Source organism: Hydra vulgaris, chromosome 08 (assembly GCF_038396675.1).
Source record: "Hydra vulgaris chromosome 08, alternate assembly HydraT2T_AEP".
Taxonomy (NCBI): Eukaryota; Metazoa; Cnidaria; class Hydrozoa; order Anthoathecata; family Hydridae; genus Hydra; species Hydra vulgaris.
In genome coordinates, this window is record NC_088927.1 from 3,322,280 (window position 1) to 3,394,368 (window position 72,089).

A 72,089-nucleotide genomic window follows, 5' to 3' on the forward strand; every position below is an offset into this window, starting at 1 on the left:
GCGCCCATGGTTCCTGGTGTCAATTTTTTGAGAGGAATCTTCAGATTTCATCAAATTCTGTCGAAATTGCTTTAAAAGAATTGAGAACTGCTAAGGTGGCATTTGCGTGAGCCCACCCACGTAATTTTGATAATGATTTGAGTATTTTTCTGTTCCGATGTATTATTTTATGACATCCCAGCAATTCATCAAATTAGAAAAATATGTATACAATAGTTGCACGATAGAAAAAAATTAACTGCTAACAAACAGCATTGTACAGAAGTTTGTCAATCTAAGTTTATCGAATGCGTAGCACAAGGTATATATAACGCATGCTCGTTGAGATTAGACATTATTGCTTGCATCCCTCTGTGTACTCTAGACATATTTGCGGCATTGTCGTAAGACTGACCTCTACAATATTTAAAATCTAAGTGACAAGTCTCGTCTAAAAATTTTAAAACCTGTTCTGCAATTACCGTACCGACATGAATTTTCATAATTAAAAATGTTAAAAATTGTTCGACTGGCTTTCCGTGCTTAGGCGAAACGTATCGAATGACTATACTAAGTTTTCCAATGTGAGCAATGTCTGGAGTTGAATCGACTAAAACACTAAAATAGCGAGCAACTAAAATCTCTTGTATAATGTGAGATCGCGCTTTTTCTCTGATTATTTTAATCAACTTCTCGTATATTGTTTTTGATAAATAAGATGGATTTTCTTTACCTTTATCCGCCTATGTTGCAATATGATTTTTCAAAAATGGGTCAAACTGAGACTCAAATTCTACCAAACCCAAATAATTTCCATTATCTGGAACACCAAAATGCTCATTTGTACCGCGAAAAGGTAAACCTCGTTCAGATAACGTTATAATAACTAGTGTAAGACGTTTCTTTCTAGTAATTTTGCTCCGTTTGGAATTGAAGTTGAAGGGTGTCACACACAACATAGCTCTGTTTTCTCCGAATATATTTCAACATAAATTCTCTGAGAAGAGATCCATTTTCATGTTGATTTATTTGAAAAATATTCTTCTAATTACTAAATTGATTGCTAGTGAGTTTGTTTGATTTTTCTTTAGACTTGAGCATAAAGTTACAAGTTAATAAGGAAACTGTACACAAAACTAGTTGTTGATGAATAAATAAGTTTTCGCCAAAATCGCCATTTGCTTTTTTCCCATAAAATGTGGTCTCTGAACAATACTGTGTCTTGGATTCTGTATAGTAAAATCTACGAGAACACTTAAACGGTCCAGAATGATTTTGACACTCTGGTGGACCACGGTTAATCCAAAAACTGACGTTATCTTTATTATTAACAGTTTAAAATTATTCACTGGGTGATAGAGATGGAGGAACAGACCGTTGGAAAAATGAAGTTAATTTTGGAGTTTTCGTAAAATCGTGGCATAGTTAATCTATTATTATTGCATAAATAACCAACTGTCAATATTCATATCGAATTAAAAATTGAAAATGTTTCAATAAAATCAGTCATAGAAAACTAGATACAAAAGATCATCAGTTATATAAGTTTATTTATGTAAACATGAAAAATGAAACTAACACTTTTTTTTTTTTTTTTTTTGTTATTCACCTCCTCCAGGCCGAGAAGGCCACTACAGTTGAGGAGGCTACTTATTAGTGGTTATAACCCTCTCTCAACTCTATAACTCCGAAACACGAACCTTGAGGAACAAGGTCGCTGCGCGGAGAAACAACTTGAGCGCGGTACTAACAGGGACGTGGTTGGGATCGAACTCGGAACCTCTCGCTTATGAAGCGAGCGCTTTACCACTACACCACTACCGCACTTACCTTCTTTAAAGAACTTGCAATGGATTATTATTATTGTTGCAATGGATTGTTGTTATGATTTAAACTACATAAAAGTTTTAACTCACAACCGCTGCAATCATTTTTTCGAGCGCAGTTTAAAAATTCGAACAACAAAAAATAATAGACAATACAAAACAAGTTTTTAACAATAATTTAACAATAATAAGGGATAAAATATAAAACAATTAATAAAAAATTATAATAGCAATAGCAGTAATAACAGCGAAGTAAATAAATTTCAAATTAGTTATTTAAATAACTAGTTTGAAATTTATTTACTTAAAATTATTTATTAAAATGTAGATAAATTTCAAAATTTACTTTGAAATTTATTTACTTAAATATTCCGGAAGTTTTTAAGTCTCTACAGATGAGAGCGCAAAAAAACTGAATGGTATGCTGCTTAATTGCAGATTACCTTGAACAGAAATATTTTAAGTATTTTTATAAATAAAGTAGAACAATTATAAATATAAATGTTTAAATCGCATTATTTACAGTATGTAAATTATGTCAGTGTATTTTACAAATAGAGTGCTCAATGTTCTTAAAGAGCAGAGCAATAATAAATTAGTAAAAAACACTTATCTAACTTTTTTCTTCAGCTTTAAGTTTCACCATTGCTGGATCATCAGGAAGAGTTACGAAATCTCAAAAAAAATTTAATTTATAGAAAAAAATATTTTACAGGAAGTTATAAATTATTAAACCTAAAAATAAAAATTTTTTTAACTACTATGTTTTTTTGGTTAACGGGAAGTTACAGAAAGTAATTGAATCGATGTATACAAAAACGTTCAAAGTCATAAAAACTATTTTTAAGTCAGACAACTTTAACTATGTATAACACACACACACACACACACATATATATATATATATATATATATATATATATATATATATATATATATATATATATATATATATATATATATATATATATATATATATATATATATATATATATATATATCACAAATTTTGATATATTTTTTAACAAATCTAATATTTAAAGATGTCAAATAGCACCCAGATTTTTTTTTTGAATTTATTAAAGTAACAATTTTGGATTTAATAAGTTTTTCTCGTTCCCCGAAAAAATAGTTTTTATGACTTAGAACGTTTTAGTATACATCGATTCAATTATTAAATAAATTCCGAAGAAATTTATGGGGATAATTTAATATGGTCATTTGTTTTTATAATTTTTTAAGAGGTATTTATTTTCGTGCCTACATTTGGAAATTAATTCAGATTTTTTATTTAATAAATTTTCCTGATTAAAATGAGTAATTAATTCAAATTTTTCTTGCAAACATAGCATACAATTTTTGGAAATGTTGTTATAGTCATGGGCAGATTTTAGAATAGACCAAATCCCAAATATATTTTGACAGCATTGTCTCTTTTGAATATTTTTTGTTTTTAAACGATTGTTTGTGGTTTGCATAACGTTTTTTTCATTCCCTCGGTTAAGCCAATATATTGTTTATCAGGGTTATTTTGCGAGGAAACAATTCCTTTGTAAATTACATTTTTCGAAAGGCATATATATTAGACCATTTCAAAATTGTATATAAAAAAAATAATTTTTGAACTTTATTTAGGCTACCTTTTGATTTGATGTGGTTTGTGGTCAGGAAAATTAGTTCAAAATTGCAAACTTAAATAATGTGTTTTAGGGACAGCTCAATTAACTTTATAACAGGTCCCTATTATTTTGAAAAAAGAAGTTTTTCAAAAGTATGTCATGTTGGGTCTTAAAAGTAGCGAAATCATATAAAATTTTCAACAAAAAAATTTCATACTAAAGTTATTATTTTAGATTTAATTGCACAAAAACTATGGTTTTTTAACTAGAAATAAAAAAAGTACATTTTTACAAGTTTTTAATAAAGATAAAAGTTGTTTAATTTATTTTTTATAAAAAGAATTATTATTTTTGAAATTTATATATTATTTTGCTTTTTTTGAGTACCAGGTTGACCTACATTTTTTTTTAATTTTAGGACTCCATTGAAAAGTAAACTTAATTGAGCTGTTACTAAATATTGGAATAATGCTTTGAAACTTTAATGATTTACTTTTTTTCATCAATTAACAACATTTAAACATCTAGCCACTTAATTATTAAAAAATATTATTTTTGAACTGGTCTAATATATATATATATATATATATATATATATATATATATATATATATATATATATATACACACACATATACACACAATACAATTATATTATATAAAAGTATTATAAGGACAAAAAAATACAAAATAGTATGAAATTTTTATTATAAATCTATATTTAAAAAAAAAAATTACTCATATATATAACATATTGAACAGATTTTTGTTTGTTTGTGTGTATGCACCGATTATGGGATCAAAGGTGCATTAACGCATTATCAATCCATTTTACAAAAATTTATTTATTTTCATATTAGATGCTTCTAAAGCTTACCAAAAGCAACCATTCAATTGGTGAATAGTTTATTTATAAAATGGTATTAGCAAAATTACTCAACTCACAATGATATGAAAGATTTGAGGTTTCCATTTTTTCTTTATTAAGTTTCAGATCACAATATTTTTCAGACCATCGGCAGCTCATTATGACCTTTGCCCTTTTAATTAATTTTGAATAAAATTAAAGTTTGAATGTAAAATCTTTTTTCTTAAAAGAAAGAAAGTTGTCTCTTTAATGTGAGTTAAACGCACTGACTTCACAAACTACCTGAGCTTATTAATAACATAAGTTTCTCTATCATATACGCAAAATATTTCTCTCAGTGTTTTGATGGTTTTAGAAATTATAAGCTTTCTTAATGATACTCTTTCTTCCTCGTTTGTTATAGGATATAATATCTTTATATACTTTTTGTATATAGTAGAACTTAAAAAATATTCTTATATTTTAAAAAATTGAAAAAGATTAAAAGAAAAATTATAAGAAATGTAAGCGAAAGGATTTGAAACCATGGCGATGGACTTAAAGTATAAAAAGATATTTTATATAGAATCGAGTCGCTCAACAAGTGACATGATCCTTTTTAAGATTTTTGATTTTATCAGTAGCAACCATTGATACTTCAGAAAAAGCTTAGCGCTTCGTCTTTCATCGATAGTTTTTGTACCAACTAACGTGAAATGAGGTTGGCCTAACTGCAAACCCAATCTAGTTGCACCAACTAACGCAAAATGTGCTTAGACCTACTGCAAATCCTATGCATTTTGGCCAACTAACACAATAGGATATTGGCCCAACGATAAAAATATAAAATATTTATATGACATTTGTTATAGTCTGAGATTTCATTTCAAGTTTTTTTTGTTTTTCTTGGGATAGCAACTGGACCTTAAATTCGTTTGCAGGATGGCAAATACTTGCGCATTTTATGTTCGTGGTTATAAAAATTATTTATTTCTAACGCCGCAAAATCAAATTCAGCAGTAAAAACTCCACAGTCATACGCGTTATTATTAGTGCTGCTCAGGTACAAGTTTTATGGTAAGGATTCTACCTTGATTTACAAATCTTTCACATAAATGTTGTATTTGGCATACTCCAAAATTGATCCACCAAGGTAGGGTACGGGTCAGGGTTAGGTTGCAACATTGCCTTGACAAGCACTTATCCTTCAAGATTAAAGTGTATCTTAAAAAAAATAAAAACAAGCAAGCCGTATATAAAATTCTATACTAATTTCTAAATTCTGTATTCTAAATTTCTAAATTCTAAATACTAAATTCTATACTTCATTAAATACTAATAAATAAACCAGTACCAATCCACTGCTTAGAAAGCTTGGAGTGCTAAATGTTGATAATATTCTTTTATTCATGTTTAAATTAAAATATTATATACTGCCAAATTTTTTTTGAAGACATTTTTTTTCTTAAAGATCTCAAATTCTATTTTACTTTTAATTTTTTTTTATTCGCTTTAATTTTTCAATTTTTCCTTTTGTTTAAAAGCGATATCACTTCATTATTACTTATCTTTAAATTTGGTGTATTTTTTATTTTAAGTTGTATTGTATTCAGGAAGAAAAAAAATATGTAAGACATTTTATTCAAAAGTATTTAATATTATTTTCTTGAGATTGTAACTTTTTTTTATATGATAGCTTATTATTTGTTAAATATTTAAAAGATACAACGGGGCTAGATGATAAGACTTTTGTCTTCTGTCTACCCCCGTCACATCTTACAGTACTGGTCATAAGTTTAGAGCCACCTGTTTTTTTCATCATTTTGCGGCATAAGTATGGTGAGGTTAACATTATAAGCATAACATTGGATATAGTAATTTGACAAGGTACGAATCTATTGATGAATAATTGTGTATTAAACCAAATATAAATATTGATTTTCATGAGTTCTTTAATATTATAGCCAACTTTAGAACATTTTAACATATTTTGGTAACTTTATGATGTATTGGTATCAATGTTTTGGTTAATTCAGTTGTTATTTATGCTACTTTTTGGAATGTGTACACTAGTTAGATAATGTATTTAATGTTATTTTCGTTTTTATTTTAGAGTTTATGTGAAAATAATTTCTGAAATAGGCAAAGCTAAAAGCCTTGATTCAACTGTTCGGGCCCAGGTGGTGGCTTTGAAGGAAATTAGTAGCTTAAGCCTAAATGATATAGCCAAAAAATTGAAAAAAAGTCGCCATGCTGTACAAAATGCATATAAGAAACATTTGGAATCAAAAACATTCACGGACAAACCCAAATGTGGCCGTCCTAGAATGTCAACTTTACGTCAAGATAGAACCTTAAAACGCCTGGCCCTAACAAATCGTCGCCTTTCTTCCAAAATTTTGTCTCGACAGTGGCATGATGTTGGTGGACCTTTAGTATCTCCAAAATCTGTTCGTCGTCGTTTTAATAAACAAGGTTTGAATGGTCGTGTTGCTGTTAAAAAGCCTTTTATCTCCAAAATTAATCAGCAGAAGCGTCTCAAATTTGCACACGAATTTTTGCATTTTAGTGTTACTGATTGGCAAACGGCGTTGTGATCTGATGAGTCTAAATTTAATTTAGCTGGTAATAATTCTCGACGTATTTTCGTTTGGCGTCGTCAAAATGAATCATATAAACCGGAATGTTTGCAGGGAACTGTAAAGCATGGTGGTGGTAGCATCATTGTGTGGGGTTGTATGTCATCTTTTGGGCCGGGCCAATTGCATCAGGTGGAAGGAATCATGAATGGTGCCATGTATAGAGATATTTTGCAAAAGCATTTGCTACCTTCAGCAACAGCATTGTTTCCTGCAACTTTTCCATGGATCTTTCAGCAAGACAATGATCCTAAGCATACGTCCAAAGTGGCTAAAGATTTTCTAGCTGCTAATGGTGTTCAAGTTTTGCACTGGCAGCCATTTTGAAAAATTTTCAAACAAGATTATAAAAGTTTCGTAAATGCTACTGACTTAAAATTTCCAAGGTATGTTAGGAGAACTATTAACAAGGGTTTTAACCACTTTTGTGTAAAACGGGTAAATATTTCAAAAGATAATAAAATAAAAGATTTTTTTTTAAATTAGTAAAATTAAGTACTTAAAAAAATTTTACTTAATATAAAAATTAGACCTTTGTTGAGGTACAAACCTAAGACAACACATTAAGGAACATTTCCTGAAAATTTCAAATCAAAATCTTCATTAGAAGTTGAGAAAACGTGTTTAAAGTGAGAAACGTGTTTAAAGTGTGTTGCAAAGTATAAAAAAAATGAAACACAAGAAAAATGCTTTTACAAATTTCGTAATAAAAAAATAAAATTATTATCATTCTAAAAACCATCAGCAGAGTATGATGTTCATTCTTCAATTTCTTTATCTATGAATCCTTTTTTTATTGCTCTCAGCACCTTTCTTCTACTGATACCTGCTGTGGAAGTCTTTTTGGTCATATAACCTATTCGAGTTGAATTTTTTTTAATTGTCCCAATGTGCATAAATCGACCAGTTTTTAGTTGCAATTTTTTAAAAACTTCATATAGCCTAATTGCTTTATCATTAAACTCTAAAACAGCAGATGATACAGCTATTTCAAGAGTACTTCGGCTAACATAAACATCTTTAGGACATTTTTTCTAAATGAAGTTGTTGATCGCTTCGTTATTATTTTGCGTCTGTCTATGCAAACACTTGGATAATAATTTATCTCTGCTTAAATCTTGAAAGATAGGTTTTAAAATTTCTGTTATTGCTAATGGAAGATTTAATTTAGCTTTGTAATTCGATTTACCTGTTAATTTATTTGACTACCACATGCACCAGCTGTTTATACATCGAGGACAAAACTTATGCCGTTCTGCTTCATCAATAATATTTGAGTTATGGAAAAGTTTTGCCCAAATACTCTTTTTCATTTCATAAATGCTGTTGAGATTTTGTTTTATCGCAGTAACATAATAGGTCTGCAAAGTATTTATGGTTTTATCCGTTAATCGTCCTTTACCCATTATTTTCCCCCATCAAACAGTATATTTAGTTTCATTAATTGACGCAAGTTTCGCAATCGTGTTCCCATACGTTTTTGAACATGCCCAATACACTTTTTTTTATCAATACTAACATTAGGTCCATTTGGTTCAGACTTAATGACATCACTATACGATGATGTGTCTCCATCTCCAATATAAGATGCATACCTTAGTTTATACTTATCCACAGATCGTCCAAACATTTCAATTGCACCCACAGATTCCATTGATCCTGAAGATTTTACGTGGTTAATAAGACAATTGTGATTATTTTGCCAGTTATTATAACCAGGTTCATTCTTTCTAAAACAAAATGGTCTATACATTTTTGATTATTTGTTGATATCAAAGTTACAACACCGTTAATTGATGTATAACCTCTTTTTAGCCATATACCATCTACAGAAACATGGCAATCAACAATACTTACATTATGACTGTTATCATCCAACAAAATAATATCATATGTCTCTTTTGCAGCATTCAACATGCAACTATTAGCTGCTTTAACATAGGCACTGTGGAGTGACTTTTTAATTTTACCATAGTTTTTTTTTGTCATTGGTCTTGGCATATTCATGCAACGATTAAATGATTCTATAGAAGTATAACCTTTTCCTATTTCTCGAAAAGCAACAACAATTTGTGCATTGACTTCTGCATTTCTTTTATTTACTACTGAAGTTTAGAATGTGTCTATAACTTCGTCACAGTTTTTACAAAAAATTTCAAATTGCAAGCAAAATCCAATTTTTTTTTCTAAAGGCTACCTTGCAAAATAACCTTATTTCCACATTCAGGACAACAAATATACTTACTAAATAATCTTTTTAAGATGGAAAAGTTCATAATAAAGTTATAATTGTTTTCATAATCATCATTCTTATCCTCGACATTTTGACTCAAAATGTCGAGGATATGAAACTCAAAATTTGAGTAGTATTCATTTTCGAAAATAACTTCTTTGCACTTGAACAACATGCAATTGATAAAGGTAAAGTATTTTTCAGTTTTTCGTTGCACGTGTACTGATTGCCTTAGAACTTATATTTACTTTTTCTAATCGTACTACGAGTCATTTTTTTAAATATAAAGTACAAACTTTAAATAAGCTTTTAAGACGAGCATGCAAACATAGTCAAAAGTTACAACTTATTTACTAGAGTTCATGCTGTGGAATCTATCTTAAGGTTGTTTTGAGCCCTGGTAATAAAATTAAGCAAACAAGATGTTTTTAAGACTTAAATTTCATCCAAACTACTGATTAATAAGTTAAAAACCTAACAACAATCCGGTTGCTATGGCGGTAACTAAGGAGGTCTGAAAACTGAGGTGCACTAAAACATAATTACTAACATAAAAAACTAAATTAAATTACAAGTAAGAGTTTTCATATTACCAATCTCTGTTAAATTTTGCATCGAAATCAAATTTAAAAAATTTTGTAAATTTTTTGATTTTTGTAGGGGTCTGCTACCTTAAGGACTTTAAACTAAGTAATTTCAATGAAAAACTCTGGGTAATTTGAGCATGCCCGTATTACACCAAAATGGCATCTTTAAATAAATCGGCATCTATAAATAAATCGGTCTACCAACTTTTATACCTGCTTTAAATTTATATGCTAAAATTATATATTTTAAATTTAAAATTTATAATTTTATAAAAAAAGGCACAATTAACCGTATGCTTAACACTTTTTGTATTATAAATTGTTTGAAAATAAAACTTTGATCAACCAGGAAAATTTTCGCCCAGGTTTGCCTACTTTGAAATTTTTTGCGTTTGAAAATATGTTGTATATAGAAAATTTTTGGAAATGTTTTGGCTGCTTTTGTTTGCTTTTGTATCTATTGAGTCATTCCAAACATGATGTACTTAAACTAAAATGCGGTTCCTAAAATGTGGGTCGGTAATCCAATGAAATACCGCTTTCGAGTCAGTGCAGATATTCAAAACCTCCATTTTCCAGTTAAGGCCCATATTTACTCCTTTAATTACTTCTTCAAGTTTGGAGATGTTTATATGTGTTATGTCATCTTTTCTTAACCAACAAGCGTCTTCGATTATATTGCCATCAAATGAGAAGCGGAATATTCTAATATAAAAGCGGACCAAACAAAACATAAATAAAACAATGAAATAAACAAAATAATCAAAACTAATAACATTCAATAGTTATTTAGTGGTGAGATCAATTTTAAACATGAGGAATAAAGACATTTTTGATTACTTAATTAAAGGAAAGTATGAGAATAAACTTGAAATTTTAATTAGTAAGGAAGCAAAACTGAAATTTGAATATTCAATATACAAATTTTGGTTTTTGCCATATCAATATAATATTGATTTCTCATTGTTATCCGAACTACAATCAGATGAGGTTAACCGAAAAATTTATGAAAAACTTTAAAAAAAAATGGAATGAGACAGGTAGACGAAAACGAAGGTTTATAAATTGTTACGAAAAATGGTTAAATATGGAATTTATTGTAAACAAACCTCAACAGCATGTTATGATAAAATGTAAAACGAGGTACATCTTCAAAACTATTTGAAGATCTCTCAACAAGGTCTAAGAAAAGAAGATCTTCAGAGATTACTAAAAAGTTAGGTGTTGCCACTGAAAGTCTACTTCATACCCTTATTCTTCATTTGATTCATACTCTTCATTCTTTATTCATATTCTTCATTCTTCATTGACTCATCCTTCCTTATTCTTAATCTCAATAAAGGAAGATGATTTAAAGAAGCCAAAGTTATAAACATTTGATAAAAAGTAAAACTGATGGATCCTGTAATACACCATGTTCTAAAAACTACTCAGCAAAAGAAGCTTTAATAGTTGTTTCACATCAAAAAGAACTTTAAAAGTTTAGCGTATTCTATCGTATATACATAGCGTATTCTAAAAGTTTAGCCTCATCTATCCTAACGCAGTTTAACATAATTAACATACAAACTAATTCTCTTGATATTTACAATTATGTCTTTATATATACTTTATATATACAAATACGTCCATATATAAATACAACAATTTGCAAGTAACGCAAATCGATCGTTAGCTTTAAAACAATCAGTAACTATAATTACACTTTACACTTCCCCTTGGTTATAACGACCATCTCTTCTCAAGGACTAAAACGCTCAGGGGCCCTCCTTTTACCCGTGCTTCTTCGTAACACTGGCGTCTTATTTGTTTTTCATCTTCTTCTGAACCCTCATTAAAACCATTGTCACCTCTTACTTGTCCAAGTTCTTCATCAGAATCGTTGTCAACTCTCACTTGTCTTAAATCTCTTATATGTTGACATATTTCGTCACAGCTTGCTCCAAGATTATCCCTGTAATTATTCCCATCTTATATTGCGAGTCGCATCGGTTATCCGGGGGTTTAACCCATACTATATCGCCAAGTTTGAATTTATTAGTTATCTTCTTAAAAGGATCATGCGCGTTCTTATTGTTTTTAATTCATTTTACTCTAATTTCGTATTGATATAACTTATTTTAAGGTGCAGTAGAAGAGTTACAACTATCTTTTAGACTAACGTTAAACCGATAAACTGCCTCCAGTATGCTGCACGGAACTCTCTACGCTGTTCTTTTGACAGTTCGGTGACATCTTTTTGCAATTCCATTTCCAGAAGGTACAAAAGGCCCCTCATAATGAGTTATGTCCATGCCAAGTCGTTGCCACGTTCTTTTTACTTCTATTTCCCTTTCGGCCATTTTATTGGACGTGGATCAATTGATTGACAGGCTATGCATTTCTCAACCACTTGTTTTATTTCTTCTTTGCTCACTGACGGGTCGATTTTACAAACAAAGTACAATGTTTTCTTCACGTCATAATGTCCTGTAGATTTATAAACGTGCTCGATTTCTTTGGAAGATAGCAAAGTACTAATAATGCCACTTGCTGCCATTTCAGAGGGTTTATCAACCAATTTTAACCAACTGTTAGGCACTCTGGTAAGGGCATCGGCCAAGTTAAATTCCGAAGCAACAAGCCTAATGTCTACTTTAAATTGGTATTCTTCCAATATATATTCTGAACTCTTTTTCTTATCAGAATTTTTTTTGAAGCTTTTTCCCTCAATCAAGATTTTCTAGTAAGTGCGTCGGTAATCCGATGGAATACCGCTTTTGATTCAGTGCAGATATGCAAAACTTCCATTTTCCAGTTAAGGCCTTTATTTAGTCTTTTAATTACTGCATCAAATTTGGAGATGTTTATATGTGTTATTTCATCTTTTCTTAACCAATAAGCGTCTTCGATTATATTGCAATCAACCTCGACAACCACACCTAGTGCTATTGAATTAACATCAACCCAAATTGTTGCCTCGTTACAATAAACACTCCAAACTCACTTAGCAGGATTGCCATTCCGTGTTCTTTTAACCATATCATTAAGCATTTTTTACAGATAATTACATTTTATTTTTTCGTCCCACGTTTTTGTCAGGGCGTTTGCTGTTCTTTTAACATACGACGAGGCAACACGCAACCAACCACAGACTGGAAGATTCCCTGCCTTTTTTCCGCACAAAGAAAATATGTTACGTCTTATTAGTGAATTCGGAATTTTGCCAAAATCATTATCTCTTTTCTAACTCAGATTTTTATTTTCTATTCCGACTTGTAAACCAAGAACTTTTGCTCCATCGAATACTCGGACCACCGGCTTATAATAAAACTCATAGTTTTCCAAATGATTCCAAAACAAACAGGTATTATGTCTTCATTCACAAAAATATCATCAATGTATGATGACATTTTTTTCCAGTTTGTTTGTCTTGCGATAGCACTTTGTCCAACACCGCTTTCATTATGACTGGTGCAACTTTTAGTCCGAATCCCAAACGTGTTAAACAAAATCTTTGTCAACGGAACGCAAGATTTTGGTAAACCCAAAGTTTCTCATTAATTTTTAGTTGCATGTAAGCTGAAAATAAATCAATTATTGAAACATTTTCTCCAAACCGTCTCCAGTCATAAAGTTTGTCAGCACACGCATCTGTGTTTGCAGTGAATGCTTCAATAAATGTGTTTGGCTCCCTTAAATCTAATACTGCTCTTACTTTTCCTTAATTTTGCTGCACCACTGCAATGAGAGAAACCAAACCCTTTATTATGCCGTGGTTCTTAAAATCGTACTTTTGCAGCCATTTTTTCTCTATCCATCCTTCAATTTCTTTTTCGTAATCGTATTTTATGCCAACAGGGTTAGTGTATTCAGCAATCTTATTCACCAGAGTTTCAGCTTGAGAATCATTATTCCATTTCCACGCAATTATCCATTCTCGATATTGTTTCTCAAATGAAGCTGTGAAATCCCGAGCTATTATATTCATATTACTTACATCTTTTCGCATATCACTTCTTAGTCCAAGTAAACATGATTTGTTTCTTCCCATAAAACTAACATCACGAGTTGCAGAGATAGATACTCCACCATAAGCCACTATCCCATCCATACCCATCAAAAAATAATAACTAAGTGGTTTGAAGTCAACTAAAAATACTTCCACTAATCCATCATTCCCATTTGGTTTGACAACTTGAGTTCGGCTAACGCCTTTGCGCTGATGTTGTTGTCCATTTACAGTTACCACGCTAACTACTTTCTTCGTAATTTTTAGCGCACATTTTTTATAAATGATGCATCAGGTACATCCTGAGTCGATCAACACATCCCGATAAACACCGTTAATGTCCAAGCGTATAGTAGGTAACGCCCATATTGATTGTTTAGGGAAAGAGCTGGCGCAAACATCTTCTCCCTCGGCACGTTTTTTGATCACATTCTTGATATGTGTTCTTTCTGTTGACACAAGTAACACAAAACATCGCTTTTTTCCCGTCTTCGACCCGACATGTTTTGATTACTATTTCTTCGTCGATAACTATCTCTTATAAAATGATTGAAGAGTTTACATTCATAGAAAACTGGTTGTGTTTGATCACGGCTTTTTGTTGCAGAAGCAGTAAAAATTTCATTTGTTCCAACGTTCCGTTCTTGAATCATGATTGCTCTTGCTCGCGCAAGTACTTGTATTGTAAGTAAGATCATCCATACGAGAACGTGATCTCAGCGTCCGCCGAACTTCTTCAGTGAGCCCAGAAACAAAGGCACATGCAATTGCTCTGTCTGGTAGTCCACCAATCAGCATAGATAATTTTTGCAGTTCCACCAAATAAATATTACCTGCCTCTCCATGCTTTAACTTTCTTGTAACGAACTGTTCGTAAGCTGTAAATGCATCAACGTCAAATGCTTTTGCAACGCCTCTTTTATCCCTTAAAAATTTTCTTTATCAATATCTGCTAACTGTTGATATACAGCAAATGCATCATTTGTGAGACGGAGGGGAGCAACACTCGCCAGATTTGTTACACCAATTAGTTTGCATATCAGTCCAGCCATTCTGCAACTGATTGTTGATCGTTTCTACTGAACTCCGGAATTAACTTTTCGCCAAAACAGCCTGTTGTTTCACATCAAAATGAACTTTATAAGTTTAGCGTAAAACGCCTCACCTATCTTAATGCAATTCAACATAATTTATATACAAACTAATTTATATATTTACAATTATGTCTTTATATAATATATAAATACGTCTATATACATATACAATTATTTACAAGTAACGCAAATCGACCATTAACTTTATAACAACCATTAACTATAATTACACTTTACATTAATGTTAGACTTTAGAATGAGTAGGACTGACTATCAAACTATCCATCAAGGGGCCTTAGATAAAGGTTGCATGTTATACCCTGCCTACAATTTTATTTTAAAAGCTAAAAGTGATTGCATTCCAGATTCCGGAATTGTCACATCAAACTACAGTGCTTCTGTGAATCTTCAAGGAATGATAGATCACATTACAAACAGAATTTGGAAAGTTATATATAAATCAAAACTTCAGATAGCCTTGCAGTATTCTTCTTCTTATAAGCAAAGTTGGATTCGATAGTTTATCCGGACAGTCTGTTTGTAAACAGAGAACAGATTGCCAGTTCTTGTTAAATAATCTTTGTTTCGTGTACAGTACCTCTGCAACTTAAAAAACAGAAAACTAATGTTATTCTTTGGATTAACCTTAAAACATCCTCATTCCAATATTGTTGTCCTGTTCCAATGCAATACATTAAAAAAATCAGCAAGTTGTTAACCCAGAAAATGATTTTTTTAAGTCAACTGAACTCAGAGCAACAACCATAGACAACCATTGGAATCCTTGGAATATTTTTGGAATACACTTTCCATCTCTGGATTCGTTGTTTTGAATGTCTGCTACATATTGGGCAAAAAAGAAGACCAGGACACAATGATTGCGGATTTTTTTATGCAAACACTCATGAAAAGAAAAAAATAGTTGCGAGTCGAAATAAAGAAATTCAGGAAAAAATTAAGATACACTCGGACTTATTGTTGATGTACAAAAAAGTGGTGGCTTTAGTACATCCAATGATGAAAACACATCGAGAAAATGATGGGAACACATCGAGAAGAAAAGCCATAAAACTTTTGCTTAAATACTTTGAATTGATAAGGACCTTGTTAAAAAAATTTTCATTATTCTTTGTGTATTGTCTTGTAAGCACCCAATTGATCCAGATAAACTAGAAATATATTGCAAAGATACATTTAAGACATATGCAGCACATTTTAAATGGTACCCTATGCCTGCTGGAGTGCACAAGATCATTGTCCATTTACACCATGTTGTAAGAGACAAGCCAGTTCCAATTGGCCTCTTATCTAAAGAAGCCAAGGAAAGTAGAAACAAAGATGTTAAAAATTTTTGAGAACATTTTACAAGAAAATTTTACAGAAAAATTACAAGTGAAGATGTAATGTGAAGATTGCTCGGCTCATCAGACCCCTTTATAACTTCTATGAGACAAAGTTCTGAATTAAAGAAGGAACTTGCTCTTCCAGCAGAATGTTTGTATCTTCTTTTATAATTTTCTTAACACAATCATATTATTTATTATATTCTTAATTGTAGTATTGAAAATATCGGTCCTAAAGAGATTTACTTTATCTAAAGGAATCTGTTAAAAGCTGCATGTTTACTATAGCACTTTTTTTTTTAAGTAGGGATTTGTCACCTGTTTCGTTGTTGTTTCTTAAAAACTTAAACCCTTTATAATTATGTATTTTTAAATAGCTCAGAATAGTAAAAAAAAAAAGTTTAGACATATTTAAGACAATTTATTTTTATTTATAATCTCGGTGTAAAAAGAAAAAAGTGAAATATAACTTTTTAATAGATGGTGTAAAAAAGAAACAAAAGTTTTGAAATAGTAGCGAAATTTTGATTTTGATTCAAAATCAAAATTTCGCTACACAAAAAAAAAAATTATTTCAAAAAAGTTATATTTCACTTTTTAATAGGTGGTGTAAAAAAGAAACAAAAGTTTTGCTGTATAAAAAAAAACATTTTTGCATTATCAGGACCCAGATTGTACCCTCTGTCTTTCACTATGTTTCCAGAGCCACAAAATATTCTTTCTGGAGCCGTGGAAATTACTAAAGCCTCAAAAATGCGAGTGGTACACTTCAAAATTTGAATAACTTTGTCATCATTTTACCTAATTTATCGTAACAGGAAAAGTTACGATAAATTTTTAGGTCACCCTAGTGATCTAATTGACAGAATTTACGATAATTTTTTGGAAAAGATTTCATGCTAATGCATAGAAAGAATGCATTTTTGTGCAAAAATATAAAGAAAGAGGGAGGCGAGTAGAGAATTTTTAAAATACTCTAACATTCTTTTTTTAACTTAATACTTTTTTTTATATTGGATCAATGTTTTCAAGCTGTTGAGATTGGGCAAAAAAAAAAATTTTAAACCATCCTAAAGTGCACTTAATACATTTATTTCAAATAGGGACATAAAATTGATATCAAAATAATTTTATGAAGGCCGAAAATTAACATGAAATGCAAACTATGTAGTAATAAGCGTACAAAAAAAAAATGAAGCAAAAATTTTTACAATAACAACGTAATAAGTTTTAACATAAGTTAAAAATGTTCAAAATAAAAATAAAACTTTTAAATAAGTTTTGAAGATTACAGGTAAGCCTTAAATTTTAAAATAGTTTTAAACAAATAAACACCTGTGCTGTTCTCGAGCTAAACCGCATCTCGCAAATCCACTGATTAATAAGCGTGACATGCAAATAAATATTGAATTATATTTATAATTAATTACAAACAACAATTTTCCGGTAATTATATTGTATTAAAAAAATTATTAATAAACAATTAAAACCTGACATTACAAATTTTGTTTGTCCATCTTTTTCTTATTGAAAGTACAGAAAATAAATACAGGGGGTCAAAAGACTATTTTGACTCATTTTCTGCACATCGATTTTTCAATAAGAAAAAAAAAATAACTCAATACTAATTAAGTGAAGTAAAGTCAAAGAAATTTTTATTGTAAATAAAGTTAAAGCATCACAAAGCTACAATCTGGTAAATATATTGATTTTTTTTTAAATTGAAAATAAGCGATAAGAGCAGAAAAAAACATTACTTGCAAAACAACTTTTGTAATTGACGAACAAAAGTAATACTACTCGCAAGCAACAATGACAACCTAAATAGCAACTTCAACAGCAAATGTTTTTTGTGCTGAATTTTCGTATTTTCTGATATCAATCTAATTAAATATTCTCTATATTTTGTAAAAACTTTAAAATCAATTTAATTAATATTTAATAGTTATATTTTATCGTTGTTAGTTTTAAAATATTATATATATATATATATATATATATATATATATATATATATATATATATATATACCACGTACCTACCTCGCGAATTGTGTTATTTTTTCAAAGTTCTCGCTAAAAACTAGGCTTTTTATAGTTCCCTTAACACAAGAAAAGCATTACGATTGTATCGGAGGGCTTTGTAATGAAGAACCAATAAATTTACCGGTAAGTTTTAATTTTGAAGTAGTTTAAATATTAGGAAACCTGTATTTAATAAAAATGCCAAAATAACCGATAATATAAAGTTTCAAAATTTAACGGCCGGATATTATTTTCAGACTATAACTGTAAAGTAACCAGTAAATTTACCGGTAAGCTTTACCTTAGCAACATTACTCAATAAGTTACTGCAGGCGCATATTGGAAAAATATTTTTTTATATCAAAAGGGTTATTTAAATTTGGAAAGGCACGCAGATGGGGTTTTTTTGGGTATTTTTTCTCACCTATGTTGTTTCCATGCGGAAGATCAACCGTTCGCTACCTACCTAGGAATAAACTTTATACTTTTATTTAAACCTTTATCTCGCAAAACCTTTTATTCACAAAAGCAAAGTGCTACCGGTTACCGGTAAGTTTGAAAAGAGGAAATCTTACACTACTTACACTGAAAAACCGAATGTGTGAATATTGTTTAAACTAAAATCAGTAAACATATTTTTATTTTAGTTTCGAATCGCAACAACAGATTTTGCACATAACTCATTTTTCATTTTTAATTTCTTTTCAGACTCCTGATGAACGCTTTACACAAGTAGGCTCACTATAGTTTAACTTTTAATTTTAAAATTTGACAATAGGAAAAAGGGAGGGGCAGGATGTAGTTTTCCTCTTACATCAAAGTTTTAAAATTAAAATAAAATAATATAATAAAAAATACATATTCAAAGTTTTGTTTAACTTTCCAAGGTAAAAAACCAGCGCCGCATTCTGCGTTCACAATAATATCAACTTCTTCACAATAACATCAACTTCTTCACAATAATATCAACTTCTTCACAATAACATTAAAATTTTGTTTAAGATATCTCAGAACAAAAACGTTTTAAACTTCTTTTGTTTTTTGAGTAAAAAAGTTAAACTAAAGCTCGATAATTTCACTCAAAAGCGTCTAATAGTTTCGATGCGAGACATTGCAAAATCTGGTGGTTCAAAATTTTTATGCTCAATGTTTGCTATAAAACTCGCAGGGTTTTTTTTATGGTAAACAGTGGTTATACACTAAATTAATTGTAATTATCCGCGCCCGCGTGTCAAAAATAGTTTAATGTAATATTTAAAAGTAAAGTAACGTTAAAAAAAAGTTATTTTATATTTTTCCTTAAAAATTCTAAATTTTTCCTAAAATTCTTCTAAGGAAAATCCTTAAGTCGTCTTTTCTATAACGTGTTTTTGTCTTAACTCATTTTTTATTGCAGTTTTGTTTTAACTTCTTCTTGCAAAAAAAAAAAAAGTAGTTTTTAAAGCATGGTATGGTTTTGAACATTTTTATGTTTTTTCTAAAAAAACTAAAAAGCTTCGTTGTTGACTTTTTTGTTTGTTTGTCGTTGTTTTCTCCGTCCGAGTTTTCTTTTATTTTGTATTTCTGTATAATTGTATCTGAAAATAGATTTTAAAAACATTTGTTTTCAGTTTCAAATAATATTTTTAACATTTTTTATTTTACTAGTTTTTTACTGTTTTATATTTGTTTATTACTGTTTTATTAATTTTTTTTTCGGTGTAACGGTAAGGGTTTCGGTGTAATGGTAAAAACGCATTCTTTAAAGCGCGACAAAGGTAATTTAAAAGGTAATTACAAAGGCGACAAAGGTAATTAATTGCATTTGTAAAAAACTAATCCTTACACATTTGTAAAAATAATTTTTTAACATGCTTTAAAAATTTTTCCTTTAAAGATAACGAATTATTAGCCACTTTCTAAGTAAACCAGGCTAAAGTACTGTTGCCTAAAAAGTGATATCCTTCGATCAGGCTCAATTTTTTATTTTGTGTTCAAAAGTCAGCAATTATGAGATTGAATTTATAAATTTCCTGTTACTCCATAATACTATAAAATTGCATCTGCTAACCTACCATTCTTTCAATGCAAAAAAATAAAAAACCACAACATACACCTGCTAATCTATCATTCTTTTAATTGCATAAAAAAAATAAAAAACCAGAACAAACAAATTTGGATTAGTTGAAAGTCCGCATTGTTGAAATAACAAAGTTTAACTTTTTTTTATTTTAAAAATAAAACACAGCGGAATTTATTACTTATCTTTGCCTCAATATTTCACAAAAACTTTGAAAAAGTTTTGATTTTTAAAAACTTTTTTTAACTGTTTATGCCTATGGTTTATTAAAATATATACTTTGTATATCCTTAAAGTGACAAATATAAACATAGATATAAACTGAAACTTTAAAATATGTTATGAGACAACTTCACGCTACCAAAACTACTCAAATCTCCTGTTTTCAAAAATCAACGAAACACATTTAATGATTTAATACTTCAAATGAATATCATTTGAATTTTTAAAATGTTGTTTAGTACCTAAAGCGAGCAGGTACTTTTACTTGACAAAAATGATTCTTAACCAAAAGTAAATTGTACAAATTTTTAATGGGAATAGCACAAAAATTTGCGTTATGTCATTAAGGAAAATAATATAAATATTAAAAATTTACCCTTAAATAAATATATATATTTTTAATGTTTTGGACTATTCAAAACATAACTTAATAAGTTTTTTCTCTCAAAAAAAGTTTTTTCCAAAATTTTTACTCTAAGTGACGTTTCGTCAGTAAAATAACTTTAAAAACTATGCTATTGACGTCACTCATCTTTAAATAACAATGAACATTACCACATTAGGGATCTTCCGTAAATTACGCAACGTCAAACTTATTTTTAAAGATCATTTCGCCCTTTTGCGCGTCAGTTTTCGCTTGACTTGCAAAATTGTTTATATACTTGATTTAATTAAAGACTCTGCGAAGGAAAACTTTTAATCCTTTGTCTTTTCGCGACCTTAAAATTATCTTGTTCAATCTCACTCCACAATCACAACACACTCAATAACTCAAAATTGAGTTATTGAGTGTGTTGTGTACCTCAGAATGTTATTTTTCTACTATATTGAAACCTAAGTTGTAAGTAAAAATGTTGCGGAGAAAACTTTGTTGTAAAAAGTTGTAAAAAATCTTTTATATGCCATCGTCTAAAGTGTAAACTTTTTAAATCGTTTTATCTCAAAACTCAAAAATGTGGAGATAAAACAAGATAATTCTAACGTCGCGTTTTGTCTGAAAGTTTAATTTCGCGTAACGTAATTTATGGACGATCCCTTACCACAGAGATTTTATTTTTTTATATTTTATAAATAATACTTGTAAGTATTAAATTTATTTAAAAAAAGTTAAACTACTTACCGTGAGTTTTATTTTTTAGTTTATTAAAATAAACTAATAACAACATTATTATTAATCAAGTCGCTCAAGTAATTCAAAAATAAAATTAATTTTGTTTTATATCATATAATAAGACACCAAACAAAAATACTGCAAGTTGGAGAAAAAATAATTTAATAGAAACTCCAGCACAAAATGCAGCCATTTTGGAAACATTAACTGAAAATCAATAGGTCTGTAAGTTAGGAGTAACCGTAAAAGTTTAACTGGTTATTTTAAATATAAACTTATTATTTCATTGGAAGGCACGTTTTGCATAAAATTTGTTACATTTCTAAAAGACTGTTAATTTAAATTGCTTTAAAATGCTTTTAAAAAACAGTTAGTTTAGAAATTAATACTGTCGAAAATCGTGTTAATGCCTGCTCGCCGAGCAGGCATTAACACGGGTACTCGTTGAACAAACGGGTACCCGGGCAAGCTTTCACGATTTTGGTTTTTTTTATTTAAAATCACCGGGTTTCGCAAAATGTTTTCCGTTAAAGTTGTTTATATAAATAGTCAATAAAAACTTTTAACTGAATGATGTCATTTGTTTAGAAATGTTCTTTTTCTGTCTGTGAGACAAATTATTAAACAAGTTAGTTAAGTTCTGTTTTACCTAAAGGAAAACAAACAGGAGAAATAAGTTATACTTATTTTCTGGGGATCCAAACTATTCTCAGGTTCCATAATACAAGATGAAGTGGGAATAAAAGGGCTGGTGGGAATTTTTGTTCAGATCTATTAAACAAGGGTTTTTATGAACGGGCGATCAGGAGTTTTATTTTTATTAGTGAGTTTGATTTTTTTAAATTTTTAAGGTCGTGCTGTGAACATTTCTTCTTTTTTAAATTTTTTGTGCTGTGAACATTTCTTCGATGTCTTCACATATTCAATAACACTTGTTGATATTTCTTCGATGTCTTCACATATTCAATAACACTTGTTGATGTTTCTTCGATGTCTTCACATATTTAATAACACTTGTTGTTATTTGCATCTGAACTCGAAAAGCTGGTAATGTTTAATCAAAATAATTTTTCTTCCGTTTAGTTAAAGATTAGTTTGTATAGAAGTTACTTTGTTATAGAATTATTATATAGTTACTTTGTTGTATAGAAGTTAGTTTGTATAGAAGTTACACTTTGCCGCTTTCTACTTTTTTTAAAAATGTCTCTTACTAAGCTTTTTTCTTGGGACGGCATTTGACAAAGAAATGGAGATACTAGAGTTACTATGGATACTAGAGTTTGTCTTTTGAGTTCTAAATATAAAAATTCTTAGAATAAAGTTTAGTTTATTAGACACTTGCTATAGTAAATATAAAGTAACTATGTTGTTTGTAACTAAATATTTTCCTGAAACGTAAACTATATGGTGATGCAGAAATAGTTTTATATCTTATATGATCTTTTTTATTTCAACATTTTTGATGTTATTTTAAAAGACTTTGATAAATATTAACATTCAAGGTTTTTGGTAAATATGAGCCTAAAACGTGTTATAAATGAATTTTTATTCATATTTATTTTTTTAATTTTAATTTTAAGTCTGGATTATTTGACATACATATTTTATTTGTTGCTATTCTTGTTTATTCAGATTTGAATCCCAACAAATAAATAATCTTGTTTATTCAGTTTGATTTGAATCCCAACAAATGAATAATCTTGTTTATTCAGTTTGATTTGAATCCCAACAAATGAATAATTAACGAACACGTAAAATAGTTCGGTATTATCTTAAAATGTTGCTACTAATAAAATTATTATTAAATCACAGAACATTTTTAAAAACGTAATTTATACAAATTATGTGATTATTAAAGGATTATGCGATTGAAATTGCAGACAAAAGTCTAACTCTATCCTACTTACCAAAATATAGATGGTCAGAGACATTCTTCTAACGATAGTTGGTCATATTTCCCAAAAAATAGATGCTAAGAAGTATATCAACTATAACTATTGAGTAACCTTTTTCGATCTATAACTTCACTAAAGTCAAGCAGTTATCGTGTCATGTTTTTTTTGAAGGACTTTTTCAATAAATTTTTTAAATTATGTCTTTAAAAAAAGCCAAATTGTTATAAAATTAAAATTGTTATAAAATTGTTATTAATTTGATGAGAAAAAGATAACAATTTTTCATTTATTTTTAGAGAGGTTTTACGTCCTATACAGAGCCGCCGAGAGCAGTCACGCCTCCTGGGACAGCAACCCTAATTGACGCCCTTATTTATCAAAATTTCCCTATATTATAGATAAAGGAATTTTTTTTTTTTAGGTACTTTCTTTTCGTTTGGCGCCCTTGAATTTCAGCCGCCCGGGACAAACTATCCCTTTTGCCATCCCCCACCCCTCCCCGCTCTAGGCGGCCCTGGTCCAACAGCTTTAGTTAAATTGAACAAAATTATAATATAATTATAGAATTATAATAAAATATGTGTTAACTTAGATTACATTTTAACATGTTTTTAAGATTTTTAGATAGTATAGTTTATTATAAACACTGATATAAAGATTACATATAAATATTCTATTAATAAACAAAATCTTTAAATTGAGTTAATAAATAAATTAACTGAAATATTTTTAAAAGAATTTCTTGTTGTATTGTGTCCCCTCTGGTTCGTTACAACTATTAGTATATCTCTCTATTAAATTTACTGAATTAGCTTTTTTTATAATTGAATCTTTTTTAATTAGTCGAATGATTTTCACAGTCGAATAGTTATCACATGGTTTTTTAATGGTTTTTTAGAAAAACTAATTTAAGTAGACATTTTTTTTTTACATAAAAAAATGCATTCAATGTATTCGGAATTGAGTTTTGACATCAAGAAACACAAATTTTCTAAAATTCTATGAATATATTAATTCAAAGTTGAATGACATATCTTAATATGTAATGGAAGCCTAATTTTAAGTATCGATTCAATACAAATCTTCATTATTATTAAAAAAAAAACATCGACGTGTATGAGCAAGTAATAACATTTAGAGAAAAAAAGTTGTGAAAATATTTTTTCATTATTTAAATTCTATAACGTTAAAATAGTTTAACTTTTGGAGCGTTTAAAAGAACTTTCCAGGTTTTAACATTATTTTATATTAAATAAACTCAAAAAGAATCATAGTAAAAATAATAATAATAATAATAAAAATAATAATAATAATAAATAAAACTTTTAATATTCAAAAAACTTCCTGTGACACTTTCATGCGCAAATATTTAACAATTATTATTGATATTTTTTTAAATTGATATTTAAGAGTAAAGTCTTATTATTATAAAGTAGTATGGCGTTAGGGACAATGCTACGAAAATGATGATGTACAAGGTTGTGGTTTTACATCCGCTTTTTGTAAATATACCCTTTGGTAAAAATTAACACTAAAGATGTTAAAAAATAACATCCTAAATCTTAGTCACATCCAACTTTCAATAACAGAATGATATTTGTCTTGAGATAAAATTTGACTATGACTGGGTGTAGTTTACCAGTTTTTGGCTTTTTAACCGTAAATAGTTTTTTATTTCTACTTAAAATATCATTACATAGTGTTGTCTAGTAAAGCGTTTTTGCGATTTAATATATCATACATTTAATGGTGTTATTATACATTTAAGGGTGTTATCATACATGTTTTTATTTTATTTTAAGGGTATTATTATACATTTAAGGGTGTTATTGTACATTTAAGGATGTTATAATACATTTAAAGGGTGTTATTGAACAATTTATGAGTGTAATTAAAAAATGAAATCATCGCTTAAAACTACCTTTAAACTGCAAAAATAAACTTACAAAACATGGAGAATAAAATATACTTTTTTTCAGTATAAATTTGTTTTTAGTTATTTTAGTAATTCTGGTTATTAAAGTGATTATTATCATTATAATTGTTTATTTACCCTAATCATAACCCTAGAAAAATGTGACGTTTTAAACTCTCTCCTTGCAGAACAAACTTGTGGCCTTACATATTTACAGCATATTTTTTATGTAAACTTTAATAAATGGATAAAATTCAAGAAAATTTTTCTCTTCTATATTGTTCAGTAACAATAGAAAGAAAAAAAAGAAGATATATTTCTGAGTATATTCAAAAGGAAAACAACATTGAAATTAAAACATAGATACATTATTCAAAAAGTTGTTAATCCAGTATGCGTACAAACTAATTTATAATTCAGTATTTGTCAAACTGTTTTGAAAAGAAAAATTAAAAAATAATTATGGCATTATTTTTCAAATGAAAAAAATAATAAAATTAACGCCAGTGGGCAGATCAGGAATAAATAATTGGAAGTGTAACTTGTTTTGAAATGGATGTCGTTAAATCAATTAAATGTTTTTATGGGTGTAAGAGGTGATACAGGATGTTTTGAACAAGATGTTTTGAAAAATCGTACCAAAAACAAATCAGTTTTACACGCAGGGTTATTTATTAAACATTTTTTGAGTTTAATAACACTAGTTTTTTATTTCCTTTTTTATCCATTTTATATCTTGATTTTTTAAAGCACTTCTTCGCTAATCCTTTTATCACGCTCGCAAGCGGTTTTCCATAAATCACGTCACGCCTTAGGGTGGGGGTAGTCGTTTTGATGTTGTGATGAAGGGGGAGAGGGGTCAAATACAGTCAAAAATTATGGGACGCAATTTATGGACAACTCCTAAGTTTCGAAATTGCTTCGAACGCAATAATAATATTATAAGTATTGCAACAAAAGAATAAACTACAAATTATGAAAGTACACAAAGGAAAGAGGTTTAGTCCCCAAAAAGCACACATAAATGAATAAAAGTTTCTTGTAATATAAAAAAAATGAAGATATAAAAAAAAAATGAAGGAAATTCAAAATAAAATGTCCAATAAAGTAAAATATATATTTTATAAAATGAAAAAAGTTTATTCTTTTTAATTATAATTTCAAAAACATCTTAATTAATAATTTTTTTATAAAATAATTGTTATTTTTGAAATTTTTATAAAATTTTGCTTCTTTTGAGACCCAACATGACATACTTTTGAAAATTTTTTTTTTACATAATATTAGGGACCCATTAAAATTTTAAAGGTCTTGAGGCACCTCAAGATAATTTCCTAGAGCATTGATATTTTTCCAGAGTATTTCTGAAATGAATAGACAACTTTTGCACACCCAGGCTAAACGAATTGTAAAAAAAACTAAAATTCACTCCACCTTAATATATATATACATATATATATATATATATATATATATATATATATATATATATATATATATATATATATATATATATATATATATATATATATATATATATATAATAAAATGATATAAAACGAAAAGCTTAAGTATTTGGAAGAGTAAAAAAAAGTACTAATAAAATAAAACTATTAAAAATAAAAAAGTAACAATACTATAAACAATATTTTAAAGATATTTTAAACACTTCAATAAATTATATATTTTAAACATTATAAGATATAGTTTTTATATAAAAATATAATAAGGTGTTACTTTTTTTGAGAAAATAAGAAACTTACTTTAAATTTAAATAAAAGCTCGTTTCGAGTTTCAAGGAGATTTGATTTCTTTGTCAAAAAAAATTTCAAAAATTAAAGTAAATTTATTTTTTATCGATGAGATAAAAGCATTAGATAAATGAGATAAATGAGATAAATGAGATAAATGAGATAAAAGCATTAACTATTTTCCTAATGTTTAAATAGAAAGAAAAGTCTAAACATTTTTCAATTGAAATTTATTTTTACTACATGACATCTCTAAGGTTTGTGACATGTTTTACCTTAATAAAATTTTCCTAGGAAATTTCTAAAATGGCTGTTCTAGTATAATAAGTCAACTTCCTTTATGTATCAAATTGCAAATCGTTTTTTAAAAAATAAACTTTGTTTTAAAATCTCTAGCGACAACAACAACAAAAAAAGTCGGTAATTAGTTAATTTAGTTAAGCAAAAAAAAAGTTTTCTTAAAGTCAAGGGCAATTTTTTCGGGACAAAAAAGATGATTTTCAACTACGGCTAGTCAACATTAGACACATTTTAGTCAGCAGATTTTAAGTTTTAAAGACTTTTTTTTTTTAGTTTTAAAGGCTTCGCCTTTTCCTTTCCCTTCGCCTTCGCCTCTCCTCATTTTATTCCCATAAACGCGCCTGTTAACATCAAAATCAAAACAAACTTTTAAAATATTTCAATTATTTATTTTTTTTAAAATGAATAAATAATTTTAAAAATTTTTTAGCAACTATAAATCGTAACCATACTTGGCAAATTTATCCTTTTTTTTTTTTAATTTTGGATACGGGGTAAATAAAAGGTCATTTAATTTTGCTGTACCTCTAAATTCTAGACGGTTAAGCTTTTAGATTAAGATATTTATATATTTAGTTATTTTTATATTTAGATATTTTGATATTTTTATATTAAGATAAATATCTTTATATATTTAGATATTTTTAAATTAAAGTATATATCTCTATATATTTAGATATTTGTATACTAAGACATTTAGTTTATTCCTTTTACTTTATTTAAGTCAAAATTAAATCGAATAATCAAAAAAAAGAAAAGGAAACCACCTTCAAAATAAATTTAAAAAACAAAAAACAATAAAAACATTTTCATCGAGTAATTGTAGAAGTTGTCAAAATATCTGAAAGAAAAAAAAAAGAAATTAAAATTATTATTTTTCAAAATGTTATCATGAAACTACAAACAAGACTCAAAAGTTACTAGAATTCCTATATCTACTGTTCAGTAACGGATCCAGGGGGCAAGATAAGGTATACATCCCCCCCCCCCCCGCACACACACACACCAACACCAGAATCTAAAAGCTCTAAAAAACCTTAGAAATGGAGGACCTTTTTTTTAGGAGACGCAAATGTGATACAAAATACAAAAATATTTCAATATCTCTCTACCCTTCCCTCTCCCCCTCCCCCTCAAAAAAAACTGGATCTGTCACTGCTACTGTTGGAAGAGAATTCCTATATCTACTATTCAGTGACGGATCCAGGGGGCGGGATAGGGGTGTACATTCCCTCCCCCCTCGACAAAAAATACTGGATCTGTCACTGCTACTGTTGGAAAAGTTTTATATATAAAAAAAGACTTTATCCATTGAACGAGCTGAAATGGTTTGAAAAAAAATAATAATAACAATAAATCAGTCTGCTTTTAAATTTGTTTTTCTTTTGAAAGAAATCTAGGCTTGTATAATAAAAAAAAGCTTAAAAGTGTAAAGTGTCTGATTTTTTGGTAACGAAAGAAAAATTACAACAGTTACAAATCTTTCCAAGCGATTAAATATTCAAATCGTTGTGACAAATAAAATACCACTGCCGAAACACGAGCACAAAAACTTTAAACCCAAGTTTTTTAAAAACTAAATGGCTGCATTTTGATGGACGACGAGACTTACATAAAATGTGACTTTAGTGAAAATAGGCTTTTTTAACATCCTGGTGACAAATTTAATATTTTAGTTTTGAGTGGTGGTTTTAGCAACAAGTATAAATACAAGCTTGAGGATAAATATCACAAAAAATTGCACTTTTGACAACCAATTTGTTGTTGCGTAAAAAACAGTAGAGCTTTTGTGACGTCATAAAACTTTGATATCAGAAATTTATATTTAAAAATGTCTTCCAAAGCGACTCATTCAATCACACTCTTGTTTGTTTCGGCCTGACATAGCTATTTGTCACTACGCTAAGATTTATACAACTCCAAACTTTGGAGTTGTATAAATTGAGAAAGTTTAATTTTGTACCAAAAAAGCTCAATCCACCGATTTGCTCTCAATTCCAGCTCATCGAAAAATATTGGATTTTTTTTAAGAATTAAAAAAAAAAATTTGAAGCTAAAAGTTTAAAGTTTTTATATTTTTTAATTTCTTGACTTTAAATAAAAATTATAGTACTTAATTTTTATAAAACAGTGATTTTTTATTTTTGTAATATTTTTGAGATATTTTTGAAAATACTTTCATTTCTCCTGTTTTTTTCGATGTCATGCTTCACAATAAGTTTCTAGTCTTTGAAAAATCAGCAACATATATTCATGCATTATTTTAATTTTTAGATTCTAACATTCATTTTTTTTCCAATTTAAATAACTATGTTTCATAATTCGCTTAAAGTTGAAACTTTTTTAAAATAACAATAACCAACTCAATTAGTCTGGATAAAATTTTTATTTTTAATGCGTTCAGCTTTTTAAAATGAAATATTTGTAAAAAAAAACATTTTTTTTTAAATTAAATCATTTTTGGGATAAAATCTTTTCTTTCTATTTTTAAATACCAACTATAGTTTGTGAAACCCATAAAATAGTTCAGTTAAAATTATTGTTTTACATTTTTATATAACAGTTTTTAAAGTTTTAATGCCACATTTAAATTTTGAGTTTTTATGGCATTTGTTATTAGGGTCGTCCATAAATTGTAACGCGAAATTAAACTTTTAGACAAAAGTTTAAAAGGTTAAAAGTTTTCCTTCGCAGAGTCTTTAATTAAATCAAATATATAAACATAAAATAAGTATATAAACAATCTTCCAAGTCCAGCGAAAACTGCCGTGCTAAAGAGCAAAATGATCTCCGACTTATTTTTTAAATAAGTTTGGCGTTGCGTAAATTATGTACGATCCCTTGAATATTTCCATTAATCATCGGCGTTACCGCACTGTCGATATAAGTACGTAAAAATGCGTAAAATGCGTAAATTTGCGTAAAATACATAAAAATGCGTAATAACCGCGGTAATTGTGGGTAAAAATGCGTAATACCGTATTTATCACTTTTTACCGCATTTATCACTTTTTACCGCTTTTTATCACAATTTACCGCTTTTTTTGCTGGTTACCGAAAAACTAAACAAAGATTTTTTAAATTGCTTTTGTATTTCTATTAGTAAATTTTACATTTACAGTTTAAATAAACAAGTTATTATTAAAAAATTATTCATCAGATATTTCATCATCTGTCTCTAATAAAAGATTTGCAAACTCAGATGCTCTGTACTTTTTTTCTCATTCCCTTTCCAATTCGACTTCATTATACTACTTAATTTTGCTTTTTTGCTTCTACTTTGTTTTTGCTGGAGTGTCATTGTAATAAACAAAGAGACATTTTGATTTTGGTCATCACCTTGAGTCCTTTGATACTCTTCTTGTTGAGCTAGAGTCCTTTGACTCTCTTGAGTATCTAACTGTAGCTGTTGTTGCTCTTTAGGTTCAGGACCAGTTTGAGTATCTGATTGAGTTGGAGAAGTCTTTTCAGGTGAACCTCTTTTTTCAGTTTCAGTTTGACTATGTGATTTTTCCTGTTGGTGCAGTGCCGTGGCGTGGTACATTTGGGCCCCCCCCAAATCATTTTTTTGGGCCCTATTTTTGTGGCATCACATTACAGGATATATATGCGTCACATTTTTTCTAAAGGCTAAAAACATCAAAAATAAGACATATAAGTATAGACAAACGTATATGTACGGATAATTATCAGAATAATGTTTGTTATATTATATTGGTAATACTTCAAAACCTGTAATAAATCACATATTCACAATTGTCACAGAAATGACTTGTGGCGAACTTTCATACTTGCAAATTTGTTGATTATCTCCTCATAATTTAATTTTCTTGCCACATCGTTCTCAATTGACAGCATCGCCAGAGAAGACAAGCGGTCATCAACCATTGTTGACCTATAAAAAGTGAAAAGAAATGCATAGAGCTACATCTATTATGTATAAAGTAGCAAGATTAAATATACTGACCTATGAAAAGTCTTAATCAATTTTAGCTTGCTGAAGCTACGTTCAGCACTTGCGACAGTTACTGGTGAGGTAAGGATTATGCGTAACACAATGGCAAGATTTGGATAAGTTTCTTGCAGCTCTTCTTTATAAATGTAATTAAGAAAATCATGTGCAGATTTCATGTGAGTACTTTCTTTCTCCTGTACCACTATGACAAATCGTTTTAATTCCATTTCCAGATCATCCGAATCTATATCGCCAAGCTTTGCTTGCAAATTTTTGCAATATAAAGACAAAGAATTTTCTTTACAGATTTGAATAAGATTCTCAGAACGGTATAGGAAGTCATAGAGCTCTGTGATACTACTGACTTGTTCAAAACGCTCCTTTACTGATCCCATTGACATATCAAGGAGTGGTAAAAAGAAATCAACTTTAAACTTCTGTTCTAATTGGATGGTGTGAGCTTCATCGGCACACTCGTATGAATGAATCATCTTTTTTTGTCGGGAACGCACTTCTGGAAAAATTTTTACAATGTCCAACACTTCTGCGATTTCTGATGCTTTCATGTGTGCGTCTGAAAATCCAGTTTCACGATATTGCTGAAGAAATGTATATGTGGCCTTTATTTCACTATCCAAGACATCAAGGGAAGTTGTAGAGGACTGCAGAAGCTTACTTGATTTGTTAATTTGGTATAAAACGTCATACCAAATAACGATTGACAATATGAATGGCCATGTCATCATATATTCCATCAGCGAACATACTTCTGTAGCTGTTGCGCCATCTCTCTTCTCTAGAGCATACACTTCCAATTTTTCTAATGCCTCTAATATCTCTTTCAGGTGATAGCGAAGAGGTTTCACACAGTTTATTCTACTTTCCCATCTGGTATCGGATTGAGGCTTGACAGAAATGGGTATACATGACTTTAAAATATGCCATCGAGCAGGAGATGATGAAAAGAGTGTATACAATCTTGAAAGAACTCCGAAAAAAGTAATTGCACTGTTGGATGACTTTGCACCGTCAACAATGACTAGATTAAGTGAATGGTTTGCACACGGAACATATAGAGCTTTGGGATTCATTTGAAGAAGCCTAGCTTGAACACCCTTTGCCTTTCCTTTCATGTTAGCACCGTTATCATAGGATTGGCCTCGACAGTCAAGAATATTTAATTCCCACTTTTTTGTCTGATCTAGAAAGGCATCCAAAAGCCCTTTTCCAGTGGTATCATCTACCTTGAGATATCCAAAGAAATTTTCAGAAATGTTGATACCTGTCCCAGGAATGCAAACTACTGATCGTAGGATTATGCATGCTATTTATGATATCATAATTTGTATTATAATTTTTATTGGTTTGTAACAATTCTATTTGTCGGTTAATATTTCTCTGTAATGTCTTCAAATTTTGATTTTATATTTATATCCAGAGTTTTAAATTGTTATTTAATCTTTTGAAAATGTAGTATGTTAACTACGAAACATGTCAAGATTAAAAAATTCCGTGTTTTTCATAAAAGTATGAGTAAAAATTTTAGAGTTAAGCTACTATATAGATACAGAAACTAAACAAGGATGTCCATTCTCATCAGTTGTTTTTTTTCACATTAAAATTGTCTTAGTAGCATTTATTTTATTTTATAGTTTGAATATAATTGATAATTATCTGTTAAAATAATAAAATGCCATAAAAAATTTTATCATTTTTTAAAAAACGGGCCCCTTATATCTCGTAGGCCCCCCCCCAAATGGGGGGTTTGGGGGGCCTTTGCCACGGCACTGTGTTGGTGAGTCTTCTTAGTTGGTAGTGACATATGGTAATTCATATGCCTCTTCTTCACTAGTTTTTTCCCAATCGCTGAGGTTAGAAGGAACCCTTGCGTTATTTTGACTCATAAAAACTAACATGCTAGTGTTTTCTGGTTTTACATTATGCCTAAAATCAGTAACCGTCCTACCTCCTACTGAAAACATTCGTTTCAGTAGTAGATTATTCATAAAAAATAAATATATAAAAACTACAAGAAAATTTTTTATTGATTTTTCATTCGATGTTTGTACACTTGTATGTTCTACCTCCTATCTACCTTTGTCAGTCGATTTATGAAAAATGAAATTCTTTTTGTATTTATATTATATACATCGCTTATTTTATGCGCTGTTAAAAAAATCCAGGGGATTTTTTTAACAGCGGATTTTTTTCTGGGACAACATATTTCAGGTAGATTTTTTCCTGCTACCATAATTCTAAGCGATAACTTTACTAAGACTTATAAAAACTAAATAACCTCAAAATAACTTAGTTTATTAAAGTCAGTTTGTTAAAAATTTTTTTTTTTAAATTAGTCGCAGAAAGTCTTTTTGTAGTCATTTTGGCAGAAATGTTGAAAACAAAATACGTATAATTTGACTAATATTAAAAATTGGTTTCTATTAGAATAAATAGAAATGATTCCAATCAGTGGTGTCGCTGAGGTTGGTGTCACCCAGGGCGGTAAACTCTTGGTGTAACCCCCTTCTAGACTAACAGGTCTAGAAGGGTGTTAGACCAAAAGATCGCATCCCCCAAGCGATCTCACTGATTTCAATAATTCTAAAAACTCGCCAAATGCAATTCTTTGACTTTAAAATTGTTATAATTATAAAACTTTTTTAGGAAAAGTTTTACAGTTGATTTTTAAGCAGCTTTTTTTAATGCTACTTTAGAATAGCTAAAACATAAAAAATAAAAGAAAGCTTGCGAAGGACTTATCAAGGCCATGGTAAGATGACATTTGCCGACTGCTAACTATAGATCCAATTTTGCCGACTTCAGTGTCGCATATGCTGACAAGTTAATTTAGTTTAGGGGGCAAGATACCCTAACCCCCCCTCCTCCTCCTCCTCGAGATGCCTCTGCTTAACAATAAAATATAATCCTTTTAAAATTTCTTATTCCTGTTATTTTGATATGCAAAACATTTTTTCGCTGTGAATTAAGTGAAATCCTTTCCACGAAAATTTTTTCAATTTTATGAATAATCAAAAAAAAATCTTTTTGTAATATTAAATTTTTTTTTGATTATGGACACTTTTTTCGAGGTTTTAAACCACTGACCTGCTTTTCAAGCAGTACTACCAATTAAAGTATGACACCAATTGATAATTAAAACTAGTTTGTAATGTTAAAAATTTGAAAAAAGCATATGTTAGTTTGTTCTTTGAATGAACTTTGTCATGGTGAACACAGGGCCGTGAGTTTTTGCAATAATGTTATTAAATATTAAATTAAAAAATCTGAATTTCTATTTAAAGCATAATGTAGTTATAAGATTTCGTTTAACTACTATGTATTGATTTTTTTCTATTTTAGGTCAATAATAAAAATTTCTAAAAATATTTTAAACCAGCTTAATAAAGATAACCATATTAATTATTATTTTCTTTTTATTTCCTACACAGCTATCTCACAATAAATATAGATTATATAGGAGAAAACAGGACAATATGGTGAATTGGGCAAGAAGGCTCTTCTTATGACAAAGTGAACTCAACAAAAAAATTTAAAGAAACTAAAATAAAATGTCTTGTATTTTAAAACATTACATACACACACACATACATAAAAATCAGATCACACAATAAGGAGGGCTGGGGATAGGGAGAGCAGAAGGATAGGGAGCTGGGGAGGGGAAATAGAGAGGGGTTGAGATGTTGTGATGATTTGTTTTAAAGGGGAGGAAACTCATCCTTCACTTGATCTTTTATTAGATAAAAATTTATAACCCCTACTTTATAATATAATTTTTTTTAATGAAAAACAAACAAAATGTTTTGCAATTTGTCAATTGTAGTGATGAAACAAATTTACAAATGTTTTAAATACAAAACGTATTACACTAAATATTAGAACATTTGTTTACATACAACTTTAAGATATTAATATAACTTCAAATTTCAGTTGAAATTTTTGTAAAATAAAAAGTTTTTAAGACAATAAACAAAATTAATAAAATTCATAAAAAATTAAATTTCTCAAATAATAAAATAATCTCATTGATTTCTTTTAAGTCAATATTATAAAATCTTCCTCTGTGAAGATCTTCTGAGAATACTAAAATGCTCTACTGAGAGTACTAAGAATATTTCCTAAATACCATTGAGCATCATAAATGCAGTCCACATATGTTCCTGGTGTGTAACATGAAATTTATTAATATTGACTCTGCAGGAAAAAAAAATTGGTGCAAACAAATCAAATGAAACTCCTGTTATTTTTATTGAGTGTTAGTGGTATAAAACTGTGGTGGTTTCATGTCCCAGATATTGTAGAAGAAAAATAGTATCTCTCTTCCAAATTGAAATCTGTAATATGTGTTCCTATTGAAACTTTGTCAACAAAAATAAATAATCCTTTAACATGTTGAACATACCAACTGTATATTTTGCTTGATGTGTCAATTGATGTGTTAATTGACTGTAGACTGGCTTGTGCAACAAGATTTTTTGCCGTTCCACTAACTCCATCACAAGGAATTTTACCATGCAATGTTTCAAAAAAGTGCCATTTTGCAGTAATGTCAAAATCTTGTTTATGGTAGCATAAGTTGATAATATTTTTGTAATTTTTATATTGTGATGCAGCTCCATCACTAAAATAGATAATGTGTTAAAATGATTGTGTTTGTTTGAGTTTATCAATAACATTATTGATAAAGCAATGAACAGCATCTGTTTCAGATAATCTGGTATAACATAATAACTTTGACTATCAAGTTTTTTATTAAATAAACAACAAAGGGGAGCAAAGTTGCCTGGTTGTTATTCCAGTAAAAATGTTGCACTGCATCCTATATTAGAAAATATAGTTTTCTGCAAAGTCAAGAAGAACTAAAGCTTGTTTTTCTTTTAAATTAGTTTTCAAATTTTCGAAGTAGGTGGCTTGACTTTTTGATATAAAACTGTTCATAAACCATTTCTATAAATTCATCTGAAGGTATAGTTGCTGGTTCTAAAGTACATCGAAAATTTGATTTTTACCATTGATAAAAATCAACTGCAATAATTTCATTTTAATTAAACAAAGTTTCAATGTAATCTGACAAAACCTCTTTTCCAGGATATTTATCGTAGCTATGTAGCATACAATCTCTATTTTCAATGCTACAAACCATTAATTTCAATAAGCTTTTGTAATTAGCAATTTCAGGGATTTTTTGTACAAGAAGCTTTACATTTTGATGGTACTGGCAAACTCAAACTGCATGCAGACCACCCACAGAAATGCAACACTCAGGCCTTAGCTCACAAAATTTTGAAAATCCAACTTTAGGATAATTATGTTTCTTTTTAAACTCAATATAAAGTTCTTTCATGTTGACTAAAATAAGTCGTTTTTGGATGTGTTGCTTTATATCATTTACTCTAACTGAAACAAATTTTTTATTTCCTGGACGAACCCCGGAATATTTATTTCATTGATAGAACTGAACAATCTCTGTAATTACATCTTTACTTAGTCTACCTACCCAAATTTGGAGAAAGTTTTGACAATATTCCACTTTTTTTTCTTTATTTTCCGGCCTTTACTTCAGATTTTTTTGAAGTCGAAAAATACTTGTGAATTTTCTCAATTGACCACCTGTCTGGAGTGAGTGTAAAAAGTGTGATTTTTTGGCGATGTTTTGTCAATTTTTTTCAAAATTTGGATCATAGTATGTCTATATCTTTATTATTTTTTTTCAAACGTTTTTTTGAAGCTGATTCAATTTCACTAAATGCAGCTATTTCTAAACCTAGCACATTGGCAAAAGCCTTTTGTGTAAGAGCTCTTACGTTATCGATTTTACGCTTCCATATGCAAATCTTTTTTTGAAACAAGTTTTAAAGTTGAACATCCAAAACTTGCAATACTTAAATTAAGATCTTTTAACATAAGGTAGTCAACATAAATTTCTTTTTCTTGGAGTTCATTTTCTTTTGCATCGTGATGTTTGTAATGCAGGGTTTTTCTGAAACTAGTGCAAATTTTTTGACAAGATGTTAAACAAAAATCTTTGGCATATGAAATACATAAGGATAAGGAAGACATTTCCAAATCTACAAAGTAAAAGATTCTAATTATTAAATATTGCTTCACATTTATTTATAACTAAAGGTATTTGTATTAAATTAAAGTTATTAGTTTAAATATCGAAACTTATTTTTCACTTTTGCATACTTGTTGAAAGGATTACTACAATACCTTCGATGTTAATTCTCATACCTCACTAAGTAAACTTTATAGTGATACTTACAAATAAAATCAATTGGATCTACTTTGCTTCTCCAAGAAAGAAGCTCTTGGTTTAGTTAAGACAGTGGAAACATTTACTTTTTTTAGACTTGTTAAACTTGATAAGAGTTCCTTTAATGCTTTACCAATACTAAAATTTACCAAGGAGACAGTTCAGGCATACTACTCATTAACACAACTTGATTGATTGATACGTATAAGAAATTTTATGAAAGAAAAAAAATAGCTATCTTAGGTAAAAGATGCTTTGCATTGCGGATCAATCTTTAAAAAATCTTGATTCGACTCATTTTGATGACCTTTAACTTTTGAATGCAGCTCTTCAATCAACTGATATTTTTTTAAATATTTATCCACCACGTCTAGATCAACAAGCAATTTGATTTGTATTAATTTTTGAACTAGTTTTTAAAAATAAGCTCTTTAAAATCACAAAAAGTTTCAATTCCAAAACAAAAATATCAACTTCAGCCTTCCATTGGAAAAAGCAGAGATGCCAGATTTTAAATATTTTGTTCTTTTAAAATTACCTACATCATACTTGCTATTACATACATCATTCTTGCTATTTTAATAGTTGAAGTATAAAACCAATTTGTTCAAAAGTTAATAGCTGTTAAAAACAATAAAAAACTTTTTACTTGTAGAGTGAAACTTCATGCAAAACACCCCACTACTTAAATAGTGTTTTCTCAAGAAACATACTAGATATTGATCTAAAATTTTCGAAACATGCTTTTCTCATATATATGTACAAAATCAAAGGTGGTAACAAATTCTGAGGTGGTTCATAAGGGACCTTTGCTCTACTTGGCATGGAATGACCCAAAACTATTTGCATTATTCAAGCAACACTCTTCCTGTTATTCAGAGAAAAAGGTTAATTAATTCCTAGCCATCCAAATCACTGCAGCTACTGTTTCCTATTTCTCTGATAAAATTATCTACTGGTTCATCTACAGCTTGTGGTCCAGTCATATTTAACAAGGTTTTAACTGAATCTTTTAAATGGTTCGAATGGTTCTAATTTTTAAAAACTTTCAGATTTTTTAACCCCTCAAATTATAAGTCAATCTTTTTACTATTATTACCGAATCATCAACTCTTTAATTAGCAAACATAATATTTTATTTCATGAGACAATTCTTAAACTTATTGTGCATTTAGCACAAGGAAGTGGCACTTGAAGTATCAAAGAGCTTTATAAAGGCTATTGCACTTGAAGTATCAAAGAGCTTTATAAAGTATGGCAGGATAGTCTTACGCTCATTTTATATGTTATATTTGGAAAGGTTTTTAAAAATTGCAGAGTCATTCGTTTCTTACTTTAGTTTTTAATTTATCTTTTTATGGGCAACACTGCCCTTCATTTCCAGTAACCTATAAGGTACCACAATGGTTCTTTTTTGGTCCCATATTGCTTCATTATTATTATTATTTTTTCTTTTTTCCTCTAATAAGTAAAATGTTGTTTAATTAAAACATAACTTTAAAAAAAAATTATAAAATTATTTTTTAAAGTTATTTTTAAACATTAGGAGATATTAGGAGTTTGAAAGACTAATAAAAGGCCTTGGTAATATTAATAAGAAAATTGATTGGCCAATTCATAAATCTGTTTCATAAATTTGAAATTGATTGGCCAATTCATAAATCTGTTTTAATCTAAATTTTATATTAAATATTAAATAAATCTAAATTTTCAAAAACTAGAATAAAAAACAGTTTTTATATAGTTTAGGGGTTAATGAATAGAGGTCTAGAGAACTTTTGTAACTTCGATATTTAATTTTCATAGATTATATTGAATTAAAAAAATTATCAACTAAAATAGTTAAGAAAAAGAAAAAAAAAAAACAATAAAAAAAACTTATTGCTGCCCAGTTCAAAACCTCAGTTGATGAAGTTATATAGTTGATGAACAAGCAAATATTTTGCATGTTCAGTATATATCAGTTGATGTATGTAGTGAGTCCCCCAGCTGCTCCCTATTTCAGTTTATCATCGTAGTGTCAACTAAGTACACTGTTAAATGTGCGTATATATATATATATATATATATATATATATATATATATATATATATATATATATATATATATATATATATATACATATATATATATATATATATATATATATATATATATATATATATATATATATATATATATATATATATATATATATATACACACTGATAAATGTGCGTATATACAAATTTTTTAATTAGTAAAACAATTTTATTAATAAAAAAACATGTTTTGACTAACACTAGTCATTTTCAGTTAAAATTAAATACTAAAATTTGTTAGTATAATTGATTTAGCCTCAAGTATGGGAATAGGATTGTTTATGCTCCTAATATTACCAGTATATGGAAATGTGATTAAAGGTAAATTAATTTATAGTTGCACAGCCGTAACGTTTTTTTTATTTATTTGTATTTATTATTTCTGTTCAAGAGACTATGAATATGTAGTTAAAATATTTTCAAAAATATGTTTTAACTATAAAACTTTTTCAAGTCAGATTACTTAGTTTAGTTTTTGATAAATTTGATTAATAATAGTTTACAATGATTTATTAAAGTTTTTTGTAAAAAAAAATTATTTTAAGTTTTAAACATTTTGAAACTGAAGAGTTAAGTAATAACAGTTATTAGTGAAATAAATCAAGTTTTATTTTTAGTTTTGTACTTCTTGTTTAAGTTTGTGGATTTTTTAACTTTTCTTTCCTAGAATAAGTTTATTAATTTTATTGTTAGTTGTTTATAGTGATGTTTGTTTCTTATCATTTGTCTTATAATTTTTTTAATATTTTTATCATTTCTCATTAAATTTAAATTTTATATTGTTTTTCTCCAAATTTGTCTTTTGAGAATTGTTGTTGTAGTATCTAGTTAAGTAAAATATTATTTCAAAAGTTAATATTAATAAAATGTATTAAATAATAAAATATATTAAAACTGATATTAAAAATTGGTTAAATATTATATTGGAAATTATTTTCTGTTATAATTTTTACACCTTTTATAATTCGTTTATTTTCATAGGAAGTGGTTCGTTTTTAATTAACGGCATTTTCCCCATCAGTAATGGCAAAAATTTAAACATGCAGTCAGGATTTATGATGTATCAGGCTATGAAATATGCTGTAAATATGGTGGGTGCATTTACATTAAGTGTATTAGCCAGGCTTAAGTTTTTATTGTGTTTAAATAATATTGCATCATATTTTCATTATTTTTTAAATTCATTTTGAATATACTTTGTATGACTGTTTATATTATTGTTTTGCTTATTAAAACTAAAATAACACATAAATTATTAAAATCTAATTAAAATAATTAATGAGATTTTTGAAAAACAACAAAAAAATTGTTTTAAGTTAAACTTATATAAACTAATTATTGTTTTTATAAGAATATTATTTTTAAGATTTTATGAATGTTTATAGATAATTTCTTTAAAGCTTCATTGCCACTCAAACTTGAAAGATTTTGATGATTTGACCAAAAAATTAACTAGTAACCAAAAGCATCTAATACTGAACATATTGCAGCTAAAGCTAATGCAGCTACTGTTGGAGTTCGCAGCCATTTTAGCAACAGCATTAATTTTAACATGATTTTAGGGGTATAAATTAAAGCAGCGCATAAATTTCTTAAGTAAAAATCAAACTGATTTTTTTCTTAATTTTCTTCAACAGTTAGTTTTGGTAGCTTGATCCAAATCAGCATTGAGTAAATTGATCTTTTATTTGTTTGGTCATTTGTTTCTAGGCAACTTATTTGCCACTTTTGCACAAAGTTTATGATGTAATTTCTTGTATATTTCTGGTAATAACAAATACTATTTAATTTAGTCAGAAATATGTCATAACCATGGAAATAAATCATCACTATTATAAAGGTCATCACTATGGAAATAAGTGATCACTGTAGAGTTAAGCCATTACTATGGAAAAAGCTATCAATGTGGAAATATGTCATCACTATGGAAAAAGTCATCTTTATGGAAATAAAACATCACTATAGAAATAAATCATCACTGTGGAAAAAGTTAGGAAATGATTAACTTACTACTGCTCATACAGTTTATTTTTTCTTGACAAAATTTGTATAAATTCAAAACACCATTTATTGAGAAATATTTTCTGCATTTCTTAATACCATCCATAGAATATTAATTATAAAAATCATTAAAAAAGTATGGCAAAAATTCCTTAATGGTATTTGCAATGATTTATAGTGAAGAAAAACCTTTAGTATACCACAAAAGTAACATTTCTTAAAAAATATTTTCATTTGTGAAAAAAAAAAAGTTATTTTTAACATTTTTAAATATTTTTTTTAATCAAAAATGAATTATTTGCTTTTTTTTTACTAATTTAAAAGCATTATTCTTAAATTGATTGCTACTGTTTATGGAAACTCAGTGTAGATTATGGTAAAACCTTTTCTTTTTTTCCCAATCTTCTTTGTATTTTTGTCTTCCTTGATCTATTACTATTTTCTTTTATTCGTAATTATTCAGCTACCTTTAATAATAAAAATAACATCTTGGACACAAAATCAGTGTACAAAAGCAAAAAAAGTATTATATAAGTAAGCAACTTTATTCAAATCTTCAAAGACTCAATAACATCAACATAAAAACAATAAGAAATTAGAAAAATATATTAATGAGATTTATAACATTATAAATTCGTTTTTTATTTTATAAAGTAAATTTAGGTGTTCATGTTGACTTATATTATTATGTTTTTTGGAATTTAATTTAGCTATAAAACTTAAAATTCCTTTACCTAAATTCCTTTACCTAAATTCCCTATAAAACTTAAAATTCCTTTACCTAAAACAATGGTCCTTATGATTTATGTTCTTATAAAAAATATTAAAAGTTATTTATTTTGATCATCTGCATCTTCTGTTTATTTTATTTTCTTTTTAGAATTATTTTAATACTTTTATTAGAATCAAAAAATAGTAACAGAAATTGAAAAATTTTTTAAATAAGGTTCTATTAGGTTTTAAAGTTTGTTATGTGCATTATGTGGCATATAACAATATTGCATGTATTTCATTGCATGTTTTACCCTATAGGCAGGTTAAAGAATGTACACACCAAGTGTCCTATTAAAGTACACTGCAAGTGTCTCATAAATGATATTAGTAGTGATTAGAATTCAATATTAAATCTAATTTAATATTGTATATTCAGAAAATTAAAATGTTTATTTACTATGATTTTTCAATTTTTAGAGAAACAGTTCTCTAATGTTTAATAAAGTATGTAAAATTTAAATTTCAAATATAAAAACAACATTAAAACAATGCTAGTTTTTGTATGGTTATGTCTAACATATTTATGTTACTCAGATAAGGGTTATGATTACCATTGAAAAGTGTTGTTTTTTGACATTATTCCTTTAAAATGTTTTTGTTCAAAGTTACATTATTATTAAAAGTGCTGTTAAAGTTTGCTAAGTATAACATTATTAGGAATCTAATCAAATAAAAAAGAAGCATTATATAAAGCGCAGTTTATATCAACTATTTATTTACAAAATATATATAATTGTATATATAAAATATTGTTGTACCATGTATCACTTATTGTTAAATTTTTTTTAATAAATTAGTTTGTGATTAGAATTTCTAAAATAGTTATCTAAAAATTTTGATAAGTTGCATGTGAAAATGTTATAGGTTTAAACTTTCTGTGTTTTATAGTTATGTCAGTGTTAGTTACAGCTAGGCCAGTGTTTGTTACAGTTAGGTCAGTGTGTGTTACAGTTAGACCAGTGTTTTTTATAGTGTAATCAGTGTTTTTACAGATAGTTCAGTTTATGTTACTGTTAATCAGTACTTTTTATGGATAGGTCAATGTTTATTACTGTTATGTTAGTGTTTGTAACAGCTAGAATAGTGTTTATTTAATAACCTTGAATATAAAATAAAGTTTAAAAGTTTAAAATTAATTTAAAGTTAATGTTTTAATCTTTATTTTGTACTATTTAACTGATTTTTAAATAATTTCAGGTGAATAATAACTCAAATTTTTTACATGGTTATAAACTTGAAGTCAATGAAGTATTTGATGTAAACGATTATACTGAGGTGCAGAGTAAAGTTTTAGCAACTTTTATGAACAAAGTTCCATTCCTAATTGGTCCATATTCTGGAGAATCGTCATTTTTAGCTAGCATACTAACAAGTACATTTAGTCAAATTGCAATTAGTTACAGTGCAAGCTACAGCGAGTTCGATATATTGGATCATAAAGAACAAAAGATGTTGAGGACAGTTCCTTCAAGCAAATTTAGAATTCAGGTAGTGATATAATAATAATGTTGTTTTATAAACAAATTTATACAAAGTGCATATAGTGCAAACTTATCTAAAATGCATATAAAATGTGTAAATCTTGGTTTCCTCTTTTTTAACAGCTTTAGCTGCAGCAGATTGAATAAAACTCAATTTTATATAAATGAGTTTTAAATACTTGAAAAGTTAAAAAGTATAAAAAAAGAATTAGTTAAAATATCGAATTTTAAATTAATAAATGGAATTTATCCATTCATTATTCAAAAATTAAATCTAGATTGTTGTTTTGGAAAAAATATTACCAAAGAATTCCAAAAAGAAAACAAAGCCATTTGTTTTTTAAAATATAACAGTAAAATATATATTTATAAATAAATTTAAAATATAATAAATTACAGTAATTTAAAATATTAATTAAAGTTTCATAATTGCTATTATTATGAATGCCTGTATGTTGATTGCCTTAAAATATTGCAAATTATATGAATCAGGAAAGCAAGATGAAGGAGCGAATTCCAAAGAACTGATGTTCGAGGAAAAAAACTAGACAAATAAGAGTTTATGGAGCACTTAGGAGCAGTCACAGAAAAAGGATGAGGCTTAATTGAATGACGAGTAACACGAGAATAAATTTTAGTAGATGGCACAAGAGACGCTAGCAACTTTAGAGCATTCCATACAAGGCCGGATTAGAGATTTAAAGAGATAGATAATAGAATCTGAAGTAAGAAAGTGTTGAGCTCGAGAAAGAGATGCAACCTTAGCAGATGCTAATTTTGCAACAGATTTGATAAATGGTTTCCAAGAAAGATCGGAAGTAAGAGTTAATCCTAGAAGATGAAGAGTAGATGACACGTCGAGTAAATCATCGCTCATAAATATAGGAAGATCTAAATTATTGCAATAAGGATTGGCTGAAAAAAATTGGATTTTATCTGAGTTAAAGTTTACCAGCCACTGTGAGTCCCATGCTGTAGCAGTAGTGAGATCCTTTTCAAGCTTGAATACCCTCTCTAAGCAATCAGAGAGTGTTGGCTTTATATAAAGACAAGAATTAATGGCAGTATCATCAGCAATGATACTACCAATTATTCTTGCCACCTTACCACTTTACATGTAAGAATATTTGGAAGATCGTTAATGTAAATTAAAAAGAGTATAGGGCCAAGATTATAACTTGTTTTCCGACAAATGGGTGAATTCTTACGAATGTAAATGCCCACTCCAAGCATTTGACTGCTATAGTCTTTACTAATTAAAGGAAGATAACCATCAACACTAAGGTTACAAGAAAAGACAGCTGAACTTAAATAAATCTCACAAAGAGCAGGTAGGTCTGGTGAGCTTTGCAAGAGATTAGACTTAACAGAAGAAAAGTTACTTCGAAGACCACGAATATTAGTGAATGATAGGTTTAGAAAACTTGGTGATGATGATGGTTTTTTGTGTTCTATAGCTTTTGGTACTTTATTCATTTTTAAATTTGTTGGAGAACTTGACTCAAACCATAGATAGTACTCAGAACACCGTTTAATAGCCCAAGCAGTTGTCACATTACTATTAACAAACCTTAGGCCGTAACAAAGGGCTCCAAATGTGGCCTTGACAATGCACACTAAAAGTACAAACAGTGACACCATCCATGTGCAACATGGCACTGTTAATACTTTGATATTTTTCAGCTGTTGATGGAATCAGCCTCACTAAGAGCTACCACAGAGTTCGGGAAACCTGACTACCAGCCAGCCACAGAACCATAAAACTGAGTTTTAGAGCTGTACCCTCATTAGAAGATGATAGAATGAGTTGCCTAGTCATAAAAACAGAGACTCAAGCAAAACCCATGCATTGAGTCAAGAAGATCCAGCATTCAACATCCTAAACTGGAAACAATGTTGTAAAAATACATCTGCGCCAGCCGAATAGATGAAGAAAGGGTGCGAGGCTGGTTAACAAATAGAAATTGTTTACCCCTTAAGTCTTTGCTTAGGAGGCCTTCCACAAGACAGTAGCCGGATGAGTTTAATATATGCCCCAAGATAAGTATTTTTATCGAAACACCATCTCTAGCCTTTACTCAACCAAGAACTCCAAGGCAGAGGAGGTTTTAAGTAAGAAGTGGCTTTTCCTAGCCTTTTCCTAAAAAAGTGTATCCTACAAGGGAGCAGGACATGAAGCAGGTTGTACTGGGTTATATGTTATCAGTAGCAGGATAACCTGACCTGACCTGACACACAATTTTTAGCTTATTTTTTCCTTTAGAGAACCCACTTAACCTCTCCTCAACCTTATCTAAGAACCTCAGAGAGAAAGTCATGAGAATATGAGTTTTTAAATTTTGCAAGCGTACTGCCAGCATATTATTATTACAAGCGTTACTATAAGGTTCTATATTTTCCTGAACATTTATTTTAACATCTTTTTTTTTTTAAATTATCTATCAATTTTCTTATCTTTTACCTTGCTTGACTTGGGCTCAACAGTTCTGCACATATCTTTGAGGCAAATGTTTGCTATTGTTTTTTAGATTGAAAGTTAATACTAGATAACAAAATTTAAATATTTTATTATTTTTGTTTTACTTATGAAAAAAAAAACTTTAATTTTAGATTGCGTTGGATTTGATAAAAAAGTTAAAGTGGAATTATGTTATTGTAATAAGTTCGAATGCTCATGATGGTGAGGATGATTCACGCCCTTTTATAGCTAAATTACCCTCTATTGGCACTTGTATTGACATTCAGGTAATAATTAAAATCTTTATGAATCAATAATTAATCACATTATTCAAATTGACAGAAATCTTAGTTAACAAATCCAATTAAATAAATATATGCTAGCTGACCGGACCCATAAAAATACAAGTCTTTGTAAGTCTATTTCGACGCTGAGCATTTCTATACTTTTTCCCACAATTATAAAATAAAGTAGTGGGTAAAAAGGCATAATGCATCGTCATACATAACAAGAGCCTAAATTAATTCCCCTCTACCTAAAATGTAATTAAATTGTAAGGCTTTTGTTTTTTAGCAATAATTATAATAAAAGTAATTATATTCCTACCAGCATTATCACTTTTTTTGTAGATCTGTTTCACAATTAAAACATCTTGAGTAAACTGGTTAACTACCTGGTTAGACACACATAAAGTGTCTCTTGCATTCTGATCACTTTTTTGTATTATTTTGTGACATCCTTTTTTTATTTATTTTTTAACATCTTCGCTTCCAACAAGGCTGCAAGCACCCACTAATTAAAGTTGGAAGTTACTGAAAAAGAAAAGATGAAGATTGTAGAGCAAGATAACGATTGACGGACGACTTAAAAGATCGCAAATTGTATGAATCAGGAAAGCAAGATGAAGGAAGCGAATTCCAAAGAACTGATGTTCGAGGAAAAAAACTAGACGAATAAGCGTTTTTGGAGCACTTAGGAACAGTTACAGAAAAAGGATGACACTTAATTGAATGTCGAGTAACACGAGAATGAATTTTAGTAGGTGGCACAAGAGACACTAGCTCTTTAGAACAGTGCCCATTATAGTATTTGTAGAAAAGAGAATTTTAATTTGTAAGCATTATTTTTGATTTGTAAGCATCATTTTTGGAAACAAAAAATGCAGTCGATATACATTCACATACCTTTCTTACCAAAATAAGCTTCCTGTCCTTTTCTGAACTCAACAGGAAGTATTTTTTGAGACCAATTACTTATCTATAAGCCGGTCTTTTTGTTCATTTCATTTGTTCATTTCGTCATTCAATTCATAGTATACTCTTTGGCTTTGTTTTGTAACATGTATTGAAGAATATGCTCCATGGAATAGTTTCCATGATAGATTCAATACTTTTAAGAGTATTGTTAAGTTTCTCTTCATTTTTGGGTAGATTCTAGATTAGGGTTCAATCATCTGTAGACATTCTGCGAGTAACGTGCAGTCCTGATATTTTTCCGAATGGGAAGAGCAAATGTTTGATTTAAAGTCGTTATCTTTAGAGTTACACAAAGCGCAGCTGATACAGTGTGAAGCAATATATAAATTTTCTATGCAAAGCAAACCATATGTGTTCTTTAAATTTTGCTTCGCCTTTTCTATATTTCTTTTTCTTTTCTTTCTTTTCTATATTTCTTATTGTGTTTATATCTGTTGACACTTTGACAACACATTTCATTAGAGTAATAAACCCATTTATGCCTTTACATGTCGTATCGTCAAGGCCTTCTAATTTTGCTTATCCCATAAGCTATATCTTGAATAAATCCTGATGCAGATAAAATAAGTGCTTTTTGACTGAATGTTTGAGTGTTTTGATAAGTTTTATAGAGCAGTATCAAATATCTTCCATCTCCTAAAATCAGTCTCCTTGTCCTGGTGCTACTTTTTCAGAATAGATTTTTTTTAAAGTTATTTACAGCTTCATTGAGCTTTCTTTTATGGTAGTTGATTGTAGAAGTTAATGCCTCATATGTATTTTTCTAATTTCCCATTTCACAGGGCTTATATCCGGAGCGCTTGTCGCTAATAACTCATTAACGTTTTCTGAAGAAAAAAAGCTTTCTGAAGACAATAGATCAAGTGCGTAAGTAGAATTCTTCTCTACTCAGTCATTATTTAGGAACATGCTTAGGCGCGACAAATCTTTTTTTTTTTTTTTTAATGAACGTTGATGTTCGTATCTTTATTTATTGACAAACGTCTAATTTAAGAGGTAAATGTCAAATAATTTTATTTTCGAATAATTTTTTTACTAGTTAATAAGTTAATAAATATGTCGAAGACACTTATTGAATTTAATCAGTTTTTATTTTTTCAAAACAATTTTTCACGCATTTAGAAAGTGCGCGCAAATTAATGATAATTAATATGCAGTGACCTAATCATTGTAAACTGCTATTCCTAAATACAAAAGTGGATTTTTCTAAATTTACTTCGTTAAATTAATTACTAATAAAATTAGTAATTAATTTAACGAAGAGTGGATTTTTCTCAATTTACTTCATTAAATTAATTACTAATAAAAACCGTGTAAACTTGAAGAAATTAAAATAAAAAGGGAACTAAAAATGTTATTTTGAAATTTTTTTTTAAACCTTTAAAAATAATAGTATCATAATAATTATTATTTAATATTAAGAACTAAATGAATGTGAATTCTGCACAGCTGACTTGTTTCTCCACGCAGCGGCCTTGTTCGTCAAGGTTCATGTTTCGGAGTTATACAGTTGAGAAGTTGAGTAGCCTCCTCAACTTTAGTGGCTTTCTCGACCTTGGAGAGGTAAATAACAAAAGAATAAAATAAAATGATACTGGGAAAGAACCAGGAAAATATTTATTAATATTTTCATACTGGTCTTTTGTTGCTTTTCGGAGATTTTTTTTATCTCTTCATTTTTTTGTCGGAGAAGCTTCATGACATGGATTAAAGCATTGCTTTGGTACATATCAGTATCTGAAATACCTTTGTTTGTAGAAAGCACATATAACTTTTTCATTACTTTGTTTAACATATTCGCGACTCAATTACATGTTTTTTGGTAAAACCATTAGCTAACACAGCAAACACTTAATTGTTTTATTTATTTCAACCCTGAATTAAACTCTTCCACCTCTTTAAATCAAACTCTTCTATCTCTTTAATTCAAACTCTTCACTTTACATGTAAATTTATATTACATAACAAATATCGCATAAAAAATATCATTAAAAAACTGCTTAACATATTTATAAACAAAATCAGGTATTTAAAAAGCAGTTAATTAAGAATATTTGTAAATTTATAGAAATCACAAACCACTTAAATGTTCTTACGCTTTCCACAACCTACATATTGAAATATAAGCACTATAGGGGATTTTTTATGTGCCATGAAAAATAGCGGAAAAAAACATATATATATATATATATATATATATATATATATATATATATATATATATATATATATATATATATATATATATATATATATATATATATATATATATATATATATATATATATATATATAGATATATATAGATATATATAGATATATATAGATATATATAGATATATATATATATATATATATATATAATATATATATATATATATATATATATATATATATATATATATTATATATGTATAATCTTATATTATATATGTATAATCTTATATTATACATAATATTAAAAATATATTATAGAAATGGTATTATATACATAATAATAATACATTAGTGTACATATATGGTACACTAATAAAAATATTTTTAAATATCTTTATTAGTGTACATTATATGATAAATATTTTTATTGCTTAATTGTTTTTTTAATTGATTTAATTTAATCATAAATTTCCTTTTTATAGCTAAAATAAGTAAGATGTTAGAATTCAGGGGGCTCACAAATTAAAAATTTCATATATTAGGCAACTACCAGAGACCAACCAAAATTGAAAATTTTATTTATTAAGTAGCTACCGATTCTAACAGTTGTTTTTTTTTCTGTCGAAAGTCTCTTTGAATTAAAGATATCTTCATTTAGGCAAAACCACCCTTTGGAGTCTTTTAATTTATTGAAAGTATATAGGTGTATATTAGAGATGTGCCGGAACCAGTTTATGCCGGGTACCCGGCACCGAGTCCATATTAAAAGGTGGAATAAAAGCTTGAGAAATCTCTTGCGCTGAATTGTTTTTTTACAAAATAACGCTGATTAATTTGGGCTAAATATATCAAGTTTCTTAATACTAAATAATAATTAATAGGTTGTTAATATTAGGAATAAGGTGTCGTCCATAAAGTATGTACACTTTTATTTCGATCTCACCCTCTCTCCAGCATTTTGATATACGTTTTTTCTAGTACCCACCAGCTCCTTAAAAGTACCTAAGCTTTTAACCTACCTACCCAACATTTTATGATATTTTTTTTATTTAGTGTCTCCTTACTTTTATAGAGAGCTTAAAAATTGAAATTAACTCTACCAACTTCAAAAAATTCAAAATGATTGTGGTATTATAAATAATTTATATTTTTTTGTAATTTATTGCGCTAATTAATCAAAAGTTGTTATATTACGGAAAATAAAAGATTAGGAGAAACAGAGAATTGCAAAAAAAAAAAAAAAAATTTTTTTAGTAGACCTTGACTGTAGTGTGAAAAAAATGAAAAAAAATATTTTAATTGGCACACGTCCATATTGAGTAAATAGGGCTTATTGACTCCATAATACTCTTAGACTTATATCAAGATGTTTGGTTGAAGTTAACACATATCGATTCGGCGTTCCCAATGGGAGCAATTTAAAATTTGAAGTTTTGCTAATTCTGTTTATTATATTTACTTGCAATAAAGACCAGCGTTCCCAAATGGGAACATTTATTTATATCCTCCAAAGACATTATTAATACTCTTGTTTTGCAAAAAAAAAATTTTTCCTGTGATCACATACGTGGATCTAATTGAAAATTAAAAAAATTTACAAAAGAAAAATATTTGGTCCCAAATGGGTTAAAACTAAAAGCAATTCTGTTAATAATATTTCGACACAATTCAAAGTACTACTTAAACATATAGTTACAGCATTTAAGGTAAATGTTTATCAAAAATTTATTTAACTCGCAATACATGCAATATAATCATATTTCAATTCATTTTATACTTCAATTCAAATACAATTTTAAAACAATAAATTTATTTCAAATTTACTCATAAATTTATTTTAAATTTACACATAAAATTATTTAATGATAGAAATTATATCAAAATATTTGAAGAACAAAAATATCAATATTTATGTAAAAAATTTAATCTTGTTTGTTATAAAAATTATCTTGTTTGTGATAAAAATAACTTTTATTTCTTAGATTAAACTACCATTAAGTCCTTCTAAAACAGATTATGAGGCAGCCATCAAAAAACTTTCTAGTGATGGCCCGGAAAAGAAGTGGACAGCACGGTTAAAGGGTCTTATTTTGTTTACCAGCAAAAAAGATACAGCAGAATTATTTTCCGTTATAAAAGCTCATGGTATACATAATCAACTTGTAATTTTTTGTTTTTATGGTTGCACAAATTACGTTGAGATTACTAAAGGAAATGAAGATGTTATCAATGGAACTTTAAGCTTAGATATAGCTAACGAGAAAATTCCAGGTTTTGAAGAATATTATTTAAATTTAAGACCGAGTAAAGATTCTGATTTTATTCTTAATATAGTTTGGGAAACATATTTCAAATGCTCTTTATTTAACACCACATCAACCACAAAAACACCGTGTACAGGTAACTTAAGTACACAAACTCACACATGTATTAATTTTAATTATTTTCGATTCATTCTTTTAAATTATTTAAATTTAATTTTTATAGGAAATGAACAATTTTCTGAAAACGTGGGTTATTACTCTCAAACTCCAGTACACACTGTTGCTTATGCTATTTATGCTATTGCAGATGCCCTCGAACATATTATCAGTCGTGTGTGTCATCGAAACAGCACCTGGATGAAAAACAAAACGCAATGTGTTGTACAAACAACCGAACGCAAATATAATCATAATCTTCACACCTTGTTGAACAAAATGTCGTATTTAGATGGTGCATTAGATGATTTTAGAACCCCTTTTCTAAGAATTAACAGAACTATAAAATACGAGATTCATCAGTTTTTGTTTAATGGTGGAAAATATCAAAATCTTCTTCGAGCAACTTGGGAGCTAAATAGGCCAAATTTAAAAACACATCCAGACGATGCGCTTAAAGCTGGCCGTCCTAAGTTTACTTTTATTCCCGATTCAATTGATCACCATTTTGTGCCTGTTATAGTGTGCAGTGATCCGTGTCCTGTAGGCTACATAAAAATAAAAGATTTTAATTCTTTAAAATCTAAGTGTTGCTGGGACTGTCAGAAATGTCAGCCCGATAGTATTTCTGTAAATGATTCTTGTATTCCGTGCGATAGAAACGAGAAGGTAGAGTCTAATCAATGCGTGGCTTTGCCAGAAGTTGTTATTTCTTTAACTGGACCAGATTTTGATAAATTTATGGTTATCTGTATAATACTAATTGCTATCGGTCTAGGTTTAGTTTTTTTTGTTATTGGCTTGTTTATATACTTTAATGGAAATCGCATTGTCAGATGTTCTGGACGGGATTTGTGTTACATGATTTTAATTGGCTTGGCTATGCTATTTTTTTGTCCAGTTACGTATATGGTTCGTCCTTCAACGATGACATGTATATTTAGAGGTGCTTTACCTGGAACAGCTTTTCTTATGTGTTATGCTCCATTGTTTCTACGTGCTAGTCGAATATATAGAATATTCATCCATGCTAAAACTTCTGTATCTCGGCCTGCTTTAATAAGTCCACAATCACAAGTTTTTGTTGTGCTCGGTATTGTTTGCGTTCAAATTCTACTAGCTAGCGTTTGGTTTGCATCAAAAAACCCTGCCCCTGACTATATTGTTTCTCCGGAAAGAGATTTTATGATTGTTCAATGCACTGGGGATGCTAGTGCAGTTGCAATGTTGATAAATCTAACCTTAAGTGTTGTCTTCATGGTTTGTTGTACAATTTTAGCATTTAAAACACGAAATTTTCCGAAAAATTACAATGAAGCAAAGTTTATTGGCGTTACTTTGTATATCACTTGTGTAATCTGGTCCATTTTTCTACCGACCTATTATCTTAATCCAGAAAAATATCTAATGTTCAGAGAAAAAATTGTCAGCGGTCTGTGCATTCTCATAGGTTATGTTACCCTGATTGGTTTATTTGGACGAAAGCTTAGGTTGCTCTTGTGTCCAAGGCCCTCGGACGAAGATGTAAACAATCAGCAAATGTGGTCCTTTAGTCATTCTAATGAGTCTCACCATTTAGAAATCAAATAATCACGTTTTAAGCTATATAGGATTGTAATTCTTATAAAGGTTATTCTTTTCAGTTTATTTGTAAAAAAGAAAACGCTGTTCACCTTTTTTCATATTTTATATTTATTGTTTCATTATTATATTTATTGTGAGTGTGTGTATATATATATATATATATATATATATATATAATATATATATATATATATATATATATATATATGTACATTTGAGTTTTTTTATTTCACACTTGATTTTTAAAAAAGAATTTAGTTTCAAAATCACTGTAATTAATTTCTCTTGATCTCATCAAGTATGAATTACTACAGCGCGTTTAATAGTAAAAATTAAAAAAATTATAAATCTATGACTTGCACTTTAATCAGTTGGTTAATGTGCTGTGTAATGGTAAAGCGCTCACCTCTCAAAAGATACGGAGATCAAACCACATACATGTAGTAAAGTGGTCTAGTTTGTCATTGTTTCAAAACAAAAACAAACAAAAAGTATTAAAGTACCTCCTTGTTACTATTCTCCTAGTTACTAGTCTTAATAATAAATTGTGTTTTTAGTTTTACTTTAAAATCATTTTTGAGCCGAAAAATGTTTGAGAGAAAACGCTTTTGTGCCAATATCAACAACGTCACAGGTTATACCAGACAGTTTTTACCTGTTTTTTTGAAACGCTTGATTCCCTTATTTGCGTTACTATTACCTTAAAATGGAGAAAATTATTTTAAAAAAGTAAAGATAAAAATGACAAATACACCTTTTTATTTATAAATCATTAGAAATTTTATTTTATTTCATCTTTTAAATCAAAACCAAAGTTCAAATAATATACTTTATTTGTTCATTCAAAAAAAAAATCACGTCATCAATAAAATATGGATTCCTTTGGAAAGGCCTTTCAGAAATTTTAGTGTAGACAACTTTAACTTAAATAGTTTAGAAAAGCGCAATCTAAGGTTTGAAACTGATTAAAACGTCAACGTCCTTATTTCTCTATATGAGATTAAAAAAAGAAAAACAGTTTGCGAATTTCTTTGCAACGAAAGTAGCTGTAGCACAGTGGTTAAACTGATGGCATTAAGAGCCACCTTTAAGTACCTTTAAGAGCCAATTTTTGTAAGAATCAGGCAAAATCCTGAAACTGTGGAGGTGACCCCCTCCATAGTTTCAGGATTCGGATTGTTGTCACCTCCAAGACAACGATCCGAAACACACTGCAAAAGTAGTCAAGCAGTGCTTTCAAGACAACCACCTATCGGTGATGGATTGGCCGCCTCAATCTCCGGATCTCAACCCTATCGAGAACCTGTGGGAGATTGTCAACCGCAGAATTAATTATGAAGGTGTTCGTAATAAGGATCAACTGTTTGAACAAATCCAAAAGGCCTGGGCAGCGATTCCACAAAGTTTCATTGATCACCTGATCGAATCTATGCCTCGAAGATGCAAGGTTGTGATCCACAACAAAAAATTCGCCACAAAATATTGATAGCGAAATACAGCTTGGTCAACATTTTGTCGAGTTGCACTTGTTTTGTCCGGAAGTAAATCAACATTTTTTAATACTTATGATTAATTTATTAATTTTCGTGTACAAATAATAAACTTTGTGATGAATAAAACTTGAAGAAATTTGTCTCTAAACAGTTACATAGTTATTTCTCTAAATTAAAAAAATGCAGCACTTTTATATAAAGAAACTATATTAGCATTATTTGGTTGCACTCGTTTTGTCCGATACTGTATATATTTTTTTTCTTTTTATTACATTTTAAATAAGCATTTCGTTACAATATTTAAAATACAAATGTATAATAATAAAAAATATATATATAATGATCGTTATTAAATAATAAAAGAACGCGGGAACTCGGAGAAGACATTATGGTCTTGTCGTCGAGTACTACTAAGAAATGTTTGTGTTAAAATTTATAAGATATTTACAAAATAAAAAATAAGTTAACGAAGTAAGAAAATTAAAATATTCCGTTACAAATACGAGATACATTATTACATATTACAGCTGTTAATGATAAATAAATAATTTTTATAAATTAATATTTAAATAGAGGGTAAAAAGGAAGATCACTAAAAAGTATTAAAAGTGTGTTGTTAAATCTTCGATTGTAAAAATGAGTTCTTTAAGCTTTTATTTAAAAGAAAAGTAGTTACTTTGATGATTAAAATCCTCAGTGAAATTTTTTAAAATGGGCTTTTTTAGTTAAGTTTTTTCACATCGTAATATAAGCAAAATATACTCCACTAAAAAAGATTATATTTAACCAAATACTGCTTAAATACATTTAACAGAAAAAATAACACTCAGTTAAAAAAACATTGTGATTCTTATTCACAAATATTTTAAATATTTGTGAAAAAGATACACAATGTGATAAAATTTTGTTTTGTTTTTTCTAGGTGTATTATAATTTGTGTGTGTATATTTTGTTTATTTTTTTATCTATTTATTTTTTTGTAATGTTATATATATATATATATATATATATATATATATATATATATATATATATATATATATATATATATATATATATATATATATATATAATAAATCTGACTTTTCTCACGTTGTAGATTGTTTTAGTTCAAATTTTGATTTATCATGTGAAATAGATCGATTCTATGTAATTATCTATATTAGGAACAAGATTTTTAAGTTTTGACTTTAAAGAAAATATATAGTCAGGAAGAGTAATTAAGGTATATTTTGAAATTAATTTGTTATATAAGTAGGGGCCGCGATAAGAGATAGAGAATTGAGGGTTTTTTATTTTTTTGGGGGTAAGAAAAAGTTACTACTTGCTCTAGAGTTTAACTTATTGGTAATTGAATGAAAGAAGTTTTCTGTGAATCGTAAAGGTACTAATCCCATTTTGTATTTTTGCATAAATAGTATATTAGCATAAATATTGACTTGATAAATGTTTAGCACTTTCATTTTTTTAAATAGAGGTTTAGCATGTGTATGTTTGTTTTTATGATATATTATTTTAGAAGCATGTTTCTGCCGTCGATAAAGAGACGGCAGAAACATAATTCTAGAATTATATATCATAATTTTGTCTTGTAAATCATAATTTATATATCATAATTTTGTCTGGAATTATATGTCATAATTTTTGTCAAAATTAATTTTGTCTTGTGTGTGCTTCCCCAAGCAATGTTAGCTTATGTAAGATAACTATGTATAAACGAAAAGTAAAGAACTTTTAAGTTTTTTTGTGATAAAAATGGTCTAGCTTTAAAAAGTAAACCAAGATTTTAAGATATTTGAGTGAAGATGGCTTTTATTTGGGCTGTCCATGAAACGTTTTTGTCTATAACCACTCAAAGAAATTTAATTGGTTGGGTTCTTTCATTATTGTTGAAATCGATATTTAGAGAAGGAAGAACTGATGGAAGTGCTGTTTTTTTTTGCTTTGAATGAAATAAGATAAATTTAGTTTTTTGTACGTTTATTGATAACTGATTAGCACTGAACCATATTTTAAGTTGTTGAAGCTCAAGGTTGACTTTGTCAAAAAGGCCATTAATGTGTATAAGGAACAATAAGTGGATAGAAATTGATCCCTGTGGAACACCGCATTTTATTTTTAATAGCTTCAATTTAGAAATATCGTCGATTATGATACATTGTTGTCTATTACTTAAATAACTGGTTAACCATTTAATGGTTTTGTCTTTTATGCCATATTTTTTCATTTTTTCAATCAAAATTTTATGGTTGACCGTATCGAAAGCTTTTGTAAGGTCAATAAAGACTCCCAATACAAACTGTCCTTTATCGAAAGATGAGCTGATGTTGTTTATGAGGTCTTTGATTACATGTTCCGTTGAATAATTCGTTAGAAAACCATACTGATATTCACTTAAAATTTTGTTTTCTGTTAGATATTTATAGAGTCTATTTATAAATTATATATATTTATAGAGGATCTTTTATAAAGGGTAAGATATCTATTACTACATTGCTGGAAATATCATCAATGCCTAGAGCTTTGTTTTTTCTTGGTGATTTTTTTGCTTCTTCGAACTCCTCTAACTTTAGATCATTATCAGGATGTAAGCTAGTTTGGTCAGTAAAATAGTTATTAAATGATTTGTTTGAATTATTTATTTGTGATGCCAGGTTTGAGTCAACATTTACAAAAAAATTATTAAATTTTTTGGAGATTTTTTTATCTGTATACTCAAATCCATTTACTTCGATTCTGAAGGGTAAAGTTTCTGAATTTAATTTAGTTTTACCAATAATTTCGTTCATAATATCCCATGTTTTTTTAATACTATCACTATGTTTTTGTAATTGCTTACAAAGATAGTGTTTTACATTAGTTTTTTCTCCTTCTTTAAATATAGCAATAAATCATCAGGATAAACTCCCTGATTAATAGAGCATTTAAAAATTTGGAAAGTATGTCTTTCAAATCGTCAAAAACAGTTTATAATAACATTCTGTTGACATCATCAACTTTTTGCCGCGTCAGCGTCAAGCTTTTTCACCTGGCGATTTTGTTTGTTGCATAAGACTCGAATACTGTCTTTAAATTCACTAAAAACACAGCGTAACTTCATGAATAGTCTCAACTTTTTTTTTTAGTTGCTGCTTTAATAGAAGAGTTAAACCATTTTGGAACACACCTTTTCAAATTAAAGGACAAAATTGAACTTAGAAATGTGCTGTTGGATCAAAGAAATGTACGCGATTTTGAAAAATTTTAAGCTTTCGTTAGCTGACTTTTTTGACCTCATTAATTGTATTATAAACACCTTTGTTATAGATAAAAATTACTTCGTGTAATCTGTAAGTTTTGGTCGAGTCTGAAGTTCCATAATAGTGAATTGTGAAGATAATATTTCTGAGTATATCCCAGTGGGTGACCAATTGTAACATTACAAGTATCAGGGTTATCTAATAGCATTAGTTCAAGCGTGTTACTCATAAAAGTTGGTTCGGTGACAAACTGTGATAGGAAACAATAATTGATAGTATCTAAAAAATGTTGGCTAGACTACCACTTTTGCAGTGACCATCCAAATCATTCCACTTTATATTACTATGATTAAAATCACCAACAATTAGAACTCTTGTAAATTTCCCACCATCAGTATAAGCTTTAGTGGATTTAATTAACTTATTATTTTGTAAATTAGACTCATATTGAGTAAATTGTTGGCGATAAATACAACTAATTAACAAGACATTATTTCCAATTAAAATTTGAAACCATTTTAGTTCACTCAATTGTTCATCAGTGGACTCGCATTTAAATAAAAATATATCTTTGTGTCCTGTTTTAATATGTAGGTAATTCAGCGATGAAATTCTCGCTTGGAATTCATTCCATTTATTATTCAAAAACGTTGGAATAAAGTTAAGACATTTGAGTTTTGACTAAGTACATGTAGATGATAGGGTAAGAAGACTTTGAGTAATTAGATTAGGAATTTTATTACTTTCCTTCAATCCATCAAATTTAGCCAGTCCCACAGACCAGAGCTCTTTTTTTTTCTATCACTAATGCTCCAATTGAGTCGCCTTCCTTGCAGACCTTCAACTAAATTTGGAAGATCATTATTTCTAATTCTATATTTACCATTAATAGAACTATACTTTCATTCTAGTTTCGGTCTGGTCTGACATAAACTTTTGTAAAACAATTAAAACTGTTTATGTAAAACTGTTTTTTAGTGCTCTCAGTATATTCTCCAGAACAAAAATCCATTAAAATGGAGTCGCAAATTCCAAAAAAGCTTGTAAAAATAGAAAATCGTAAAGATAAATATAAAATGTTCAGGAATTATGAGTATTGAGAGTGTACTCAAATAAAAACGAAAGTTCGAAAAACAAAAACGAAAGTTCGATAAAGACAAATAGGAAGAACAACGCATTAAAGATGTGAAAAAAAGCTGCGCAAAGACAAGGAAGCTGTAAAAGATGTATTTTTTTTTACAACAATCATAATTATAACTTTCAAAAAGTAATATTTACATGTCTCTAGTTTATATAGTTTGTATATTTGAACACTACTTATTTACAATACCTAAAGAAGTTTGACAGTGGGTTTGCCTTGTTAGTATTATTGTTAGGTTTTAACCATGAATTGAATAATAATAAGAACAAAAACTATGAATTACCAAAATACTTAGAAAATCTCTAAAAGTCAAAAAGAAATTATATCTAAAATATTTAAAAACCAAATTAGCTGCTAATTAACAAATTTATAAAAATTACCAACAATTATACAAAAATAAGAAGATAGTTTAAAAAAATTAAAACATAAAGAATTAAAAACGGCTCAAAAAATGCTTGAAAACGTTAAATGAAATAACAGGAAAAAGAAGCAAGTTTAAACTCCAAAAGTAATTAAACTAAATCATATAAACATAAATGAATCAATAAGTTTTGTAGATGCTTTACATAAGAATGTTACAAGTTACAAAAAATATATGTACAGTCTACATTATGGATGGTTCACTTTCATAAAGCTTGGCAAAATCGAGGAGAGCAACCATGAACAAAACAAAACAAAAACGATGCAAATAAAATAAATAATACACGCACAGAAGGTTGCTATTAGTCAACATTCATATTTATATCTTATACATCTTCCATGGTGATATATTTTTTATCACCAGAGATACAAATGTTGTTTCTATTTATCTTGATGTAACAAGTAGTATTTTAATTTGGTTTTGAGGACATTTTTAACGTTGTAAAAAAAGGGATTGATTTTTTATTTATGTTAAATTTAATTCCAGTCCATTAATGCAGAGTATTTATAGTAATATTTGCAGTAGGATTTTGTATTATATGTTTGCACACTCAGAGCACCTCAATAAGAACTTCATTTAAGCTGACAACTAATTGCACTGCGTTAAGTAAACCATTTATTAATTATAAGAGGTAGCATCTTCTTTAGGTAGCTGTGAATAAATAAATAATTTTTAATTTTGATTATATCATGCACTTTTAAAGTTTGTAATGCGTTAAAAGATGTGAACGTATGTGAATTTCCTGGTAGAAATTCAATAATCCTGAAAGTTTTTTCTGCATGATAAATAGGCAATTTACAATACTTATGTTTTGACTTCATGATAGAAGGCAATATGTGAAGTGAGAGTATAATAAAACATAGTATATATATTTTAAAGTATAATAATACAAAGTTGTTGTATGAAATGTCTTAGCTTTGACAGAATGGCAAGGGATCTGTTCAACTTATTTGATATATCGTTATAATGATAAGTCCAGGCTAAGTTTTTGTCTACCTTTACACCCAAGTAGTTTACAAATTTTTTGCACCAAAGTTTTTTTCCATTTAACTTAATTTTGCGCTGCTGGTCTAGTTTTTTGCGACAACTTTTAAATAATACTAAATCAGTTTTTTGGAGTTAAAGGAAATTTTTTGGCATTTAGTCAGTTGCGTAGTTTTTTAAGGTCACAGTTAACATATTTGTTGATTTTTTTTTATAGACTTATTAAAATAGAGAAAGTTTGTGTCATCTGCAAAGTGTTGGACTCTACAAAATTTTAAAGCTTTAGACAAGTCATTTATATAAATAAGACACATCAAAGGGCCAAGGACAGATCCCCGAGGAACGCCTGCTTTGATATCGTTAAAGTTTATGACTTAAAAACTGCCAAAGTTGTACCTATTTTTAAATAGGTACAACTTTGGCAGTTTTTAAGTGTTCTTGGAAAATACCACTTGAGAAAGAAATATTAAAAAAATGTTAGAAAAAATTCTTGAAAGTTCGGTTTTTGATAGTACTAGAATTTTAAATGCCAGACCGCACTATGGAAAATAAAGGTCTGTTTTGGATCAAAAACCAATAATTTTTATGTTACTAAAGATTAAGTCTTCAAATTTTGCACAAATGTAAAGTAGTATATGATGCTTTTAAGGAAATATTAAAAAAATATATATATATAAAATTTGTAAATAAAAATCAAAAATTCAAAACTGTTATTTTTATTTTACTTTTAACTAAACATATTCTTTTTAATTATATGAAAAAACTTTGAAAGTATTCGAAACAGAAAAAAATACATTAAATACTTATTTAATTGGGAAACCAATTATATATATATATATATATATATATATATATATATATATATATATATATATATATATATATATATATATATATATATATATATATATATATATATATATATATATATATATATATATATATTATATATATATATATATAAATTTAATCCATATTAAATTTATATATACATATATATATATATATATATATATATATATATATATATATATATATATATATATATATATATATATATATATATATATATATATATATATATATATATATATATATATATATATATATAACATTTATTCGAGCTTTCGGCTAAACTCTAGACAAAAACAAACATGTACTTTTTAAACCTTTTAAAAAACATTTTCCTTTTATTAGGCTTAATTGCTTTATTCATCTGATTTTTTAGTTGTTGGGTGTAATTAATTAATTTGCATATACTTCAACATTTACTTGAACATTTTTAAGAGTTTATAAAATGCTTATTATAGAAACATTCAGAAAAGTTTATTGATAATAATTTTTTTACAGTGAGTTTTTATGTAATAAATTAGGTTGACTTTTAAAAGCTGCAAAGTATCTTCATAAAGTTCATGGACATTTTTACTGTACGGTTTTATAATGCTGGTGATGTACGGATCAGAAGTGACTAAGCACTTTTATTTTTAGCCCTAGCAGACATTGTATTTAAATTGTTCATTTGTCATGGAGTAGCTCCACATATTGTATCTGTAGACGCAGAAGGCGTATCCGGTAATATCTGAGCCACTTTTCCATCTGTCATTGTTAAAAAAAAGTTCATTTTTCTCTTGTAATCCTTTATAACTTTTGGTAGTTATAGATGACCGTAAAGAGTATATTTGGCTTTTTATATCATCCACAACAACCTGAGTTTTCTCAGGAGTCTCTTTGCAAAATTCTATGCATATAGGTTGACAAAAAAGTACAGACGAAGGAGCCGGAATTTGCTAAACCACTGCACCAGTTACCTAATCAAGTAATCAGATCGGTACCAAAGAACTAATAAATAAATTTGCATCAGAAATAAGTTCAGATTTCTCTGAAAGTTTCTGCTTGTACTCATTTTGGCCAGAGGAGCCGTCACAATCCCATTTACTATACAAAATTAAATGTTTAAGTTTATAATTGTACACAAAATCTAGTCAAAGTTCTACTTAAAGTGTTCAATAAATCTTGCAGTTTCATAATTTTTGCATGCGTGTTCGCAATTTCTATTGCAGAAGATGGTGGATAGCAGGTCTGTTTAAATTCTTGCAATTTGTAATATAAGGAACAGTTTTTTTTGTCTGTCAACTTCCTTAACTATAAATATTTTGCTTTAGTCAAATCTAAATTAACAAACACGCTAAGTGCTTTTTCATCCGTCAGTAAAATGTTTTAGTTTTCCATAAAACTCGAGATAGAGATCTTTTTTTCTTTTTCGGCAATCCTTATGCTTCTACAAGCTTTGCTTCTATTTCTTCTCCTATTTAGCGTAATGCCTGAAGATATACATTAAAGATCGAATCCAATTACCTAAACTACTGTGGAATTTTTTCTTTTTTTATTGGGTCTCTGAAAAATCTTCATAAGACATCCACGGTCTTCCACGTTTTTTAAATAATGTAGAGGGCGTGGAGTCTGTTTTTACATTTTTCAATTTCGGTAAAAACACACTATATTCAGAATTTAACCAATAACTGTTGTTAGATAGAAAAGCTTTCATCTTCCGAGACGCTTTGGCCATCGTTTATTAAACAACGGAATAATGTGCCTTGAGTATCACTAACAATGAAACACAAGCTACCCTGAGAAAATTGATAACTTTCTTTTAAAATTATTGATAGTGTCTCAATTGATCTTCCTCCATCAATATAGAAAAGTAACAGTTTACTTTTGGAACACTTAAAAGTTGTCATTTTAAAAAGTAACCGAAGTATTCTATTTCTATTGTAAGTTTGTTGCAGTGATATAAATTTTTCAACTCTCTATACATTATTTTTTAAATGATGCAGTGTTCAAAAATTGCTGACAACATTTTCGCCACAAAATGCAAAAATAATAGAATGCAATGTCCATCAAAACTAATTTTCAATAAATTGACAATAATTGACAATAAAACTTACGCAAAAGTATTGTTTAAAGAAAATAAGTCTGAAAACACGATAAAAAGCAGTTTTCTGTTATCTGACTTTTATCACTTTTTTTATCTATAATTTGGAAACCGCACGTATCCGCACCTGATTTTTATTAAATTATTATTATAGACAACTAAGCTACAAATTAATTATAAAAAAGAAGCGTGGGGAAGCGTGGGTGACTGCCACAAATATCGGTGAACTTTAAGATTTTTTATGTTCTACCTCATTTTATAGTTCAATTAATTATTAGTTAACAAAACCATATAATTAAAAATATGAATTTGTTCTAAAATTTCCTTAACATGATGCTTTCAAAAATGTATAACACTTTATACTTATTCATAAAAAGTTTTATAGAAAATAACTTTTAAAGCGATGAAGCAAATGAGTTTCAATTGAAGATTTACAAAAATATGAAACAGTAAGGCTTCGAAAATTATTTCTTTACATAAAATTAGCTGAAATCTCTACATTATAGTAAAGATTAACTATTAAACTATAAAAAAAAATTAAAATATAATTTCAGTTGTGAAATTGAAATTTGAGCAAAAAACATTTATAGTAAATTTTTGTATTTTTTTAAATTTTTTATGTTTTCAGTAACATAATTATCATAGTAATTTTTATTTTGCTTTCTTTGAGTTTAAATTAGAGGTTGTTACAAAATATTTTATACTCACTTAAATGTCACTTCATTGAAACTTTTCCAGTTTTTTTCCTGGATTAAGAGCTTTTTGTTTGGTAGTGGTTTAAGAATATTATAAGCTATTAGAAACTGGGGAAGATAATCTGATATTATGGTAGTAAGATTCCCTGCTTTATATTTGTTTGATTTCATATTTGAAAAGATGATGTCAATTAATGTTTTTGATATTTTATAGATACGAGAGTGGGGTGGACAATGTGAGATAAAAAGTAATTTGAAGTGAGTCACTTTAACCAATCAATGTTGAAATCCCAATGAAAAAATGTATTGAAAACAACAATAGTTTAAATTGCATATGGTTGCTATGAGTAACTGTTGTGATGGGTTAAATTCTAGTAGTACACAGGAAGTATCAATTATAAGAAGTATCATGTTTTTGTTTGTGCAGATGCTTTTCATATCACAACAAAATTTGTTGTCATAGTTACTCATAGCAACAATATCCAATTTAAATTATTTTTGTTTTTAATACAAAAATCTTGCAACAATACCAAAACAGCACTATGATAATTTTTTGAAAAGCCTCTAGTGCTTAAAGTTTAGTCAAGACCTCTAGTGCTTAAAGTTTAATCAATTATATAAATATAAAAACACTTTGTATTAATGTGTTTTTTGGAAATTAAAAAATATTTTTAATAATAAATACTTTGAGAAAAATAGATTCACTTTTGTTTACTGGTTTGACTATCTTTTTATGACTATATATATATATATATATATATATATATATATATATATATATATATATATATATATATATATATATACATATATATATTTGGGTAGGTCGATTTTAATTCCGCATATTGCGTATTATTGCAGTTGTTAGTGACAGTTAAAATACGATTACTCTCAAAATTTGAGAGATTTTGGATGAAGAACCGCTTACGGATTTAAGTTCTAAGGTTTGTAGGATTCAGCGAAAAAACACCTTAAAAGGCTTTATACGCAAAAGTTGACGTTTTAAATGTTCATATTTAATTGCTTTTTAAAATTAACTGCATTTCTGAATGATTTAAGTTTATAATAATTTATAACAATTAAGATTAAAAAATATTGTGTTGTTGGGGGCTCCGTAAATTTAGTATTGATGATGTCCACGAACTCATACCAATGATTAGCATTAAAATTAATTTCCGGAATTTTCTTCAAATTTACTTCCAAACTTTTATTGTTTACTCTATAAATATAAATCAAAGGCAATTACCACATTTTATGTGTCTTTTTTTTTTTAATTTATTTTAGTTAATTATAAAAAAATACTTTTGCCATAGAGCCAGTAAGATTTGAAAACAAAGTTTTGTATATTACTGTCATTATCTTTTAGCATGGCATAAAGAATATTTTCAGGTTTCAGACACAATGCGTTGTTTTTAATGTTTTTTTTTTAAATATGTTTAACATCATCAAAGGGGAGATTATTTATTGGGGATTCGCGAAATATTAAAGATTTTTTTATATCGAACCACGCTGGAGCGTAAACCTGAACAATAAAATATCCATTTTTTTTTTAAAGAAACGGTTGGTTGATTGTCTCTAGTAAACAAACAAAGAAGGCAAATAGCTAGTGTTAACCACCTTGCATGGTTAAGCGGTCTAATTTTATAGGCAGCCCATTTATCAGAAACTTTACCAATACCTATTCCTTTGCAATATTCAAATAAAAGTCTTTGATCTAAGGTATGTTAGTATTTCTTCTGGAATATATCTATCTACACTTGAGTTTTCAATACATTCAAACAAAACTTGATTTCTATCCTGAATATTTTCAGCACATCTTTTGCCAAGTAGACCACTGAAGCTTCTTGGCCCGGTGTCATCATCAAGTTTCGCAAAAAGAGCTCTATCGGAAGTTCATTTTGATGTAAGGCGCATCCAATTAGATCTAGTTTTCTTTTTAAAAACTCTTCTAGTTTTACCACTAAGCCACTTATTGGTTCCGTATTGGTAGCAGTATTATCAAGAAGAACAGCTTGTATACTTTCCAAACTGTTATGTTGTTGTAAAACACTGAACGTTTCGTTAGCAAGAACTAAGCCTGTATTCTCCATCTTCATAAGAAAATGCGAGGTGATGTTCAGGTTTAATGCATTCTTTAGTACTTCTCCTCGAGGTGAGTTTATTACTTTACTTGTTTTACTTATCTGATCGAGCTTGTTATCAACCCCAAGACAAGTTAACTTTTTTTTTTGTTTTGAGTCCACATCTTCCTTAACGATTTTTACTAATTTGCATTTGTCAATCAAAGTATCTTTTATATCAACATTATTTTTCAGGAGATATTTTATGCCATGTAGTAAAGCATTTGCAAGGGCTGCACCTGTGTTTGACGAACACTCGTTTCTGACTAGTTCCATTGCAAATCTTGGAAGTTTAACCAAGTTGTATTTTCCAATAAGATTATTTATTGGTTTCCATTCACCTTCATCCTAAAAAAAGTTGATAAAATAAAATACTTTTGTTTCATCTACTACAAGTTTTTCATGTATTTATAAAATATTTACCTCCGTAGTGGTTAAACCATTACTTTATTACTTTGAGAGCAAAGGCATACAAAATGTTCTTCTATGCAATTTTCTTTGTTATATGAAACTTTTCTGTCACTAAAGGGAAACACATCTAATGAAAAGGACATTCTCGTGGACTAATTATATATGTAAACTATATTAAAGTATAACACTTAGAGTCATGGGCAACAGCGTGACTTTTCATACAACAACAATATATATATATATATATATATATATATATATATATATATATATATATATATATATATATATATATATATATATATATATTTTTTTTTTTTTTTTTCATAATCATCTGATAAAAGCATGAAGTTTAAAGCAAGTCATTTCGGAACGGATACAGTAAATACTAGGGGTGCACTGATGCCTACTTTTGGCCGATGCCGATGCCGATGCCGATGCCGATAGGTACAGGCCGATGCCGATGCATCTGCATTGGCCCTGAAACTGGATATACGATGGAAATATACACCTGAATGGAAACGCCACATTCCATTCATCTGACGATGAAAGCAACATTTTGAAATTGTTATTGTTGAAGTTTATTTTCCATTTATTTTTTTATTGTTCTCTTGACAATTAAAGCAATTACTTCAATTGAAAAGCTCGTTTTATAAATATTTACTTTCGTCATTTTGTTCGAATTAGAACGATTTTGTTTTTTATAAAGAATGAATGGAAGATTTTAATGCTATTACTTCTAATAATTGGCAAGTTTTTAGCAAATGTTTTTACGAAGTTAAAATATAAAACAATACTTCTTTTAAATGTTTATCTATTAAACGCTATTAAAGCAATTTTCTCTTCCAGTTCCCATTAATTCAAAGTATTGCTTCAATTAAACTTTTATTTCTCTCATCTAAAAAAGAAAAAAAAAGACACAAAAAAAAAAAAAAAATTCTATACAACGTTATTCATTCAATTCAATTCAAGTTTAATTTTTTTTTCTCTTTTGTTCTACTCTTTTAAAAAAATAGTGCGCGATGAAAAAAAAACTTTTCTTTCTTAACGTAGAATTAAATTTAGAGATATTATTAAATTAGAATGAAAATAATCGCTCAAAAGCAATTTGTAAATTTTGCAAAATGAAAATATCAAGAGGAGGAACATCTGGCAAAAAAATTACAACATCTAATTGAAAAGGGCATATGAAAGCAAAACATATAAAAGTTTTCCAGAAAGTAGAAGAAAAAAAATAAAATGTTTCAAAAAAATTAACACAGAAAAAATTTTTTTTATTGCATCTACTTAAACCAGTAAAGAGAATGATAATAGCAAAGTATCCGTTAGCAACAGTGTTGCAGTTATTCTAGATCAAAAACAACAATCTAAGCTTGAGGAAACTATTAATAAGCATAGGAAATGGACTTCAAGTGAACAAAGAGCTCAAAAAATAACTATGCTTATCGGAGAAATGATATGTGTAGACATTCAGCCGAATTCTTTAGTTACAGATCAAGGATTAAAAAAACTAATTATGCATCTTGAACCAAGGTATACCATGCCCTCTAAAAAACATGTGACTAAAACAGTTGTTCCTTTTATTTATGAAAAAATGAAAATACAAATTATGAATGATGTAGCAAAAGCAGATTTTTTGAGTTTTACCACTGACGAATGGACTACACATCACAATGATCTAAACTTTTATTCATTAACAGCACACTAGATAAACTCAGAGTTTAATTCTATGACAGCTACAACTTAAAAAAATAACAGGTTCTCATACAAGAGTAAAGATATCAAAATTTCTAAAAGACTCTTTAAATGAATGGAAAATACCAACTAACAAAGTGTACTTTGTCCTCTCTGACAATGCTGCTAATATGAAATTAGCCATAAAAGAAGCTGGTTTAGAAAAAAATTCTCTAAGTTGTGTAATCCGCACTCTTCAGCTTTGTATAACCGATAAGCTTTTCAAACAGAAAACAATTGTAAAGGATATTATAGCTAAGTCTAGAAAAATTGTCACACACTTTCATCATTCTTCATCTTCCATGGATATGCTACATGAAATTCAACAACAGCTAAAGTTACCCCAACATTCACTTATACAAGATGTAGTAACAAGATGGAATTCGACATTTTACATGCTAGAAAGACTAGTTGAACAAAAAATTTCACTAACATTTTTTATTAGAAATTAAAAGTGTAATGCCTCTAATCTTAATGAAGACCAATGGTTAATTAGGAATTAACAAAATCAACTAAAGTAAAGAACTGTAAAAAACTTTCAACAGAGGCACAAATTTATTTAGAGAAAAAGGAAAAAATCTAAGTTAAAATGATTTTTTTAAATATGAACTTTGATAACTTTTTGTTGCTTTCTAGTTTATAATAAATTATTATAGATAAAACTAAATTCTAAATTATCATAAACAAATAAAAATTGAAAAAAAAAAAATAATAATAATAATATTACTAATATTCATTAATATTTAACAACTTTTAATAATAAAAATTCGTACTTTACATTTTAGCTTTTATATTTTTTGTTTACTTACTTTTCTTTTAGATGAAATAAACTTTTACTTATCACTGCCTAATCTGCATCAAAAAGAATGTCCATATAAATGGTGGGGAAATTACAAAAATACATGTATAAAGAAACACTCTAGTAGCAATAATATTTTAGACCTCTCATACCTTGCCAAAAATATTTAGGAGCTCCGCCTTTTTCTGTGTTCAGTGTAAGATTGTTTAGTACTAGGGGAAATATTTATGAATCGACACGGTCCCGACTAACATGGAGAAAATCTAGCTTTTGTGCATGCGAATTGGAAATTTTTTGGAGAAACGGAAACAAAAAAATAGATTCACAGTTTTGTATATTTTATTACTTTTCATAAAATAATAAAAATTTATATTTATTTTTAACACGACGCAAGTTTGTCTATTATGTTTTAAATATGTTATACTTTATGTTTATATTTTTTAAATGTGCATTTCTTGATTTTAAACTTCTTTGTAGAGTTTTGGATCCATAAGTTATATAACTAATATACTAAATTATAAGAAAACTCTAAAAAAGTAGAGAGCCCTGTCAAAAGCACTCAAAAATTTTTAGTTTAGTGGTTGCATATATGCCTATATAATAACTTATTATTAATTAGTTAGACTTATACATTGTATTTATGTTTATGGCGTAATTCTATGTATGGATATAATATAGATACACAAAATCCATAATAAAATTTCAAAACAATCGGCATCGGCTGATTGTTAAAAGGCCGATGCCTCGGCTAAATGGCCGATGCCGAGGTATCGGTGCACCCCTAGCAAATACATTTAAATATCTACACATGTATAAGACAACAATTCTGGAAATTTCTTTAATATTTTTACTTGTGGGTTTATAAAAACTTAAAAAGGCAAAAACTTGACTAAGTAAAAATAAAACAAAAAGTAACGCAACTAAGATTACAATAATTTTTATAATTTTTTAAATTACTTTAATATGGTTTAAAACCTAAGGAATTCTATAGAAAGATTTCTAAGAGTAATTACTTCAGTTAAAAATCTAATAAAAACCCATTAATTAACGAAAAAATATCAAGACAATTTATTTACTCAATAAGTTTTGTTATGTACGCGTATAACTACAAAGATATGTCAATATTAAAAAGCTAATGAGACAAAATTGTCATACCAATATTTGCCAGTATGAGAATGCCAATAAAACTCCAATATTGGCATTCTAATATTGGACAAACAATATAGAAGCAATGTTTCTGAAACAGAACCATTTTTCTGAATTTCATTTTACGCGAAAACTGATTAACGGCAAAACTCAACACCGTAGATGTTTAGTTTACTCCTTGTCAAAGAATAAACTCACACAATCTGTCATTTAGAGGTCATTAAGAATCACTTAACCTGGACAATAGCAGAAACAGTGGTAACTTTATGGACTTATTTAAATTGTCATCCAAATATGATGTGACGCTAAAGGAGCACGAATTAATGAAAATCAAATTGCTCAAAATTATCTGAGCTACGAGATTTAAAACGAATTAATTACATTGATGTCTGAAACAGTTATTGATGAAATTATACATAGAGATAACAGCAAGCAAAATACTATGCCTTTTTGCTCGATTTTACCAAAGATGCAAGTCGTATTGAATAAAATATCAATAATAATAAGATTTTGCAATTTCTCTACTAGAGCGATAGAAAAACATTTTGTTGGTTTTATTGCAGATGTCATAGCTGGACTTTACTTTTAATAGATGCAGCTAATTCTTCTACAACAGCTGAAACATTTTTCGGCTTTACTAATAAAATCTATGTACTCTTTTCGAAGTCAAGCAAGCGTTGGGAACTTACAAAAAATAAATTGAAACTAACACTAAAACCTCTTTCGGAGACACGGTGGGAGAGTAGAATAGGAACAGTAAAAGCTATACTGTTGCAATTTGATAATGTTATTAAATGTGTGAATGACTTGAAAAATAAAACGGACGATTCGAAAACTCTAAGCGACTGCTTTGCAGTCACTTAAAGTTTGTTAACTTTCGAATTTATTATTGCTATACACATGTGGTATGAGATTTTATAACATGTAAATAATATAAGTAGACTATGGCAATCAGTTCCAGTAAACTTAAAAGTCGCTGTTGATGCTTTACGTTCATTTTGTTCTTGGATTCAAGAATTCCGTGATACTGGATTTGAGAAAAGCGTTGCAGATGCTCGATTGTTGTGGGAAAAAGTGCTTACGAAATTGAATCACAA

The 72,089-nt window shown here is 28.3% G+C and overlaps 2 protein-coding genes across 5 annotated transcripts; one reads left to right on the forward strand and one right to left on the reverse strand.

Annotated features, from left to right (window-relative positions):
* The first annotated feature begins 17,750 nt into the window (after nucleotides 1-17,750).
* LOC100197593 (metabotropic glutamate receptor 3) lies at nucleotides 17,751-53,975 on the forward strand. 4 transcript variants are annotated; one of them, XM_065802290.1, is made up of 8 exons: nucleotides 17,751-17,854; nucleotides 18,256-18,326; nucleotides 40,002-40,067; nucleotides 40,728-40,837; nucleotides 43,719-44,009; nucleotides 46,613-46,747; nucleotides 51,856-52,273; nucleotides 52,361-53,975. In XM_065802290.1, the coding sequence occupies exons 3-8, from the start codon at nucleotides 40,010-40,012 to the stop codon at nucleotides 53,881-53,883; spliced, it is 2,535 nt and encodes an 844-aa protein (XP_065658362.1). In that variant the 5' UTR covers nucleotides 17,751-17,854; nucleotides 18,256-18,326; nucleotides 40,002-40,009; the 3' UTR covers nucleotides 53,884-53,975. The 4 variants fall into 4 exon arrangements, with proteins under 4 accessions (XP_065658362.1, XP_065658364.1, XP_065658363.1 ...); XM_065802292.1 differs by lacking the exon at nucleotides 18,256-18,326 and having other exon boundaries at nucleotides 17,757-17,854; XM_065802291.1 differs by lacking the exons at nucleotides 17,751-17,854; nucleotides 18,256-18,326 and adding an exon at nucleotides 24,559-24,698.
* Nucleotides 31,068-38,650, reverse strand: LOC136082929 (zinc finger MYM-type protein 1-like). Its single transcript, XM_065802343.1, has 5 exons — nucleotides 38,590-38,650; nucleotides 37,227-37,476; nucleotides 35,815-36,029; nucleotides 31,403-32,714; nucleotides 31,068-31,330 (listed from the first exon to the last, which is right to left on the reverse strand). Exons 1-5 carry the CDS (start codon nucleotides 38,648-38,650, stop codon nucleotides 31,195-31,197), a joined length of 1,974 nt encoding a protein of 657 aa, XP_065658415.1. The 3' UTR covers nucleotides 31,068-31,194.
* Nucleotides 53,976-72,089: the final 18,114 nt, after the last annotated feature.

Excerpts from the sequence above, each read along its gene's own strand:
- LOC136082929 (XM_065802343.1), bottom strand. The coding sequence starts at position 38,650 with ATGACTGGACCACAAGCTGTAGATGAACCAGTAGATAATTTTATCAGA. Across the intron at positions 36,030-37,226 it reads AAAGATTTGCATATGGAAGC|TGATGGAGCTGCATCACAAT; the intron begins GTAAAATCGATA and ends TATCTATTTTAG. Across the intron at positions 32,715-35,814 it reads CACATCAAGCAAAATATACA|CATGCATAATCCTACGATCA; the intron begins GTTGGTATGTTC and ends TATCATAAATAG.
- LOC100197593 (XM_065802290.1), top strand. The coding sequence starts at position 40,010 with ATGGGAATAGGATTGTTTATGCTCCTAATATTACCAGTATATGGAAAT. Across the intron at positions 46,748-51,855 it reads GCACTTGTATTGACATTCAG|ATTAAACTACCATTAAGTCC; the intron begins GTAATAATTAAA and ends TTTATTTCTTAG. Across the intron at positions 52,274-52,360 it reads CACAAAAACACCGTGTACAG|GAAATGAACAATTTTCTGAA; the intron begins GTAACTTAAGTA and ends TAATTTTTATAG.